The 72,089-nt window shown below is 38.7% G+C and overlaps 1 protein-coding gene across 1 annotated transcript; it reads left to right on the top strand.

Annotated features, from left to right (window-relative positions):
• The first annotated feature begins 18,632 nt into the window (after window positions 1–18,632).
• On the top strand, window positions 18,633–55,794 carry SPOPL (speckle type BTB/POZ protein like). The gene is made up of 11 exons (XM_062004876.1): window positions 18,633–18,890; window positions 36,308–36,443; window positions 36,587–36,708; window positions 36,993–37,144; window positions 41,084–41,211; window positions 44,920–45,097; window positions 45,192–45,247; window positions 46,890–47,012; window positions 49,199–49,341; window positions 49,425–49,478; window positions 51,552–55,794. The coding sequence occupies exons 2-11, from the start codon at window positions 36,366–36,368 to the stop codon at window positions 51,694–51,696; spliced, it is 1,179 nt and encodes a 392-aa protein (XP_061860860.1). The 5' UTR covers window positions 18,633–18,890; window positions 36,308–36,365; the 3' UTR covers window positions 51,697–55,794.
• Window positions 55,795–72,089: the final 16,295 nt, after the last annotated feature.

Raw genomic sequence — 72,089 nt, 5'->3', positions numbered from 1 at the left:
GAAGGACCACTGTATGCCCACAGGTTCCTTAAGTTTTATAGCAATGCGCACACCTGCTGATTGTGTAACATGATAGTTTCAGTTTCTGGTATAGCCATATTTGACTCATTGGGCTGTGATGTTATGCTTTGCTCTTGAGACAGAGGAAAATAAGGTCAGGACCATTAGTCACCCCGTTCACCAGAGGTAAAGTCTGGCTGAATGAGCACTGTGTTAGAACCTAGTTCTATGAGAAAAGAGAATGAAGAGTAATTTCTGGTTAAGAAATTCAGATTTGCCACATTTCATGCCTATGATTACTTTCAGTTTAGCCTGATGTAATTTAAAAAGAAGTGACCACTAGAAAAAGCTGAAGCTGGAAACTGAACCTAAAAATGAGGAGATGAACCACCTTTTGAACAGAGATCTTCTCACTGTCCTAAGTGATTAATTTAATATTTACATTGAATTACAGTAATTAACTGAAGGGCAGGATTTATGGTTTCTGAAAATGAGAGTTTTGTTCAGATGAAAAGGATATCCTTCATTCTCCTGTGCATGTATTACCTGAATTTTCAAGAACTCTTGGATCTATAAGAGGTACAACTCTGATTTCTGGTTTTATTTGAAAGGTCTGACCTATTTGGTCCATACTCCACATCATGCTCAGTCAAAACAGATTAAAAATAATTGGAGATAAACTTAAGCTGAGTCTTCAGATGTTGCAATTCTTAAATCAGTTTGGTCTGTATGGAAAAGGCCTGTACTAAGCCTGAGGTCATGAAGATCTCAGGACTCTCACATTTTTTATCATGATCACACTTTAATGGAGACTACAGACATAATACCAGGTAAAAATCAACCAATTTAATCTACTTAAAAGTAGTAGATAGTATAAAGTAGAAAAGTATAGAAATATATACTCAAGGACACAGTTTCAGCATTAAATTTGACTTAGTACAGCTAAACTATAACTTATTTGAAATTCCAAATCATTAAAGTCACTTAGGAGCAGTTTGGTACAACATTCTGAGTCTGTACAAGAGTCCTGATCACTGCAGTGATGACACAAGAGAGGAATACTTGCTGTTGTAATAACGATCTCTGGAGGACATGCCTTTCTAAAATGCACAGATCACATTATGAGGCTTTTGCTTGCCACTTGTGTTTCAAAGTGAAAATTGAGCTACTGGAACATCGAAAAAAGACAGAAAAGAACCTTGGCTACTTTTCAGATTTAGATCCCCATAAGCATTCAGATATAATTCACTTTCGTATGTTAAATTGGAAAGGAGAAGATTTGAAGTTTCAAAGGCCTATTTATCTTCCTCCTAATCTAGCATGCTTGTTCCCTTTGCAATGAAACTTTTACTGTTATCTGCTTCTGTCTATTATCACATCATCCAACTTCTCTCCAGTGCTTCTGACCTTCACCTGCACTTGCTGCTTCTCTCATTCCAAGTTCCTCCAGGGGATGCCAGCTCAGAACTGAAACATATAGCTAATTTTTTCACAAACTCTTTTTACATATTCCACATTGACTGTGACACATGCAAGCTATGAAGTGACTAACAACAGGTCTACCAAAGGGAATCTAGGAAATATTTGACAGTAAAAACAGCAATAGCAAAATTTATTCTTCTTTTTTACTCTTGGCTGATTAGTTTCTTAGGGTATATCTGTATTGTACAATACTACAGGACATAGAGATACCCAAGATACTACTGAATGAGCCAGCTCTGCAGGAGAGAGCTAATTAGCCTGAGCACATGCCATGCTAGCCTTGCTTTAAAGAAGGAAGTTAGTATGTCTTCACACCACCACACTCTGCCCTGTCACTGCACCAGCTTGCTCAGTGGTAGCCTGATGATTTCTTGATCCATCAGAGTGTAGAACTTCATTAATATTTGTGCAACTGTAACTCCATTACAGTTACCAAAACTCAGAAGATTACTTATTTGTATGCAGGTCTTCTTCTTAAGGTCTAAGGTGTGTGCAAACACTTTTTCTAGTATACAACCACCAATTCTGAACTTTTGTCCATTAAATACATATACATGTACTTACATTAAAAAATAGTCAGTGCTGAATCATTGGGATTGGTCACTCAGAAGTGTGTCACTCAGAAACTACAGAAATTTAATAACTATAAATCTACTTTATAGCTGAGCACAGATCTCAGCCACTAAGTCTTTATGACCATAATCTATAATTAAATGATGGTCCTCAAAAAAACCATGGTAGAAACTAGTAAAATAGAAGAAATAAACTTATAAGATGAAGGCATCCATTACAAGTTTCCAAAAGGCAAAAGTATGTGAATTTAAGTGTTTAGGCCCAGCTTAGAAACTGCTTAAGCCTGCTATAAGCTATACTTGACTAATTAGAAGCATCTATAATTCAGAAATGAAATAAGTGGCCTACACTAAACCTGTATGATTGACCAGTAACATCTGTATAAAAAGTTATCAAAAAATATGAGTTCTTTAAAGTACAGAAATCTTCACTATGATCAAGTCAGCCAGATGGGACAAACCACAGATAGTGAAACACAAAGTGGGAGCTGAGAAATCTAAGAATCTGAAGTCAAAATGGCAAGATATTTAACTTAGAAAGATTTACTTTCAAAATCTGTTATCCTTCAAAGAAACAAATGAAAACATACTGAACTAACAGTGCAGCTGAGAAAGATACAGTCATTATGGGTAATAAGGGCTTTGAGATATGTTCATATATCAAACATAGCTGTGGTTGGGACACTTCATCATACAATTACACTCACCCTCTCACAGCAAAGCCTTTGACTTCACACACATCGCAGTTTAATCCAAGAGTGAATCTAGGCACTGAAAGCAGGGCACTGGAGGTCAGTTGACACAGGCTATGTTCCCTCAGCACTGCCAGGGAGGCCAACCACCTGCAGACCACAGGGCAGCTAGGATATAGCCTTAAGTCCCTTCATTCAATAAGGGCATCCTGCTAGCTAGTAAGCATTGTTCTTATTGATAAACTGCAATTTGCCAGGTCACATAAAGATAGCTGGACCCATTTTCTGGATGTAATAATAATGAGTGGAAGAGACTTCTCTTTCCACCCTTGGGTACCTCAGCATAGCAGAGCTGGGGGTCTTTTCCAGCCATTCAGGCAGAAATTTCCCATTGGCAGAACACAAAACCTCCCAGGCTCAGCTGCTCATTGGTCACATCTAACCCAATGAGCTCTGAAACACAGCTTCCCACCTAGTGAGGCAGAATGGAGACCTCATTTTACAGTGCAAGGCGCTAACTCACTCCATGGGAAGCTGCTGGTGCATGTAAACAGGCACAGCACCAACCAACTGCATTTTAGGAATAATGATCCAGGTGCAGCCAACTTCCAGCCCTGTCCCCAGGGTGACTATCATAGGCTCTTTTGTATAGACAGCTTTGCTGTACCACTATCTGTTTGGGAGAATATAAACCTCCTAAATAGGTTTATTTGTAATGCAGTGCGAATTTTGATCAATTGTATGTCTTGAATTTTTTCAGGCTAGCCAGTTCCTACATTTTTATGATGTGTTCAGCCTTGACATTTTGGATTCTATTTTTCCCAGGTGGGTTGCTTAATGACCAATCTCCAGCATTCCCCAAAGTGACTCAGGCATCATTTCTACACTGGTCTGATCACTCTGTCACAAGTTCTTGCTCACACAGATCTCTACATCCACCCTTCATCTCAGACTGGGGGCCATATCTTATTAGTTGAACAGCAAGAACACATCAATGGTAATTACAGAAATGTTTTTCCTCAGCTCTAATTACAATGACATCAACATTCTATTAACCTTTAAATTACTGGTATTTTTCCAGGAGAGAACTGTAATGAATAGCATTTAAGAAAAAAGTTCCATCATTTCAGTGCAGAGAAAATGAGCATCAAATAAAGCAGAGGGAGCTTGTGTGGTGCAAATATAAATGCCTCCTAACAGTGCTCTGGTATTGGTGGACACCACTGCCTCTTACAGGCCAGAGCCTCAGCCGGTATATATTAGAATAGTGTCACTGATTCTGGTAGCCTGGTGGCTACAAAGCACAGGTTTTATTTTCAGTCTTTAAATCTCTTGAGAAAAACTACCTGGAATTCTAAGTGCTAAATGTGGCCTGATAGGTACCTAGCAGCTGGGAATAGTGAGAAGTTACTGCATTGCATATGCTCTTGGACAGACAGAAATAAGCATTTATCTGGACTCACCTTAATAGCAATTTACAATGAAACACTGACAAATACGAACGAGAAATGTTTTTCTTTCTTTTGTGATAGTCTCATTTCATCCATTATAAAGTTGATATTTCTTTTTATTCCATTAATAAGATTCCTTATTTTTTATGCAACTGACCTCAGAATGGAAAGATTTTTTTTAGAGAAACTAAGGAAAGACAAAGTTGGCTGAAAACCAATACTTTATGGAACAAGCCAAATGAAATAGTTGATATTTTTGTATCTTCTGAATATGATGTTTAATTATTTCAGAACACTTAGTCAGAGGAAATGTTTTTTGTCCCTCTAAGCACTTCGTTCCTTTAAAGGAAGTCTGTGGAAATAATTCCCACAAGAATACAAGTATTTAGGCAAAATAGGGAAACATTTATGCTGATACATACTTTTTACTTGGTTATTTCTGGCAGTGCTGTTTGTTCCCCATATATACCTAAGCCAGGCAGATATATAATGACAAGCACTTCTACAATGATGTAACAAGAATCCCAAAATCACAGAATCTCAAGGGCTGGAAGGGACCTCAAAATATCATGCAGTGCAACTCCTCTGCCAGAGCAGGACCATCAAGAGCAGGTCACACAGGAACTAGTCCAAGTGGATTTCAAACTTCCGCAGAGAAGGAGACTCCACAACTCATCTGGGCAGCCTGTGCCAGTGGCATATGCAGAGGCTTGGCATAGTAAGAGCACAGAAGAACCAGTAATGGAATAAAACAATTTATTACCTCATGTACAACTAGAAAGAATCCAAAGCAGATGATTCTTCACAGAAACAAAATTATTCTCTTCTTCCAATGACAAGAATTGCATTCATAGACACAGCTTTTAATTCAGGCTAGAATTCCACTGTATGTCCTTTCTAAATGTATTTAGGACTATCACTTTAGGTTAAGCCTTCTCTGGTTTTTGCCTTGATTTCTGGCTAACATAGCTACGCATGTGTATTATGAGCCTCATTTGATCTATTCCTGCAGAATGAGAACTGGGTAAAAGTACCTACCCAAAGAATTTTTTCTAAAATGCAAAGTCAATCCTCATTTCCTTTTTTCGGTGCCTTTTCTAAGAACTGCTCTAATTCATGTAAATACTAAAAAAAAAAAATGGATGAAGTGAGAGCTATGACAAGAGTCTCAGCTGAGACTCAAATCCTTAATCTGAACCAGGCAGAGAAGGGAATTAATCCATCTTTCCTCTCTTGCTGTGTGACAGAATCACCATGCCACGAGTAATACTGGACTATTTCTCTGTGTGCATGTGTTTGAAATTTCAGGTAGAGTTTCAGGGAAACCTTCTTTGACCAAGAACAAGTGAAACTGCCCTTTTCAAAGGAGAAGTTTCAGCATTTCCTCAAAACAGTTTTGTCAATGGGACAAAATATCACAACCAGTGGACTCATACCATTTTCTAAAATAGCCAAGAGGCTTCAGGACCATGAGATACATTTTTAAAACTTTATACCCTTAGAAGGCTTAATCTCACTTCATTTCCTTGAGGGTGAGAACAATCAGCATGAATTTACCACAGGTCAGATGAAGATTATAGAGAGCCAAAGGCATAGTGGTGCATGTAACATCAGTATAATGGTGGCAGCACTAGGAATGTAGTGCTTTCTGAGCCTTGGCAGAGGTGACTGACTCCAATGCAAGAGCTCTTAAATCAGCACACACATTTATTGAAAATGCATCTACAAAGAATTCCGTTCTAATGAAGCAAGTAAAAGGAACTGAAATTGCTTAGTATATACCTTTAGAAAATTTTATTCATCCTAATAAATTGGCATTGCTACAGTTAATAGCTTGTTTGAATTTCTCTCATAGTTTCTATTACAAGAGGTTTATAATTCAGGCATGGAAACTTTACTCTAGTCTGAAACTTGTTATTTAATGTCTTAGCTCCTTTTATGTAGATTTTCTGCAGAAAATCCCAGCCCCAAACAGTAACAGAAGCTGCTACATGGGGTTCCTTGACTTAACATGCTGGTGAAGGGTCAGCAAGCTTTGCTTGCCATCTGGTATAAAGTTTGTGAGAGTATATTTTTAAAAGAAACACCTAGGTCTATCCAAAAGCAGATGGAGTAAGAGCTCAGGAAGCAGCTCTTCTAACTAAAACTTTAAAGACAATCAGAGAATGACCCTAGCAATGTACTGACTTATTTGCTTAACACTAATACAAGGATTTTGAATCTTCCTGACATCTTGAATAAGGATCCTACTGGCATATAGGTTTTTGAGAGAGAATGATCTTATACTGGAGGCAGAATGAACAAGTACAGCATGTCAATTGACAATGTGAGTGAGAACAGAGGAGCAAGAATGGATCAACAATTGAGAAGACAGCCACTTAGATGGCTTAAGAGATAACTAAGGGCCACATTAAAAAAAAACCTGTTCATGATAGGTCAAAGAAATAAGCCAGAAAGGTAATGGAGGCAGAACCATGTCTGGATGAGACCTTTACCATAGTAAAGGAAATTATGACATTAGGATTCTTTCCAGATTGGTCATTACTGTTTGTTCTGACTCCAACTGTTCTGACTCTGCAGACACTAACACCAGATCTGTACAGTGTCAAATCACTTTGCCATATAAATCTAATCCCCAGCAGTCATGGACACAAACTGCACTGCTGTTGAATTATCCAGACCAATGATAATGTGTATGGTGGTTTTCTACTATGATGTAATGACAATCAGCATCTTAACTGGCACACACAGTTTATGCAAGATGGTGGTTTGCAGCTGGAACACACGACTTTTTTTCTGATCTGGCATTGGGAGTTCAAAATCCTAATTTACTACACCATCAAATCATTGTCCCAAAGGAAAGCTGTTGTGTTACATACCGTCACAAGTCCACTACACATTTCCCTTAAGGTATAACAGGCTTTCTATCCTGTTACTTCAATAATAATTTTGTTGAATATTTTTGATAATCTGCAGAATCCTGTGCTCATTTCTTGAACTCTCTTCTAATTGTTTAAAATTCAAAAGAAATAGAATTAAGATCTGCAGGGTTTTTTTTTTTCTCCAAAACATCTACTATTTTGCAATAAAATTGCATGAAACTGCTAAAGGTGACTTACTATATCACTTATCATACTTTTTCAAAACCACGAGGATGGTGACTTTAAGTTATTTACTGAAGAATAAGGACTAGTCAGGAACGGTTATCGATGGGACCATGTATCAGCCAGTGCTTTTAATCAAATCTAGTTTGACTCTCCCATTACAGCTACTCTGAACAAGTCCCTGGGATAGGGCAGGCTGCACCTACCCTGTCATTGAACCAGATTCAATGACATAGTATCCAGTATCTGTGGGAAATAATGATGCTCAACATTGACTGGAGTAGTGGGTAAAAATGGTGGTAGAAAGATCCAGACTTGAACAGGTGCATATAGACTGGAACTGGAAGTTATTAAGTGTCTTCAGTGTCATTTCGTACCTTATGGATGCTTGATTTTGCTCTGCTGAAGCTGATTTATGTAGCTCAGTGGAGGGATGTGGGGATGTCACTCATGGCATAGTGGTCTCCATTGATTAAAGTGCAATTGGCAGTAAAGATCTCTGGCTTCTGTTCCCAGAATTGAAGTGCAATTGGCAGTAAAGATCATTGGTTTGTATTCCCAACCTTGCCACTGACAGTACCACTCACTATGAAAGTCACTTTCCTTCTCTGTTCTTCAGCTTTCTAGTTTAGAAGATATGAATATCATTATTCATTTACCTAAGTCTTAGTGATCCAATTAATTAAAATGCTTAACTGAAAAATAATATATATATGAACTTTCCTTAAGGAAATGAAAATAAAACCTGCAGTTTGCATAATTCCTGGCAACAGAAAGCACAAACAGAAGAAAATTAGTTGTGAAATAGTAATTTTTAAGAACTTTGCCAAACTGTAAAAGCCATCACCCATGACAGCATGCTAGAACAGAGTCCATATGAAAATATAACCCCTACAGATGACCGTAAGTACTGAATAGGCCACCACCGAGAAGTTATGTTTATACTAAATCATTTCATGGGAAAACACTGTGTTCCTTTTCAATTTTATGTGCATCATGTCAGAGCATGATGAGATCCTATCGGTTCTTGTGCTCTGAAGCAGATTTCTCATAAACAGGATAAACTCCCAGGTAAAATCCATATATTTTAAGTTAGAGTTTGGTAGAGTTTTTCATCAGTCTTAAAACAAACCTCTTGTGTACAGTGTTATCCATATTCTTTCTTCTTGCAAGAGAGGCAATAATCTCTGACCTGCACTATATTTTTTTTTGCTAATGAGATGGACTCAGGCTAGATTCCAGCTTCGTACGTTCTGGGCTATCCTCTTCAGTCAGGAGTTCCCATCAAAGCATGGATGCACCTTCACACTGACATTTGCATTTTGAAGAGAGAGTTAGTATAAAAGAATACACAAAATTCAACTAACAAAGTACTCCAATGCTTGGCTTGGATTAATATACTTCTTTTGGTAGTATGTACTTGGATTCGAGTTGGATGATGCATTTCGATATTTGAAGAGAGAGAAAAAAAACAACTGAACTAGAAAGGTGTATAAACTCCCTGATAAAATGATATATGATTCATTTGAAGGAATCTCTTTACAGCTCAGAAGCTGTCCTCTACTGTGACAGATTGAAAAACTCCAGTACAATTTGTCTTTTCAGGCTGTCCCTGAAAGAAGATTCTGGGGGAAGCTTTTCAAGTGCAGAAACATGTTCTATCTGCTTAGCTTTTAGTTTATATCCAAGCTACTGAACTGAGAACATCTTATATCCTGTCAGCTTTAATGTTTGTCAGTCTACTTTTATAATTGTGTCACTTGTGAAATTTTGTTAGAACAGAGACAGGGGGTTGTAAAAATGTGAGGTGTGAAAGTAACACAGTAATTCACAGAGAGCTTTGTTTTCATAAACATTCAAAACCAGAGCACTTGCAAACTCTCTGGTTCTCCTAGACAGCTTTGTACACTCCAAATCTGTCCTGTCTCTTACGTGGAAAGTGAAATCTGTTCCTTATTCCAGAGCAGTGAATTCTGCCCACTACTCACTATCAAGGCACATTTTTCATTATTGTGGCACCTGTTTCTTGGTTTCCTTTGGCCAAATACTTATTTATTTGCCAAAAGACTGAAGAGAGCCAAAGTTATTTGTAATTTCAAGTCAGATTTTGTCTATCTAAAAAAATGGCAGGTAATGACAGAAGTCAATATGTTTGGGAACAGTAGAAACGTTCTGTGCCTACATTATACAACATTTTGGATCTCATTAGGAAACATTTCAGAAGTCACTTTAAAATAAAATTAAAAATAAAATAAAAAATCAGATGAAATCATGTAACCTGATTTTAGAAAAAAAAAGTGAAACATTTCCATGGTGGATCAAGCTAATGGCTCATCTGAGATTTATCCAGCTGTTTTGTGAGGCAGTCTTCTTGAGAAGGTAGGGTATTTTGTGCCAGTTGTTAAAAACTTCAGACAATGACATTTCTTCTTGTGAGGAATTTGTTTGACAGCCATTCCACTAGTATCACAATGCTGAAGTTCTCTTCTTATGGTCACATATCAGTTGTTTATCAGTGTTGCTGCAACAAGATTGCAGTTCTGCCAGTCAGCCAGAACTCAAGTTGTTACTAGCCTTAGAGCAGAGTGGCAAAAGTAGTGCTCAGCATTTTCTGGGTAATAAGTGTATATAACAAGAAACTTGGACACAATCTTGTGACATAACTTGTGTTCTTTCTTGGTAGTCTCTGTAAGTGCCTGCATGTGCTTTGACTTTCATTTCCTTTCGGGAACAAACTCTGGGATACTGTCTTTCTGCACACAACTCTCAGTAATATTTTAGGCTTAGCATACTTCCTGCCTTTTCTCTGCTTTCTCTACATTGAACTGCAATGTCTGCTTCTCAGATAATGTCTGTCCATTCTGCTTCCCAGTTTCTTTACCTTGAACTTTTGTATTTGTTCTGCACTAATGGCTATTAATGTTTTGATCTTTTTTATTCTATAGCCTCATCCTGTCTCAGGTCACAGTTCTCATCAGACACTTACTACTCAATGCAGTATTTCAGGGGTTATTCCTAGTAACACTGTCAATCATTTCATGTCCTTGCTTCCCAATGAGAAAGAGTAGACATTTAAAAAAAGAAAAAGGAAACCCCCAATTTTATCTTCATTTTTTTCATCGTTTTTATGGTCAGGTCAGTTTATGGTAAGATTTAATTCTTGTTTCTGATGTCATGCAAGATCTTTTTTGGTCTGGATATCCAGGCGACCAGATGGTCTATCCACAGGTGTTGCATTTCTGTCCTGTTAATTGCATTACCTGCCATGCTGTCATGAATCTGCTCAATGACATCAAATTTCATCTAGGGAGTGCTCAATAGTAACAGTTCAAGCTTGACAATCAAATTGTTCTTTATCTACTACTCACAGAAATCCTTTAACTGTGGCAAATATCTGAGTCATGTGCATATAGATTTGCGCTCTCTCATCTACATGCTTCTCTCTTTGCAACTTGTACTTCTCATCTAAGTGCCATTCAATTTATTACTTGCATGAAAGACTCCTTAGATCACATGAATTGGAAGAGCTTCAAATGCTGCAGGTTTTCAGCCATTACTGCTGCTCAATTTAAGCATTATTTTCATGGCCAGTACTGACACCAATCCTAATTTGCTTTTTTTCAGCGATAGTGGACAAATAGGGCCTACATTTGTAAGATTGTCTGGATTTAAAAAGAGATAATGACGGCTTTATTAACCAACATGCCATACTGTATAACTGCAACTTTGCTATGAACTAAAATGCTGTACTAACAGGAACACAGACTTTTCTTTTTCAGCATTGTCCCTGAATACCCCCAGGAACTGTTCTGGCAGTCCGGTTGCATAGCTGTACTCTATTCTTCAGTGCACAGAGAAGAATAAGTAATTTTGACCATTCAAGGACTGAAATACTCTGATAAAGAGGCTAACTGAATGTAAAACCAAGAAAATTATTGATAGACTTATCTTTTTTAAAAAGCCAACAGAAACACAGTGTCTCCAATCACATTTTTCATAAGTAAAAACATTTTCTGCTGCTGAGGAGCTTTCATGAACTAGTTGTTTTTTAAGTTCCTCTTGAGATTGTTCATTTAGGTAGAAAAGAGCAAAATTCCCAAGCTTGGGTAAAAGCATTAGAAACAAGGTGCCCACGGTTCTGAGATAAGACCTATTCACCTCTAAGCACGAGTAGTCAAGGAACTAGAAAAAAGTGCAAGGTGATATTTACTGAGATAAACAGTTGGCAAGTACAAGGGATTTTTTCCCTTCACTGAAAAGGAGATTGTGCTGTTAGCTGGGATTTGCTAATGAAAACAAGCCTTTGAATTCATCTTCATGATATCTTGGATTGTTATTTAACGTTTGCCTAGAATAAGTTTTCATGTCAGACATTTTGAAAATCAGTTTACGTGAAGCAGATAGTACTGAAGCCATAAAAGCAGTTAGTTCTCTGTTGACTTCAAGGCTCATTGTTAACAGTCCTTCCTTTGACCAAAGGAAGGCAGTTCTGAGCTCACAAGGGTACAAGCTACAAATGCCATATATTTAGTTTAAATAGGACCACATGTCTAGAAAACCAGTGATTGGAAGTATTCATAGGTTGTGCATCCCTCTGTTCCACATCAGAAGGTGAGACCTTACACATTTCCATTAAAGGCAGGAGTCAATTCTTTACAACGGAACTGCTTCCCAGAAAGATGTCTTTTTGCAGATGGATACCTATATATTTCTTAAAACAACGTGGCAAACCTATGAGTAAAACATATTAAAGTTCTAGGCTTTGAGTTAGTCTGTACCTACACTGTATTAACATATGTGAAATGTCTTTTCTTTGCACTAAGTCTTTGAATTAAAACCTGATGTATTTATTAATAGTGTATGATTTTGTTCAAGTGTTGCTAGGTTTGACATGAGAATTACATAATGAAATTCTGAAACCTGCATTCTGCAGGTGAATCCTATTTATTTCTTTTTTTCTTAAATTGGATAGACAAGTTCTTTTCTCAGGACCAGAAAAACACTTTGAAAAGCATCTGATTTTACAAGTTTCTCTATATTAATCAAAATATGCCACCATAAACTGTTTTCCGCATAGGTAACAGACAAGTTGTCTTTTAAATTGTAGATGGGAGGCTTTCCTCCACTGTGTTTTCAGCTTTTTGTTTTGCTTTTTTTCCCCTGTTGATGAAAACTAATCACTTGCATACAGCTGCTCAAAAGAGGTTTCAGAGAAGCCACGCTGCCAATAGGATGTAGAAAAAATTAATCTCACTAATGGTTGATGAAGCTTTGTCAACAGAGACTGATCAAAGTACTAAAACTAGCTCATTCTCTATCCAGATATTATGGAGTTCATACACTTTTTCACAAAGAACTGGATGAAAAATTAGAACATTTCTAGAACAACAGAATACCAAAGCTACAAATCAAAAGTATTTCAAAGGCACTTGGATTAACAGAAGTGGAGTAATGTGCTGTGCCAATTGATCTCTGTTTCTTCCTTGCCAGGTATTGCTTCTTGCCTCTCAGAATAAACTGACTGTATTAAGCAGTGACCTTAAAATTGTCATTAGGGAGACATGACTCAGAGAACTTTGGAGAGCCCTAAGCTATGCTATGTTTATGAAATCATAGCTTGCTTCGAACATCTTCATTTTGAGGAGATGCTGCTGTAATTCCTTGTTATCTTAAAACTTGCAGGACCAAATCTGATCTTTGACTGTGTTCTTCGAAGACATGTTTTTGAATTTTGGCCATGATTGCCATTGACTTTGTGATAACACACTTCATCTTCAAGATTTTGTTTGCTGTTAAAGGCAATTCAAGGTAGTATCCAGGATGAACATACTTAACTTTCTTCTTTTATATTAACTACTTACTTGTCGAAACACCTTGAAATACTCAAATTCAAAGGACATATAACATTCCAGACTTTAATTATGTAACAACTGAATTGCAAGCTAACTGTCTGGTCTGGTAGCTATCTGGTCTTTATCACCAGGGCTCACTAGGGAACTATAATTTACATTTTCTGAATTAAAATAAAATTTGTCACAATTGTTCCATGGTGAATTCCAAAAACCAGTAAATATCCAGTTACCTGTGCTGTATTTTAGCAGCTGTCAGAATAGGCATTTACTGAAACAACAGTGCTAGTTTCTTTTCATCCTTATCGAAAGTTATATATTTAGTACTCCATGCTAAAAATGTTGGTTTGCAAAGTATGACAGAAGAACTCAGTCCTATAAAATGCCAAGTTAGAAGGAACATTGGGTTTTTACTATGCATAGAGACAACTGAGGAAAGTCCTGTCATGAACCTCAAGAGAATTTGGGGAACAATGATGTTGAAACGTACTCCTGTGAATAGTACAATTAAGGATTTTATTTAGCAGCTAGGAAGCAGAAGGCCATTTTAGAAGGTAACACCACAGAATCTCAAAAAGAGTAGTAAAGTTCAAAACAATTTGTCTCCATTATGTTCTGAATTGAAGTGTGTTTTTTCTCCTCTAAATGTGCCTTAGGAACTTGATTTCATTCAGTAAAGAATCTATTGACTCTTCTGTGAATCTGTTTGTATTCTCTCTGAGCCAACTGAATGACAATCAGGTACTGGTTTATCTGGACTTATAAACACTGATGTTTGGGGCCCACCTAAAATTCAGAACTTTATGCTTTTTCTTGCCCCTATAGAAGTGACTTTTAAAGGCACTTTAAAAGGGACCTGGTATTGGAATGAGGAATAGACTATGCATTTGCCTTCATTATCAAATTTACAGGTATAAGCCACAAAGCAAAATTTGCTCTTTATTGTTGCTTTCTGGTATAAAAAGAAATTTCCACACTCGGAAACAAAAAATCTGTAGAAGGGTATGGTTCTTTGTGTGTCATTGCTTCTTGGAGAAAAGAACGGAGTAGAAGAGGAAAGATTCAGAATACAGTTTAAAATCGAGGGTTTAGTTTTACTTTTCTTTAGGAAAGGAGAGGAATGCTTATTTGCAAAGAACTTATAGAGGCTTTCTCATTCTGTAGTAAAATCTGAAAAGAATCTATTAAATTAGTTTTTAAAAAAATCATCTTTCCTACTAGAGACTATTATTAAAAGTTTACCACATCCAGGAATGTTTCAGTTCCCAAGTTACAAACTGGGAAACTCTCTTTCTAAAGAAATCTGAACAAAGCACAATGGCTGTTGCACTTCTTGTTTTCAATTGTACACATACACAGCTGTACCAGTTCCCCTATTTAGACTGCCTATCACTTCTCAACATGAACAAAATTCTCATTGTATAAATGAGTGGGGCTGTGGAAAGCGTTGTTTACTTTTAAAGACCTGTAAACATGTCATAATTGCAGCAGGGAACACAAACTTGGAAGCAGTAGTAGCTGTCAGACGTGTCCTCTTGAGCATATCAAATAATACCACTGCTTTGCCACCTTATTTGTGATCCTCAGTGACACTGCAACAGAGTGGAGAGGGAGTAAAGTAGAAAGAACCTGAGACACAGCACACAGTTATAGTTGTGGAGTATTAGCAAATAGAAATGAATTAAAAAACTTATACTTTTGCAGTGGCTAGCTTAAGTTTAAGCTGAGCCTTGACCCTTCAAATTTCCTCATATTGGCTAGATCAGGCTTTGCATTCACTTCACGCAAAATCCTCCGTATATCTTGACAATACATTTGCAGTGTTGTCTGTTTGCTCTGTTAAAAGTAAATACAGTAGAATAAAATATTATGAATTTATAATGATTCCTCCAGAAAGTACTCCCATTTGGACAACACACATGAAAGGAAAACAGAAAGCACGTTGACACTAACATTATGTTGAGTTCTTTGCCATTGAGTTTTCGAGGACAAGTTAATAAAAATAGTGAACTTCATTTAAAAATAGACATTGAAATTTTTACTAAAGAAAAGCTTTATAAAAAGTTGTTTTAGTAATATAATCCTTCAGACATACTGCAGCAATGTGCTTACATGCATGAGTGTATAATTCTTCCCTTCACCAAACAGATCTCAAAGAGGTTTATAATGAATCTGTAATTAGGACATATAATTTCACCATTGAAATGTGGCTACCTTTTGGTTAGAGAATGACTTGCACTTGTAATTTCATCTTGCAAATTATTTAAGTGCATGTTTACACATGCAACCACTTCCCTTAAACCTGTGGGACTGCTCATATGCCTAATACTGAAAACAATCTATTTTACATGCTTTGAGTTAACACCATCACGTGCAGCAGTTGAGTACAGAGAATTCACCTCATATCACAAAACAAGGGTAAAGAAGTCTAGTCAATTATCAAGAATAAAGTCTCTCTTTCAAATAGAAGCACAGGAAATCTGATGTTTAATATACAGCAGACAGAATTTGTATTTTGAAGCGTTTATCTAAGGTGAAAGTCCCAACAGCCCGAAACTTGATCACCCTGGAAAGAAGAAAGACTCTGTGGCCTGCCCAGACTAGAGCACTTCAAATCTCCAAATACTAATCCTTTTATAACTGTATGTTGATATGCTTCCTTATTCTTTCTAGAAGTACTCTTAAGTAAAATAATTCTATAAAGAAAGAATAATTCTATAAAAAATAGTTCTATAAAGAATTGTTAGCTAGGGTTTTTGAAGAGGTCAGCCCTCAAGAAAGGATCCAGATTGACTATCATCAGTTGGACTAGATGATCGTTGTAGGTCACTTCAAACTGAAATTTCTATTCTATTCTAAGGACTTCTCAATGAAGGATGGATCAACACAGTGCAGTGGAAACGTTGCTTTGTCCCAGTGGAAGCTGAGAGGAAATAAAATCTGCAATAGCTTTTCTTCTTTTGGCTTTAAAACCTTTTTAAAGTAACATAGCACCTTTCCCTGAAAAGCTTTGAAAATACCCCCAAGTTTCTGTCAAGAAACAGTGTTTATTGTAAATGCACATTCCTGTGACGCCTCCTGCCTGGTTTGAGAAAGTACAATCTAGGGCATTCACTGTGGACAGAGGAAAGTTTGGTCTTCCCTCAGTTCTCTGCCAGAATCTTTGTTCTGTCAGTGTGCTTAATAATTTCACCCCGTCATTTTTCTCTACCGTCTTCTGCCTATCTAATTGGATTACAAACTCCGTGTTCATCTCTTATGTTTTGTAAAATATCTGGAATAAAGGGCCACTTATCTCAATTGACTGACCAAGTGCTGCCCTAATGCAAATAAGACTGAGGCACCCTGACATGACAGTACTTCACCTTCACACAAGAGGCAGATACTATATAGTGCATTTTAATCCAGCGCAGAGAGGAGAACCAAACTCAGCACAAGAAAATGGGAATTTGAAGAGGAATAGCAGGCAATGGGTGAAAAGTATGGGAAAACAAATTAAACTTCTGTTAAAATCAACTGGAGACTCCAGATTAGCATTAGTTGCTTTGCTTGGTGATCGTTTATATTCCCTTCCATAGCATTTGCCTCCCCAGGAATGTTATATGTCTGAGGGTGAACAAAAGAACTTTTTATCCTAAGGGATGCATGTGCTGTAATCTCACCTGTTGTCTGCTGACAAATACACATGTGTTTTTCACTGCTTCTGTTAATGATCCATCCTTGCAGACTTTCTCTGGAATAGGATTTAAGGGAGGTGGTAGTTACTACATAGCAAGATTCACTTGGTTCACTGCTTTTCCTACTTGCTGAATTACTCTGTTTAAACTGCAAGATTCCCATTACAGACTCTACAGTTAGAACTAGGAATGCACCCCTGATTTCCAGTAGCAGAGACTGAATTCTGGCTTGTGAAAGAGTAGACATATTTCACTTCCTATTTGCAATGGCAACTCCAAGCACTATGCAGATTATGATACCAAGAATCCTAACAGTCTGTATTCTACTTCTGCCTCATAAAACCAACTTGTTTTTTTCCAAGTCTTGAGCCATGTAGGAAGTTACAGCCTGATCCTCCTGTTCAGCTAAATGGACTAAGTCCTGTCTGTGTCTGTAAAGCTACTTCCTACAAGGATTGGTATGAAAAAGACTCCAAACAAAAAAACCCCATATGACTGAGATATCTGAAAATGCAGTGCAATGTTGGATAAGTTCCTGAAATAGTTCTCAGTGAACTAGTACTACCAAAAGTGGTACAGCCCTCTCAGTGCAGTTTTTCTCTGTAGCATGAATTATCCAGGGCACTATGCCTCACTAACGCAGTTGTATTGATTTTAAGACCTTTCTAGCTTGAGTAGCCTTATGCAGCACAATGCTGTATATATGTATTGTTAGCACTAATTCTCAAGGGAGGCAATTAAGGTGTCAGTGACTCTTATTTGCCTCCATAATGGTATTTTCCTTAAAGCTCTGGCACTTAGAAAAACAAATCACTTAAGTTTTACTTCCAACCCTCCACAAAGTAGCCTGCAGTATTGTATATGGAATTTACAGTTAATAGTTTTTAGAAGCAACTAGGAAGAGATGTCAATGATTTGGAGACATTAATTCCACCTGAGCTAAAGGAAACACATCTGACCAACAATTCTGAAAGTGGTTGGTTAGTGAACATACGTGGGAGGGAGCAGTAGCAGCCCAGTAAGGGAGCTGGCTCAGTGAAGGTCTCGAAGCCCTGTGCACCAGGTAAGATGCTGAGAACCCAACATCAGCATTACGCATGGAGAAGCAGGTTCTTGGAGGGCTGCTTCTTGTCTGGTCCTAATACTTGGTAGCAAATGGGAGCTCATGAGTGTCACTTTCAGGTTAACCTCATCTGAAAATGAGTACTCAGAAACCTCAAGTCGGCCCTACAGAGCGAACCAGTCGGTAAGCTGATGACCAGGCACTTGCTTCAGGGGAGCACACCCGAACCCATCGAATGCTCACACGACAAGCCCCTGGGCTGCCTCACCTCGGCACCCCGTGGCCCCATCCTCACCCGGAACCCCTCGCCACCTTCTCCGGTCCCCAAGCGCCTGTTCGCAGCCGCCTTCCCCGTTCCCGCGCCCCCAACAGCTACTGCGAGGCTGCCCGGTGAGTCCACCCTCCGCCCCGCGAGCCCAACGGCCGGCCTCGCGCCCCGCCCCACGGCCCCACCCGACCAACGGCCGGCCTCGCGCCCCGCCCCACGGCCCCGCCCGACCAACGGCCGGCCTCGCGCCCCGCCCCACGGCCCCGCCCAGCAACGGCCGGCCTCGCGCCCCGCCCCACGGCCCCGCCCGACCAACGGCCGGCCTCGCGCCCCGCCCCACGGCCCCGCCCAGCAACGGCCGGCCTCGCGCCCCGCCCCACGGCCCCGCCCAGCAACGGCCGGCCTCGCGCCCCGCCCCCGCGCGCCGCCACGGACGAGGCGGAGCCGAAGCGAGAGGGCCCGGATGGAAGCGGCGCGGAGCGAGGCGGCGTGACCCCTCCCTGCCCGGAAGTGCGGCGGCGGCGGGAGCGGCGGTAGCGGGGCCGTACGGGAGCCGCGAGGTGCCGAGCGCGGGGGAAGGGCGGCAGCGGGTCTCGGCGCGGGCAGCGATGAGGCTCCGCCACCGCCCGGCCTCGCCGCTTCCGCGTCTCGCCGGGCACCGGTGACCGTCACGCCTTCCCTCGCCCCGCCAGTATGAGACCCGCCGCGCCGCCCAGCCAGCGCCGCGCTACGGTACGTACGGCTCCGGGTCGAAATGGGAGGGCGGGGGGGCGGAGCAGCGGGGGACGTTGCCAGCAGTTACGGGGTGTAAGTGTGTGTGGAGGCCTTTGTTGTGCGCTCCCCTCCTCGTAGCCAGGGCCCCCTGCCCAGGGCAGCGGCCTGTCGGGCCCTTCCCCGGGGCGGCGGGGAGGCTGTAGAGGCGGCGTGCCGCGGTACTGCCGGGAGGGCCGCTCCGTCGCCCGCTCAGCCCATCGGTTCTGGCGAAGCCTCTCTTTTCCCTGGTGCTGGCCCGACAGGCGCATACCGGCCGGGCTTGTGACTGATGTTGTTTTCACGTATGTAATCCATACCTTGGGCAGGACGCGGTTTCTAATGGGCTCCAGCAGGCCCCGGCATGAGTGTTTTCGGCTGAACGGCTGCGAAAAGGGCTTTCATGTTTTGTTTTCCGCCCGTGCTCTTATAATCCTAAACTGCCATGTGACAGGTTGTTCTGGAAGTTCTCACCTTCTAAGGAAAAGATGGTTTGGGGAGGTTGGCTGCCTTCTTCGAGTCGTTGCAAACTTTCGGGAAGGATGTAGCAGCAAAGTGAATACTGTTTGAAAGCTCGTGCTTGATTCATCTGGGCTGCGTGCACCATTTTTTACGTGGTCAGGAAGTGGAGTTGACTAACGCTGGTTTTCACCTGATGATGTCATCTGCTGAAATTCAGTGCAGTCCCGTAAAATTTGCATCATGTTGAGGCTGTTTGAGAGCAGAAGTAGTTGAGGAGGAGCAGAAAGGATGGAAAAAAGCAAAACAGAAAAAACCCCATGATGAGTTCACACTATTTAGCTGCAGTATGCTAAAATCAACAGTTTATTTTTAAAACGTAGCTTTTCTTTGTGAAGATATTCTTAACTTGTTCGCTAAAATGGTGTTAAATAGGGTTTGAACAAAAAGGATTGTTTTGAACCTCCTGCCAGGAAGAGCAATCTGTGAGTCAAGCTGGGTCATTCCTTACGCTTATCAGTTCTGCAGAATGCGTTGTGTTGATAGCTATCCCATATGGTTAGAGGAATTTGTACCACCACCGTGGTTCTGAAGCTCAGCCATTTGTATGACTGCCAAAGCTTTTTGTTTAACAATTCAAAAAAAAAAAAAGGAAAAATAATATTTTTTTTTTTCTGTTTTGCCTAAAAATGTAATTGCTTCTAGAAATCTAAGTCCCTTCTTAGAAGGACACTTAGCAGTCATTGCTGTCACTTCTAGAAGTGTTCTTGCTGTCTGGGCCTTCCTGGGATGTGTGATCAAGACAAATGTAAACGTTTGTGAAGTATTTCCAATGTGTGTGTACTGCTTAGTGTTTCCTCCTGAATCTGTAATTGGGTATTTGCTCATGAAAGGGAAAATAATTTTTAAACAATATGCTTGTTGCATGTAAAGCTGAAAACATGGCAGGGTTGAGTACATCACCAGAAACTACTTTTAACTCTCTTCTGGAAACCTGAGATTTTAAATATCCAGAAATATCCTTGGTGTTATCTTGCCTTGAAACAGCTTTCTGCCAAAGTTTTGACGTTGGTACTTTGCAGTCTGCTTTTAAACCATCACTGAAAATAAAGAATTAAATTCTGAACTTGCATAGGCGTTCTGAGCTACTTGTTGCTATTAAAAACTTGTGTGTGCTAGAGACAAATATAAAATGAATTTGAAAAGCCACCAGGATTTTTTTCTGGGCTAATCACAGATTTCAGCTGTCAGTGCATACTGCCTACAGTTTTGGATGTTCAGTTGAAATCGTATATTATAAAACAGCTTTGTTTTGGGATTTTTATTTTCCCAATATATTGTGTTTATCTTTTAACCTTTGTGCTTTTGAAATCATCTAAACATAAGTATACAGGAGAGAGAATGAAACTTATTAGCATAAGTTAAAGTGGAAAATAATAGCTGAAGACAGTAATAGGTTGTGTAGCTTAGAATTGCAGATACATCTAATTGACATAACTTTTTATTCATTCTGCCTTGATTTTTCTCTCTGGATTTGTTGATTTCCCCCTCTTTCATATACAATCTCTTCAGATCTGTAACTTACCACTTTTTTTCTCTTTACATCTTATGATTCTAATTAGAAATGTCTCTTGTTGAATTTGTTTCCAGGTTCTGGGGTATACTGGGTAGTTGAGTTCTATGTGTCTTGTGTTACAAAACTACCCCATCCCATTTGGGTTTGGTGGTTATTTTTTTGTTTTGGCAGTTTTTTGGTTGGGATTTGTTTGTGGGGTTTTTCTTTCCCCTGTTGATGATGAGTGAATGTTTATGGTATTTTTTATGATAGGCTCATATGCTCGTTGTGGGCCTTTCTGTGTCTCTGAAATGCAACCTTAAGACATACTGACCTTTCTATTTCCTCTGTGTTTGGTAAAATATGGTTAAGGAAATCTAGATGAGATTATTAAAAGCAGTAACTTGATACTTGAAATTGTGAAATCTTGTGGTCTTCAAAGTATTGCCCCATGGATCAAAACATGAAGACTTTGAAAAGTGTTGGTGATGTTCCCGTCCCACTTCTGTTTTAAGCCTTCCTTTACTACTTATGTCAAAACATTTTGTCTCTTAAGAGTCACAGTTATGATTCCTTGATCATGTCCACCAAATCAGCTAATCTGCCAGACAGCCAACTGAAGGTAGGACAGTAAAATGATACACTGATGATATATTAACTTGTGTGAATGACATGATTTCAGAAGTCTGACAACACAATGAAGTTGGAGGGACATGTAGCCCTCTCCTGATTGTGGAGGTTTATAGGTGGGGGAGGGAGAGCAGTTGGGTGGCCAAACAGACTCTGTGTTTTGTGTCTATGTCCTGGGCCCTACATTTTTAGGATAAAATGGAAGGCCTTTGGCTCAGTGGTTGTCTAATGCCTCCTCCATCACATCAAGAGATGTCCTTTCCAAGAGGTTTTCACACCTTGGCTTTTGTTTCCCTTGCCTCCCTCTGCAAAATGTGTCTGTATTCACAAGAGGGGTTTTTTTTGCTTTGATTTATTGAGATGCTTTCTAGTTTACAACAGGTGCTTACAACACTTTGTTTCTATTTCTTCTTGTCCCACCCAAAGCAAAAGGATTCCTACTGGGACTGTCCATTCAAATGGAAGTAGGAAATCTCTCCTTCAGTGTCACAACTGAATGAGGAATGGAGGTATTGTGATAGTGGCAGTTCAGGTGCTGTAGTAGCTGTTACTGAGGGAAGATGGTCACTTGCCCTAGTTCAATGAGTTTGTTAAATAGTGTGTCTGACTGTTATAGAGTGTGGATGGTGTTGCATAAGTGTTTCACTTTTTTTTAGTAATGTTTAACTGTAACAGTTGGTAATGTTTTAGCTTGGGTAGTGGGGCTGAATTTTGGCAGTAGTATACATTCAGTATTGTAACTCTCTTGATTCCATTTTACTCCAGTTTAATAGCTTTCCAATATATTTTTTAGTAGCCTGGTTTAAAATTATTATTTATCAGTTACAAAGGATTTTTAAAATGTTCTTTACAAGGAGTTGCTTTACAAGCATACCTGATCTGTCACTGTTCTTGTGATCGGTGCTTGCATGTAGTGTTTAGGATATGTAGTGGAAAGTGAGATAGTCTTTCAGCTGATTCAGAGGCTCACTGGCATGGAATAATCTGGAGAGCTCACATGTACAAGTTAAATTACTTATCCTTGATAATGTTCTCTGTTTCCCAAAAGCCATTTATCTTTTGATTTTTGTGAAAAATGTGACACTTTCCACTTCTCCCAGTTTACTTTTCTTTCTATGGAAACAATGAAAAACGGGTGACATAAAGTAACTTTTAATACATAACTTCTAGAAACTGACAGTTGCTGTAGTGAAAAGAGCTAGTTTCTTTTCCATGGTGCTTGGTCAGAGATTAAAGATGGATTATGTGATTTCAAAGTGGACTTCATGTAAAGTTGAATGGCAGGTGAACAGAGAGCAGGACTTCTGTGTTAAGTTTACAGCTCTCTAAAATAGGCTGCTCTGCATACTTGTAACTTTTTTTCAAGCATTAGAAATATCTAATGTACATCCCCTTAACTTCACGGTTAAATATATGGAATGAAGCTAATGGGTTTTGTGAGCACTTGCAAGATGGCAATTTACTGCTTGTGTATTTGTTCAATTTAAAAAATTGTCTAAAAACCCCCAACTTTAGAACTGGGTTCACTTTTCTGACAAATAATATTTTAATCTCTAGTTTGATTATATGCTTACTGCAAAATTATTTTAGAATAGCCAGCTGTTCAGCCTTTAATTACTGGTACTTTATCAATTCCATAGTGAACAGTGTGCACGTTGCATCCACCTTCCTATGACGTTTACTCTTTGCACTGTATTGTTACTTGACTTCTTCAGTTGTTCAAAGGTGAATTATCCTGTGATGTGTAATTTTAACTAGCTACTTTATAGAATGAAAAAGCAATTGTGTGCCAGGGAGAATGCAACAGAGTAGCTCTTGGCGTAGGTGCGGAGCTGTTGCTCATGGAGTAAACGTCTCTAGCAATTTGGAAACTTCCAAAGTTCATGGGGTGGGAACCCCGTATTGTTGTACCTGTCTCTGTTGTGCAGTGGAGAGGATCACTGGGTGAAACGTGGGAGCCAAGCTTTCTCCCAGCCTCCTTCCTGGTTGTTCCTTTCATGTTTATCCCGTCCCAAGAGCTCACTTACCAGTTGGTCAAGCTTGCAAAATCACTGTGAGAGTAGGGTTTTGAATGGAGAGAAAGGGAATGGAGGAGAGGGGAGTGATGACTTGCACTGGATGTCTTTTAAATGGCTTGTTTTGTTTTGTGTTAACTATTTGGAAAATGAATTAGGCTTCAGTGTTTCTAAAAGGGTTTGGCATTAGTTGCAGCAGCTATTGCTTCCTGAAGCACTGAAATTACAAATTACGTGTAGGTGCAAAACTCATTCTGGCCTGAGGAATAGTTGGTATAACTTTCTCCTCTCATATCATACTTTCTGTTTCTCTGTTCCATGTTGACTTTTTCTTTGGAAACTACTTTTCACAAAAGTTTTAATTTTCCTGGCTTGCTTTGTTCATATTCAGTTTCTGATGGATCTGTTCTCTCCATCAGTATGGCCTGTAGCCTGTGAAAGACAGCTGTTTTCAATATATGGAGTTTAAGTTAAAAAATCACTGCTTGAAGTTGAAATAAAATTTAAATACAAGTCTTTGGTTGCTTTGAGTGCTTAATGTATTAATTTAATTATTTAGGTTAGATAGCTAGTAGTTTCTTGGAGGTGTCACTTGCCTGCAGCTTCTAAGACGATAGGGCTCTGAGTTACTGGGTTAATATATAGACATTATCTCAGCAACAAAGGAACACTGGTGACATTTTTTCTTAAATTTGAAAACGGATTCCTTATTATCTGAGTTAATTTCAGAGTCATTTGTGGTCAAAACTCTTGAAGATAAAATCAGAACTCTTTTAAAATGTATTTAGATAGCAAGTGCTTGATATAGTTCAGCTACTTGTGTGGAAAATGAAAGTTTTAAACCTTAACTCCTTTCTATGAGCATCATATGCACTAGTGGTCACACTGATATTTACATGTCAAATTGAATAACTTTTTCTAAAAGAGGATAAAATACAGTAACTTCAACTCGTGTTGTCTGTGGTGTCTGTGAAGTTTAATTGCAGCAATTCTTTGCATCCATCTGGATTTGTACTGATTTTTTTTTAGGTGTTTCCACACATTTGGAAAGTTCTGCATACAGTCTGCATGAAGTCTTTTAAAGACTTGAGTCATATTACTTCAGTACTGGAAAACCAAATTGTCTGAAATCATTAGCTTCTTTGGGTAATTGTGGGTAATATAATACATTGCTGTACTGACTGTTGAAGGTGCCATCTGGTACTGTTTGGTATGGGGTGGTTTCAGAGAAATAGAATGTGTGAAATCAAGTTTTGATTTTTTTTTTCCCTACAGAATATGCCAAGGTAAATTTACCAGTTTATGTGCATATAGCCAACATTTTTGAAATGAAAAATGGCAGCAGAATTGTGGTTTTGTTGCAACGATTCTGTGATATAGTTTACAAGAAACTGAAACTTCTTATACTGAAAAAGTTTGCACATGTGTGTTTCCGAGCAGGTGGTTGTTCTGAGTTAAAAAAAACCCCAAAACAATAAATACAATAATACTTAGGCAAGACTCGAATTAGTACTATTACATCCTGTGAGAGGCTTCTGATACGAGAAGTTCCTGTCTGGCTTAGGACAAGGTCCCATAAAGGTGTCTGATCAATAGTGTTCTCCCTAAATATGGTGGTTCTGCTTAAAAAAAAGGATAGAGTGAGGATGAGGGAGGAGGAAAGCATGATATAAGTAGAACTAGAGGAAAAGCTTACACAGGCAGTAGGCCACTCAATTTGTATGTGGTAAACTTTGTATCCAATGTTAGTTGCTGTGATTAGTTATATTGATAAGATTATCAAGCAAAGTCTACCTTTATTCTATCACCAGTAGTTTTAAATATTGTTCTACAGGCCAGGCATCAGTTTTAGTAATTTAAATACCAGTTGTAATTGGAAATGCGCCATCCCCTCCAGCAGTTGTGAGACTCCACTCACTGAGTGGTGAGAGGAAAAATGTCAGTAGGAAAAATCATCAAACGTTAGTCTGGGTAACTGATAAAGTAGCTTCTAAGCCTTCACAGAGGTTTCAGAGTCACTTACAAAGACGGGCTCATCACTTGGTGTTAGCTGGCTTCTTGATTTCCTAATATTAAATGGGACTTTTTTTTCCTTATGTTTGTTTGGTTTTCTTTTTTTGTGAAAGCAATTTCCTGTGGCTGCACTGTAGACATTACCCGGTGCTATGCTTAAAGAGGTGGCCTCAGGGACAGTCAGGGTTGTGTCTCCTGGATAGAGGCAAAAAGCAGCGATCTTGCATCTGCTCTTGGTCTGCCTTTTTTGACAGCACTGAAGAGGAAACCAAATCTGTTTACTTGCCCTAGCCAGTGGAAGTCTTTGCCTTAGCACATTTGGGCTTACGCTGGCAAAGCATAGATGTCAGTGGGCGATTGCCTGGGCGTTCTGCAGCCAGTGCTGCACGCTTTCTGAAGACATGGCTGCTGGTGACAAGTCAGCTGGTTGCACTAGTAGTTCACGGTGTGGTGGTTTGTGGAGTATATTGTCAGCAAGAGCCTCTCAGAGGCAGCTGCAGCAGCTTACAAAAAGAGTTTGGTGTGATAAAATTTACTGCCTTTTATCAACCGTGTTGCTTTTGTCAAACTGAAATCTGCTTAACTGTGCACAGATTAATTAGGCCACCCTGTCAGCCCTGTGTCAACCTGTTGGCCTTACTGTTGTTTTTAAGCTTTAGTAAAACAGTCTACCTGTAGAGGAACAAACTGATGGCATAAAGAGAGTGTGCTGGTGTGGGGAATAAAACGTGAGCAAACATCCTGCTCAACAAGGAGCAAGACTTTACATGTTCACACGTTGGTAACTATGGCTTTTTGCAAGATGTCATTTTTCCTATGGTTTTGAATATAGTGTTAGGCTTCAGTTCTAAGCCTTAAAGAGTTGGCACTGGTTTTGTTAAGTGAGCAGGTGACTTGTTAGCCTTTTGGAGAAAGACCTGTAGCAGGGGAGTCTGATGTGGAGTAAGCTGCATCAGCCCCTGCTCTCTTTCCCTGACACTTCAGGTGGGCAGTCTGAGGTTGCAAATTGAACAGTGAGTTCTACAGTCTCAAGTGCTGGGAGAAACTGTGGGACTTGGTGTTACAAAGCAAGAAGTAGTTGTTGCAGAGTTGTCTTTTCTTGTGAGGCATCAAATGGTTTTGTGGAAATTGGAAGCTATAGAAATCTTTTAATGCTCTATCTTTAAAGAAAGAATATTTTTGAGGAAAAAATGTGAATAGTACTTTTGATCTCGGGACTTACCCATTTTAATCCGTAACTGAAAAACCTTATGGCTGCTGAGTTTTCTCAACCTATCTGCCTAAAGAGGAGATGCTTTGAAAATTTTCTTCTGTCTTGAGCAAGTAAGACTGCTGTAAGTGGGGAAATGTGGTAGGGAACTGCAAAGGTCTGAATTGTTTTTGTTGTGGAAAAAGGGATCTTAAGCACATTATTTTGGAATTGCTCTTAAATCCAGGAGTATAACAATATCTGGATATTTCTGAAGCAATAGGAGAGACTCTGTGCTTGTCTTTGAACTTCAGAAACCAGTCTCTGTGGGAATGAAGTTGGGACCTGGAGTCAGCGGTCCTTATGGGTCCTTTCCAACTTAAAATATTCTATGGACCTTTAGGATTTTCTTCATGGCCTCTGTGGGTGTGAACCTGTTCAGCTGTAGTGCAAAACTGAATTGTGAAGTGTTGTCTTGATCACTTTCATCAGGTCATCCTATAGCTATCCTTTCAGAGATTCCTACTTCATGCTCACCAAAGCAAGTGAGTGTGCACTTCTACCTCTTAACCTACGTATCTTTCCTAAGATGTTGTCTAATCAGATGTTGTGGATGACAATACTTAGTCCATTGAAATTCATTCGGTTACAAGGCTGTTTGGGTGAACTGGCATCAAAGGCACTTTGATCTTCTGTCAGAATTGAGTTTTAGGGTTTGGAAAATGTGTAGGTTTTGTTCTCAGTTTTCTAGATTATAAGTATCAATTGTGTTTTGAAAAAAAGTGTGACACTCTGTGACTGTTGTGGTGTGAGATGTAGAAGAGGCATGAGATGAGCTGTATCTTTCACAAAATTTCCATCAAGGTGCAACTGTGTGCACAAATGTGTACGTTGTTTGCCACGATGGGTAACAAGGGAACAAATGAATGATCAAAACCCCATCCTGGTAACATCTGTGAGTTATGAGCTTTTGGCTGCTGAAAACAGTGGTACCATTTCAGTGTGAACTTTCCAGGTTGTAGCAATCTGCAGAGGTTAATGAGGACAGCATTATGCTGCTGTTGCTCTGTACAGCTTCTTTGCAGTAAATGAAAGTGCCTGTCTCCAGAGAGTATAGTCGAGTGCTTTTCACAAATCTTGTAAGTTTAAAAAGAAAGCCAAATCAAATCACCCTAAACTTAACCGTGGGTCTGCTGAGATTTTATTTTGGTTACAATCAAACTAAACTTTCTTCTGGTTTATATGAATATTTGCTTCATATGCAAAAAAATAAAGTCAAGATTAGCATTTTTGGTTTGGTGAATTCTTTTGTGTAGCTGAAGTATTTAGAGAAAAAAGTCTTTGTTTAATATACTTTCACACACCACTGATTTGAGTAAGAGTAATGGAGTAAAACTAAGGAGAGGAAAAGATCACTTTGACTGTATACTCAGAAAAAAACACAACAGCAATAGATTATTCCCAAGAGGAACTGTGGTGGAAATACCAATCTTTTGAGTCCTATAAAACTAGACTGGGCAATGAAACTGAAATATGCTGTAAGAAATAATCTTGAATTTCTTCTCCAGGGAAATGCATAGAGGGAATGTAGGGAATGGTCTAGGTTATCTAATAAGGAGTACAGTGGGTTTCCTATATTACAAGACAATAATGCAAGGCTAACACTGAAGGATTTTTATTAATAAGCTTAGCAGATGTAAACTAGACAGTTACAGTTCAAAGTCTCCTGGATGCTAGGTTTTCGCTCAGCTGAGCTAAAGTGCAACTCATTTTTTCCTGTCTTAAACCTTTGAAAAATAAAAGGCTTGAAAACCAAATAAACTCAACTTTACAGTTTTTACAGCTAGTAGTATAATCTTGATAATTTTGAACTGCTGACTTCAGTGTTACCAGTTACAGCTATACCACTGTTCTCTTGGAAAACTGGACATTTCACATGTGCTAGGTTTTGCTATGATGGGGCTTTTCTTCCAGAACCACTGTGAAGATGCGATTTTAAATTAAGATGTCTAACCTCAGTTGTCTGTCCTATCTCTGCTGGAGTTTACTGTCCCTGGAGCAGGGATGACAGGGGATGTATATGTAGTTTCTCAGATATCACGGTCCAGTCCAAGGTATTATTTGTGCCCTTAACTGGAGAACTGTGGAGAGGATTATAAATTGGCCTGTGATATGTGTGTGTGTTTATGCTGGGTAGAAGCTTTTAGTGAGACCATAAGCTTGAAGCACATAAGGACAGTCAGAGCTTACAATTTAAGCCCCCAAACCTGTTTAGGTTTGTGTAAACTTTGTTGCTATTGTGTGGTTCCAAAACAAATGTACTTAACTAAGCAATTTTTACAAATACGTTAAAAACCCCCAAACCACTTTCCCTTTAACTATTACAGAAACTATTATTTCTACAATAAATGTTATAGGATTATCCTGTGCATAGCCCAACTGCTATTCCCTTCTGCTTGCCCTGAAAAGGAAACATTTTGTGTTAGAAGTACTTCAAAGAATGTAAAATATACTAAAACCTCAACTTAGAGTTTTTCTAACTTAGTGAGGTGGGATATATATGACTGTAGTTGTTTATGTATTAGTAATACCGTTCACTCAAATGTTGCACTAATTGATAGGGATTAAGTTCAGATTACATTCTGAAAACAGACTTGAGATACACCTTAAATTTAAAAACTGTGTTTAGTATTTCAGTTTTCTAGATATATCTCAAGTCTGTTTTAAGATAAATGAATGGTGATGAAGAACAAATTGGAGGACTTTATGCTTAATAGACCTTTCAAATGTCTGTTCTTGTGTTGTACACCATCCAGCAGAAAATTTAGTTAACTCTATAGGAAATGCACAGCAATGATTTCAAAAACATCAGTTGTGTAGAGATGCAAATCTTGTGAATTAAGAATCAATCCTTTTACAAAGTTCAGATTATTTTCTACTGGTCCTGCCTTAGGATGGGCTTACAAGACAAACTGAGAAAAAAAAAAGAGACATTTCTCTCCTTAACTGGGTATTTATAGAACCATAGAATAGTTTTGGCTGGAAGAGATCTCTAAGATAAGTCCAGTCTTTGTCCCAGCCCTATCAACCACTAGACTCATTTCCCTAAGAGCAATGTCCACCCACCTCTGAAACCCCTCCAGGGAAGGTGACTCCAGCACCTCCCTGGGCAGCCCCTTCCAATGCCTGACTAATTGCTGCAAAGAAATTCCTCCTCAGATCCAGCCTGAACCTCCCTGGTGCAACTTGAGGCCTTTTCCTCATAATGCTTCCTCTAAAGTCTCTGAGATTTGTTGAGAAAGGTGACATCCCATGTGGATTTGAGTGTTTCATGCTACTGCTTAAATGTGGCCCAGGTGATAGGTGGCTGTCACACAAGTTCTTCTGTGACCAACAAAAAGTGAGAATGGCTAACTTAGCTCTTGAACAGTTTGATCTTCCTAAGTTGATGGTATCTAGAACTGCACAAGTTAGCTGGAGCATTGTTTCAGAGGGGAATGCAAAAATAACTTAGCCTTGGGCGTGAAAGTGCAAATTTAGCTATTTTCATCTGGTTTGTGTTTCTTCCACCTTGTACATTTTCATACATGTATTCTCTCTCACCCAAGAACTAATATGATATTGAATTGCTTTAATTTTCCCCAAAAGTTTGCCCCAGTAATTTTAAAAAACAAAACTATTTTCTTGAGTAACAAATACTAATGAATAATATCAAACATAATACTTGTATTTTCTGTTTTTTATCATAGAATGGTAGGGTTGGAAGGGACCTTTAGAGATTATCTAGTCCAACCTCTCTGCAGAAGCAGGTTCACCTAGATCAGGTCGCATAGGAACATGTCCAAGCAGGTCTTGAAGACATCCAAGGAAGGAGATTTCACAACCCCTCTGAGTACTGTTTTATTCACTGATGATCATTTAATGAGAGGAAATAATATCAGTATCTCTGTAGCTGGAGCATGTTTATTTTGAATGGGTTTTTGGAAGCTGGTTTTATTGAATGGAAGGTTTATTCACTTTGGGTATTTAAAAAAAAACTCAAAGTTTTGGCTTTACAAGTACATAAGCTGTATTTGGTTTCTGAATTATAGATTTGTTAGGAATAAAAAGCTAGAGGGACAGGGTATTTGCTAGTTAACCTTCAGAAGATTATCGTCTATTTCAGCCAGTGATGAAATAACAATATTTGCAAAGGGGGGAAAAAAGTTCTTAACAGCTTTGTGTTTCTTGAAATATATTTCAGAAGACTCTTGTCATTCAAATGCAATATGTACAGATGGGGTTTGTTGATATAGTCATTTATTAGGCTTTCCTTAGAGACTGTTAAGTGGTATTAATATCAGTCACTCTAAGCCAGTAAGTTGCTCTAACTTTTCCATTAACTTTTAAATGCTTGAAGCAGTTTGTTTGGTATTTCAGTCAGGACAGGCTCTTTCTGGGGCATTGTGGGGACTCTGTGCTGCCATGGCTCACCCTGACATTGCTGTTAATGTTGCTTTGTTCCTCAGTCTCTGGACAGGACTGGAGAATAAGCCCACACTGTGCCTGACTGTTCATGTTCAGTTATATCATGTGCTAAGATGTTGGATGTTAATGTGCCAAAATATGGCCAGCCTGGGAGGGAAGCTCTTTGATTGTGGAGACTGAAGCCCTGGAAAGAAGGGAGAGCAGAGAAGAGGGTCAGCAGGAATTGATCTATCTCTCAACATGCTTTCATTCCTACTCTTGAGGGAGTAGGACAAGGTCACTGATTTTCCCAATTAACTGATCTACGGGTTAAGTTCTGGCAGGCTGGATTTGCTTTTTGGGGTGTGTTGGATATCCTGCAGGAGGCAGTTTATCTAGTTATTCCTGCCAGTAGTTTGTTGACTGTAATACCTAACTGAAATATAAAGATAAAACATTACTGTGGTCACAGGTTAACATACACACCTGCTTGTATGCACCTGTTACACTATTATTTCTCTGACAGAACTCTTAGGATATAGCTGTTATACTGAGTTCCCGCTGTTAGACATGAGAGCTGGCAAAAGATCCTGTTAACTCTTAAAGCACTTCTTCAAAGTGTTTTGTGAATTTGTTCCTTTTTGTGTATTTATATACATGTGGCACTTTTTAATTGAATTGAAAAAGGTATTGAGATGATTCCAACAGAAGATGTGAGAGACCAGGAATGTGTTCTTTTCTAGCTCTAAGAGGTTGGAAAGTAACTTTATATAGAATAATGTTGACAAATATACAATTGCTGTGAAGGGAAATAAGGTATAATTGGTGAAATTCATTATGTTGATACATGAAGTAGCTTTGAATCTTTAAGATCACTTAAATTAAGAAATTAAGAGCTGACACAGCTTTTGGTTACCTCACACTCTGTGCAGGTAGGTAGAGATTATCAACTTCAGACAGCTTGAGTTTTAACACGCATATTTGAGTAGGGAAGTACTGCAGTCCATTCCTAATTAAAAGGAGAAATCACTTTTTTCTGTGGTATCTCTACTTACTTGCCCACTACTGTGCTCTGCAAATAGGACTCTGCTCTGTGAAGATCCTGTTTTAACAGACTGGTCTATTTGGCAGAGTGATTAGCAGGTGTAACCAACACCCACCTTAAGAGACCAGCAGAAGAATTGATAAGCCCATCATGTTTGGTGTGTGGGAGTACAGGTTTTTGAGCTTTTCTTTCCTCTTTTGAAGTTGGACAATGAAAGCAAACTCTGTGTAAATTAATCACTGACTGCTGTATGGCATTAAATACGGGTTTAATCACTTGTTTAAACAACCTAAACGAACAACAGAGGTACTTCATACACATACAAATACATCTCCAATTTCCATTTAGGAAGCCAGAAACTTCTTTTGCCCTTATCCATTAAAACTCATTTTTTTGTTCACAGGGCGTGTTTGCTCTGATGATTGGAAACTTCAGCCTGGCAAAATGGCCACACTGACTGGTTTGTTAAGCCTTGTCTAGACAGGCATGGCATTGCCTGAAAACTGTTAGAGATATTACCTGATAATGTCCTGTCACCTCTGATGCTTTGTTCATGGTAGGCTGCAGAGGAATGAATGCAGGTTCTAGCATGAAAATTGTCTCTCTGAGTTATTTTATCCTGCAGAAGATAACAGCCCTGTCTTTCTGCACTTCATTGATTTAATTTGACCTAGTCATTCTCCCAACTGGTTTTGTGAATTGCAGCTCTGTCTGTCCCTAACCATTTGATCTAATAGGCTGCAATGAGGGTTTGGTACTTGAAAAAACTTTATGTTGGAGCTGATGACAGGGGCTAATCAATGAGCCACTTTATTCAAAGTAGTATTTTGGTCTTCTCTACAAGCAGAGTACAGTGTGTAGAACAAAGAGTGAGTGTGTAGGTGCATAATCTCACCTTCATTCTGCCTTTTGAGGTCCACTTTGCCCCAGTAACCATCAGTGGCTATACAAAGCCGGTAAGGTATGGAGTGGCTCACTCACTATGCATGTCAGCCTGGACACTGAGTAAATCCTTCCTTCCCCAAACACCCCTACACTTCACAGTAATGACTTTGAAGCTTGTGTTCTCTTCTACCTTATAGATTTGGCAAATTCACACATCCCCAGCCAAGCCCTAATTAATGGTTTAAGTACAGTGAGGGGCAGATCAGCAGTACAGCTAAACTGTTTCCCAGTTGTTCTTTGTCAGTCTTTTGGTCTGTCCTAAGAGTATCTGATGCTCTGATTATTCATGCTGTTTTGTTTGGTTTTTTGGTTGACTTCTTCTAAAAAAAATTATACATTCAAGCATATTCAGAAATAAAGATTGCTCCTCAATGCAGGCTTGCAGCGTGGTAGCAAACTGTCAAAAGTTTTCTCAGTCAAAAAACTTGATTGGCTTAGATAATCCATGCCAAAAAGGTGAGAGATAAATCTGTTCCTCAAAAACGTGTCAAACTCGTGAACATCAGTTGTCTAGTGCTAATGCTGTAATAGAAAACTTTACAAACAGCTAAAGCTATTCAGAACGATAGAAAAGTGTACTTGGGTAAAATCATAGCCTCTGTCAAAACCTCAAATAAATAATTAAAGCCATGCAGCAGGTGGAAGCAGTCTCTGAAGTACAGTTGCCCTTGACACAACAGATACAGAGACAAGGCAGAAGATGTACCTGAAAATAATAACCACTTTTGCTTAGAGTTAAATTCTCAGTGAATCAAACTGATTCAGCTGTGAGGCAGGAAGAGGCAAATAAGTACTAGTAGCTGCCGTAAGGTCACTGGACATTTTCAAAAGAGGGTATTTTATAGCGATTATTTTCAACTTGTTTCAATTTAAAGACTCCTTCAGTGCAAACTTGGCTTGTATCTGCTGCTTCTTAATGGTTACTGAGAGCTGATTGGTCTGAAGGACTGAAATAATTGAGATTACAGCTGGGAGAGTCGTGTGGGTCTCATGCAAATGACAGAATAAGGAATGGGCTGTGGTTATTACTGGTTTTAGCTTTGGAGAATTGAAGAAGAGCAAATAGGCTCAGTAAGGCTGAGGTAAGCTGTCATAATGCTTTGGGGATATGGTTCTATGTAAAATCCATCATGTATTTGGGTAACAGCTTCAGTTGTTACCATTGAGTAGGGTATGCTTCCAGAAATGGTAATATAAATATTAACATTTGCTTTGTGAGAGAAGGATGTTCACAGGTATCTTTCCCAGAAGTTTTACTCTGTTTGTTTCTGTACACAGAATCAAAAGAAATTCTAAACCTGTAAACAAAATTTATGTAAACACAGCTTCTACAGTATATGCAATTCCTGCTTAAAAAATTGGACAAGCAAGTTCCACTGTGTTAAATTTAAGGTGGTTGGTTGTTACTAGTTTTCGTTTATGAGAAGTTATAATTAAGTACCAAGGACTGTCATAAATAAATACACACTTTAGTTGGAAAGAAAAGTCTCTTATGAGAGGCATCTGAATTTTATGTGTGATTACACTTGGATGTCTCCATGATGCATATCTTGCAGGAGAGCTATTCAGTGATGTTTTTCCTTCATGTCATAGTAGATGCCCAAGTGGAGCTCTATTATGGGATTGGATTATATAGTATCTGCTTTCTCATTTGATAAAAGCTGAGAATTAGTTTTATTTTCAAGGTTTTATGCATTCATGATTCAGAGCATTCCTATGTCAGCAGGCTTTAATGAGAAAGGGCTAATAAGTGAGTGAGAAAAGATACCAGAAAGGCAAGAGGGAAAACATCTGCTGAGGATCGTAGCGATTCACAGAGAATTTTTCTTCCTGTAGCAATAGTAAACTCGTTTGCTTTGTGACTGAATTGCATGTGGTCTTGCAGTGTCTTCTCACCAATATCTGTAGAAAACCTAATTTCTAAGCATTGCCCATCCCTGAAGGAAAAGTTCCAACATTAGTGATGTGTAATCACATCTTTTGAGTAAGATGGTTAATGCAGTTCTAGCACAAGAGACCTGTAAGGTGAAGCACTCAAATCTTGCAGAAACTGATTATAGTCTTCTGATCTTGCTTTAGCAATAGCAGAGACTATTCAAATAACCTTTCTGTACTAAAAGATAAAATGTTTCATGGCAGAAACAATTGGGACTTTCATCTGGTTTAATCAGGGTTCATTTCACTTCTCTTTAGGAACTTAATGGAGCTGCTTAAGTGAGAAGCTGTACTTTTGGCAAGAACCTGTCTAAAGATGACAGCAAACCCTACCTAAATGAAAGTCAGCCCAGTAACCCAGAGCCACCCTCTGACAGACCCGCCTTCTTTCATTAGCTGTGTACAAAGGCTAGTGCAAGTAGACTGACTAATGACATGTCTGTAGCTAGATGTGATGAATCTGAGCATCTGACTCAATTTCTGATAGGCAGGAAAAGTTGTAGGGCTCTAGTAGGTGATAATCCATAACTGAATTGCTATTAGAAAGTTCTTCAGAGTTGGAGAGTTGACTTACACTGTTTTCAGCTTTGTACTTTCATAGGGAGTGAGTATGTGGTTGTAGTAGCTATAGTTCTTCAGTTGAATCTGTTGAAAAACGTGCAAAGAAAATACTGGTTTAAATGCAAGTTCATTTTTTTTACCATGTCCTGAGAAATAGCAGGATTGTTTGAACCTGTTCTAGTTGTCTAGTGCTCTCTCAGGACTGAGTTATGCCTCTGTGGACAACTTAACACATTGGTACTAATAACTGAGTGCCCACAAGGCCCTAGTTACTCTCCAAATCAAAGGAGAACATCCTGAAGAAAGTTATAACATGACTGGAGCGGTCAAGGTGGTAATTTGCAATGGTGATGTTGAAATAATGTTGTTAGTGGTATTGTGTGATGCATGAGGATTCAACCTACCTATTTGGAGTACAAGTGGTTATTACTGTTACATGTAGCTCGTCTCAGTACCAAAGCCATTGTCCTCTTCTCAAGTTTAATTTCCAGATGCATTGTTTAGTAAACACAGTAATATGGATATTGAAATGATCGATTTTTTTTTTTTCCTGCACTTAAAATAATGAACAAAATATACAAATTGCTTTTGTTATGTTTATTTTAGGAGAATTACTGAAGTTTGGATTGCTATCTTGATACTATAAACCTTGCAATAAGTGGCAATGTCAAGGGTTCCCACCCCACCTCCTCCTGGGGAGATGTCCAGTGGACCTGTGGCTGAAAGCTGGTGTTACACACAGGTAATCTACATAAATTCCAATGGCTTTATTTTCTGGTCACAATAAACTGTAAAAATATTGAGTTGTGTTGACTACTAATTCTCATAGTTAACGCTTGATATATGAGTTAAATTTTATTGAAATTTTCTACATCTTCTGTTCAGGTTAAAGTAGTAAAATTTTCCTACATGTGGACCATTAATAACTTCAGTTTTTGCCGAGAAGAAATGGGTGAAGTGTTAAAGAGTTCTACCTTTTCATCAGGGCCAAATGACAAAATGAAGTGGTAAGGTCTTTTTTCTAGCAACTGCTTTGTTTTTTGGTTAGTTTATTTTGTTGTTTTTGTTGTTCCCACTCGCAAAAGTTACAAAGTTACCTTGCAAATAAATATTTAAACTTGGACGTTTCTTAAAGTTTTACCATAGGTATGGATTGGTTCTAATTATAAAGCTTCTACAGCAATAAGGGAAATATTTGTTTTGGTACTATGTATCATTATATCTTATAAAAATATTTCTGAATTTATTCTGAGTACCATTTAAAAATGTACAATTTCTGCATTTCTTTCAGGTGCCTGAGAGTGAATCCAAAGGGATTAGATGATGAAAGCAAAGACTACCTGTCATTATATTTGCTTTTAGTCAGCTGTCCAAAAAGTGAAGTCAGAGCAAAATTCAAATTTTCTCTGCTGAATGCTAAAAGAGAAGAAACAAAAGCAATGGGTAAGGGAATCTTGACGTATTGCATGTGGATTTGTAAGAACATCCCCAAGAAAATCGGCCTTATGATTTTTTTCAGTGGAGAGGAGAATTTAATATTGAGATACACCTTCAGAAAGAATATTTAAAATGAATATTTTAAAGTTAATTTAAAAACCTTGTTCATGTTTCACACATTTTCGATCACTGAGCTATATTAATTCCATCCTGAGCTGTATAAATTACACTGCATTACTAACTGCCATCATTCCAGATTCTCATCACTTAGCTTTTCTAGCAGATTATTCTTCCTTTCTGTTAGTTGGGCTGTATTTGCTTGTTTCTAGCTACAGTGGAAGTGTTTGATTTCTTTACTTAACCATGCATGTTTATCCTAATTGTATTTTTAGACACTCCTTTACAATATTTTGGTCTATTTCATCTGATTTACACTGTAATCAGTTTAAAAACGTGAGCCATGTACCAAGGGAATTAGAAGACTTTAAAATAATTGGTGATTTGATTTAATTGCCTTCTTAATATGAAAAAATCTGTGGTTTTAATTTCTAACTTCTAAGCACAACTTTCGTTGAAGACACATTGTGGGAAATCTGGTCTGCGCTGAGTGTGTGCTATTGCTAGTCCTATATTTGAAGGATCTGTTTACTTTTCTTCACTTCTGTTCCAGAACTTAAAAGAACTTGCTGGATCTGTGTTCTTGCAGGTTCTGAATTTCTTGGAAAAAATCTGTAGTTCTACAGTATTTATACCCAAAACTAATTCCTCTTTCTCTTTATGTAACTAGGCCCACTTGTAATCTTTAAAGTAAATCCATAAAACTGAGTTCAAATCTAAGAAAGAAGTGATTAGACTTTTTGGAAGGAAATTAAACATATATATTTCACTATGTCCTCTTCCACTGATGGAGTTGGTTGCTTCAGTCACTGCAAGCCTTCTGGTCCTGGAGCTTCTATGAACAAATCTACACTGTTACACATTTGGTGGGTCATGGCTTTTGCCTTGAGACAAGCATTCCATCCAGTAGTGGATTGATGTGTGTAATTAAAAGAAACTGCAATGTATCTATCAAAACGTATTTAGAGATAATCCTAGAATCACAGAATTGTTGAGGTTGCAAGGGACCTCTGGAGGCTCTCTAGTCCAAACTCCCTGCTGAAAGCAGGGTCAACTAGAGCAAACAAAATTTGCTTGGGACCTCTTGTGTTCTGAACATCTCAAAGGATGGAGGCTCTGCAACACATCTGGGCAACCTGTTTTAGTGTTGAACTAGATGCTGTTGGTCCTTTTTTGCCTTCAGGGTTCATTGCTGGCTTTTGTTCACTTATGGTCCATGAGAACTCTGTCAATCACCAGTTACTTGTTTCTTCCTCATCAGTAGGTCTGTAATGGACATTGAACTCAGCATTACTTCACATTGTGTGGATCAGGATTAGAGGGCAGGACACTCCTATCTGGTTCATCACCCATTGCAAGGCAGAGCTCCACACATTCCTGTGGTTCTTGTGTAAAATGGTAGCCCTTTCCCTCACCTGGCCTGGCCTCTCTACAGAGCCTGTAACCATCCAGTCACCAGAGCTATCCCATCTCTGAGACCAAGGAGGTCTGCAACTGCACACAGCTTCTAATTCCTTCAGTTTCTTCCCTGTGCTGGGTGCATGAGTTTACAGGTGCTTCAGAGAAGCATTCAGCTGTGCTGATTTCCCAGAAAATGTATAAGAGCTTTCTTCACAATGCTGTCCTAAATGAGAGGGACATGTCATGTAGGATGGAGGCATTTTAAGAACCTGAAGATTATTTACTAAATACTCCTTTAAGTGTTAAAAATCACAAGGTGCTAAAAAATCCAATGAGAAGTGCCTTCAGTTTCTGTAAAAGTAGCTATCCTGGTTTTTGCATGACAAGAGTTATAAATTAATTTTCATTTTGGGAAATTACCAACAAATCTTATTTCTGGACTTTCCAGCCATTTACCATCTGCTTCTGGAGATGCTCTGTTTTTATTTGTACAGCATAATGATATCCAACTTTAGATGTCCTTTGTAAATTGGTAGTTCATGCATGGACTACTGCTTCAAGTGATAAACCTGTGCATAAAATTGGTAACAAACTAATAGTCCAACTGTATTAGAGGAAAAATACATTTACACTTCTATGCTGCTTTATTTTTGTGGTTTTGTGTGCTTTAATTGCTACTGATCACTTAATTTCAGAGGCCTAATGTCAGTTCTTGCTGATAACAGCAAAAAAGTCAGCAGAAAGAAGAATTGGGCTGAATCTAAGGAAGACATTTTTGCCTCTTTTTTTAAAAATGTCATTTTCCAATTTTATTTTTTCACTCAATTTTATGAGGTTTGTTGTGAGTTTTTAGCAAGTTGGTAAATGTGAAAACCCTAATCCAGCAGCCAAAAACGTAAACAATGTTTTTCTAAATGTCAATTTTTCCTCCTCAATGTGCAGATTTAAAAATGTGAACAGTATTCTACATTTGTTCTGTCACCCTCAAAGCCCACACTGCACTTCAGTAAGTGCATTTCCCTCTGCTTCCGTGCTCTGTGTAGGAAAGGCTGTTTTCGTTTGAAGATCTGAGTCTGATATGGTGACAGGGATGGAGACATCTCCATCATTGTCAATTCCTGTATTCATTCTATTAAATTAAACCTGCACAATATATTTTGCTTGATCTAATTCTGGTGATAAACTACTGTGTTATTTTTCCAGCTACATTGAGTACATTGATGACAACTTATTATACCTGCATGCTTTCTAACATACATGGTGATGTCTGTATCAGTGATACTACCAAGATAATTAGAGAAGTCTGACTTTTCTGGAGATATTGTAAGAGATGGAAAATACTTTGTTTTTAAAAATACGGACTTAATCTGTCCATACAGAAAATGAAATAGTGACATGTTTCTTTCTCAGCCTTTTTGGAATGAAAGGAAAATTGTATCTTAAAAACCCTCTTCTTGAGATTCTTCCCCCCCGCCCCCTTCTACTATTTCAGAACTATTTTCACTCTCCATTTTGAATGATTTTTCTAAATATAACTTAGAATAGGGTCCATTCTACATACATTCTCAAATTGATTCCCAAATAAGAGATCACAGCCTCTTTCCCATGTTTAGTTCCAAGTAAAAGTATATGGTGCTCTTTCCTGAGGTTTGGTTTATGGAACAATTGGCCACCTTAATAGTGATTGTGCCATGTAAAATAACTAATCTTTCTGAATTTACATATACTTGTACTAATATGACTTTGAGAACCCTTTTGTGGGCTACAAACATTGGAACTGGGGGAAAAAAAGTGTTGTGTGGTCACAGCAAATCTGATGGGTTAAAATAATCTCGTAACTATGGCTAAAAGGTAAATATAAACAAGACTTTTTTTTAAATGACCAAAAATAGGTTTCCTTGAATGATTTTATTTCTCTTTTGCACTTTTAATTCTTTTACTGTATTTCAAAATAAATTTCAACCTATGAAATAAGATTTTCTGTTTCAGGAAGGAGTCAAAACAGGTTGTTATGACAACTGCAGAAGTGTTGTCAGAATGCCTTGTTGATGACAAATTCACTGTAATGGTACTTCCCTGTGAACAGTTTCTGTTTTGACATGTTTGCATTCTTAAACATTAACTGGAAGAACTCATCTCTTGTTGGATGCTGCTTAAGATAACATCTAAGGAGATGATATGGTTTGAGTTGCAAATTGTGCTCTACTAAGTTTTATCAAGTGTTTTATAAAACAGCACTATTACAACATTTTTGAAAGCCTTATGGGTTGTGGGTTTCCTAAAAAAAATATGACACATGACCCAAATGTGTTAAATTTATTTATTTATTTTTTATTAACACTTGGTCTTCATATAGAATTTTTAGGCGTCGTCGTTTGTTCATGTTTTTCTTTAACTTGCTTTATTTGTACGTCACTGTTTTATCAGAAAGCCAAAGAGCGTATCGATTTGTGCAAGGCAAGGACTGGGGTTTTAAGAAATTTATCCGAAGAGATTTTTTACTAGATGAAGCTAATGGTCTTCTCCCAGATGACAAGCTTACACTATTCTGTGAGGTGGGTATAGGGTTTTTTTTTTAAAGTGGTAAACTTGTAAATAAAATATTTTCTGCTCTAATAAATAGAGGTTGATAGAGGTTGATTTGAATAGTAATATGCTAGAAAAGTTGTCTTCTGTAAACTATGTACATGGTAAGGGACACATTTACTTGCTTTGCCTGCCTTGTATTTTGTCTTCTTTTTTGAATACACATTTACTGAAGTGTAGAATAAGTCTGAATTAATCAAATGCTGTTTGCCTTCTCTCTGAATCTGACAGGATTACACTAGTATAAGACTAGAATTATTTCTGCAAAGGTGGCTGATATGTGCTATCTCTAGTACTATTTTACTGAGGTAACTTCTTTAGATAAAAGTTGTGTCTAGAATTATAGGATTGTTTTTCACTGAATAAGCAAAATAACTAGTTGTCAATCTATATTCCTGTACTATCACAACTGATGGCCTTAACCAATGAACAGGCCTTTCAAGTGAATTAAAGACTTTATTTTTATAGTAACTGTTAGATTTTGTTTTCTGAACAAGTTTGAGAATCGTTTAGCAGGGGGATTGGACTAGATGATCTCTAGTAGTCCCTTCTAACACCTACCATTCTGAGTGATTCTGTGTGTGACTACTTAATGCTGAGAATTAATATTGAGAGCTGTGGCATAAATTTAATTTCATGGTGTATTATGGGTCACTTTCATAATATCAGTGAAGTTGGTAACCTAAATTGTCATATTAAAATTCAGTAAAACGCTTACTCAATGTTGAAAACAAACTAGAGAAAGTTGCAATGTAAGTACAGTGTATGTTAAATATACATTGGTCCGTTATCTTTGCTGCCATGGAGTGATTACTGACTTTGAAGGATGATAGATGCTCTAACTGCTAATAAGTTTGCTTTGATCTGTGTATTTACAGGAAATGTGTAAAATTGTCTTGGCAAGATTACAATTTAATTATATGTCATTATGCTGTGTAGGAAGAATAATTGAAATGTGGCCCTTGAGACTAGATATTGCAAATATAGTGCATCTTATTTTCACTTAGACAAGTTAAATTAGCTGCATGATAAATTTGTTATGAATACAATTATTTGGGTGATAAAAGCAGATGTAACAAGTGTTTTATGGTTCTGTAAAGATACTTTTGGGTATTTTCTCGTTTTAAGTTTGCCTCGTAATGAGTACTTTCAAGTAAATGAACAGCTCTTCAAAGTAGTGTTTGGTTTTAGAAATTAGGCCCTATCTAATTCCAGAGATAAAGTTTGTTTAAGCAAAAAAATTTGCACAAATACTGAATTTTCCAGGGAAAAATATTGTTTTTTAGACTTTCATGCTAATCTTTAAATATAACTTCTTGATGTTTTTTAATGTGAGTGGTTTTTGTGAAGTGTTTGACCTAACCTGATTATAAATACTGAAGGAAGGACAACATTGAGTTGTGCACAGCAAGCATGTTAAAATAAATTCTGAAATAAAAGGAAAATCCAAATACTTTAAAAGTTTATTTATTCTGATGTGTTCTTCTAGTTCTTCATCCGTCATTAAACATAACAGGTGGTGTTCGAAGGACCTGTTTCCATAGACAAGTCTGAAGTTTTTGTCCTTTAAAACTTCACTATAGGTTCTAATTTTGTTTACCTTCCTACTTGTGTCCTAGCTGGGAGACCAAATTACTACTTCTTAAAGCTCTATTGCACTAACCTTCATACAACTTACCGTATATAGCAGGTATTTAGTAAAGCTCACCAAGTACCTGCTGTTCTGGCCTTCTCTTTTCTCTGTGTTAGATTGCAGGAGGATTATTTGTTCTTCCTTGGCAGCAAAGATATTCTTTCTGTGTTGCCAGATGTTCAGATATGTCTTTGGCTTGGAAACCAGAGGAATGTTATGTTAAATGCTTTGTGAAGTCTAGTGTTGCCACTGACAAGTGACCTATTGGTTAAATATAACTTCATCATTTAATCATTTTAAGCAGTCTCTTCTCTGTTTCACTCAGTTCTTAGCATACAATCTGAAATTACTGAAGTCTTGCCAGTATTTGCATTTGCTAATGGAATAATAGATTCTCTGCAGGGATGTTTTTACTAGTGAGTGCTTACATAGATCTCTTATCTAGCATATGTTGAGAGAGTAGTCTAGAGTATCACTTACATCCTCTTTACTATCAGGCCACCACAGATTCAAACCCAAGAAAATGATACACATCTGTGTTGTCATCGTGCAGACTTGTTCAAGTCCTAGTTTATACACTTGTATACCTTCATGTGTAAGGTTGTATAAAATGCAAACAGGACTTGTGCCCCTAAAGTATTTGTGCTGTACAAAGCTGCATAGCTTTCCAAGCAGTGAAGTAAATCAGTGGGTTTTTTCAGTGTTGTATAGTCTCACTGTGAAAGTGAAGTTTTGCAGTGCTTTGAGGGTTTAGGTTTTTTCCCCCTTTAAAAGGTAGAATATTATAAAGGAATTTCTTATAATCACAAGGGGATATAGGATGAAACAGGGAATTAGGCAATGATTCAAATCCCCAAGCTGCTGTCTTAATTGGATCATCTTCCTCTTGTGATCTGGAGTTTGGCTTGCAATGCTCTGACTTTCTATGAAGCTGAGCTACGCTATTTTTGCTTTATGCCAGATTTATTCCAGATGCCGTGCCTCTGGAAATCAGACAAAGCACAGATCTTAGCAGCATCAGCATTTTCTCTTTTAATATATAATCCTAATTTTTAATATTTGAGAAATGCAGTGATCAAGATGTTGTTGTGTGGCTTTTTTCTTTACAAAGGTTTTATTCTCAGGTGTGTACTCTCAGACAACAGAAGTAAAACCTGCTGAGCTCTTCTATTTCCCCAACATACTGATTAAAAGAACTTATTAGGTAAAAATACCTGAAAAAAACAAGGAAGAATGCTACTGTTTTATCTACTACTTATGTGAAAGGCATTTACATGGCGAATAATGGCAATATATTGACTTCAAGTGCATGTATTTCACAGTTTTCTTAACTAGTTCTGTACAGAAATTACATCCTCTGAGGATGCATTTTGTCGTTTAAGTTATTTACCTACCACATCTCATTTCATCGACTTACATTTTTAAAAAATTACATTAGTCTCGTTTAAAAACATGATTTCTGGGTCAACTGGACACAGTAAGATGAAGTAATGCGGGAGCTATGTCACTTACTTTGCTTTATTACATTGCAGGTTAAGTATAGACTTACTGTAGTTAAAATGAGGACCATCATACTACTCGAAATTTCTCTGTGTTATTCTCATGAAGCTTTCCTGTGACCTTGTGAATCCTGATGATCTGTTTAGAGTTTTATATTGTCTGTGTCTTCCTTAAATGTGTGAAGAGCCTTGAACTGTTAATATATCTCTGAAATAGTCTTAACTTTTATTTTTTGATCCTGCTGGTATCCAAGAACTGTATCTGACCCTGACTTATTTACTTTGGCATTTCTGTCAGATGACATGTAGTATTGTGCTCTCTCGTTTTGGTTGGATAACTACACAATGTTAGTCTCTCTAAGTAAAGTCCTATTTGTTCTACTTTTAAGTAAACTGTAAAGCATTAGATTATGGTTCTCACCTAATGCCAGAAACACCACTGTTTTTGCTTTGCAATTGCTGAAACTTGTAGCAATAGGTACTGTAATTTAATTATTATTGGCATTCAGTTATGAAGGAGTTGTCTTGCTGTGATTTTCTGTTAGGTAAGCGTGGTCCAAGACTCAGTAAATATATCAGGACAGTCTAATACAAACACTTTGAAGGTACCTGAATGTCGACTAGCAGAAGATTTAGGGAATCTCTGGGAAACAACAAGATTTACAGATTGCAGTTTTTATGTAGGAGGACAAGAATTCAAAGCTCATAAATCTGTCCTTGCAGGTACTTTCTACTTTTGTATTGCTATTATTTTGTAATTAAAATTGCTGAAAGTGTTAAATTTGATGATATTTACTGTTTACTTTTCTCGCTACAGCACGATCTCCAGTTTTTAATGCAATGTTTGAACATGAAATGGAGGAAAGCAAAAAAGTAAGCCTCACTTGAAAACTTTACATGTAAATATTTGTATGTTGTGAAAAAGGGAAAGCTTACAGAAATCTTGAAATATTGCAAGTTGAGGAGAGTAAGTACTGCATGATAGTGCATGAGTGCAGGAGGTACTGGTCCCTAGTGCTCTCCTGGTGAGTTCAGCTGGAGTGTCTTTGTTTAGAAAGAGCAGACAGGGCTGACTGGAGAGGCTGTAGATTTGGGTTTTTAGGTTCTTGTATCTGCCCTAGGTAAGTTTTGGGTTGGTTTTTTTCTAATGTTGGCTACTGATGTAATTGGTCTGGTAATCTCAGCCCCTTTTAGCTTCAGTTATACCTTGACAACTAAAGTTCTGCTTTAGCATATTAGTGCATATGGTAGCTAGGACACAGAAGCAACAGGTGAGTTGTGACTCAAATTAAGCCTTGAGGCAGTGAAGTGCTCCTTTTCATTCACAGTTTCTGCAGGCACTTGACCTATGTGTGTGTTTTGGATGGATAGTTACTTAATAAGCATAAAGAGCTGCTTCTGCTTTTATTGCACTGTCTCCCACAGTGAGGAGCTGTTTGTGTCTTTTGTGAAGCATAATATCTAAAATGGGTTGGTTATGGGTAGGATCCATGAAAAGGCAAAGAATTGATCGACTCACTAATGGTTTATAATAGGGAATCATCATGTAGTCTTGGAGGCTGCAAGGATGCCTCTTGTGTGAACAAACACTGAATGTGGTATTGCAGTACAACTGAGTTTTGCAAACATGGCATTTTTCTTCCCTGTACTTGTCCAATCTGGAAACTTTCAGAGGTAGAATGGGAATATTGGAAGCATTTTATTATCATTTTTGACTGAAAGGAGCACAGACATGTCCCAGCTTCAGTAATGTGATGTGCCAGGCACCTTCACTTTCATGTCAGCAGTAAATCTCCAGTACACCCCTACTCCTAAATACTCTCTGTGGCTCAGTGGATAGGAAACCAGAACATGTACATCTCATGTGCTCATAGCCTTTGATTTTTGTACTCCATTCAATAGTCTGGTTCTTGCTTCTACATATTTGACATAAATTCCTGCTTTGTTAGTTGCTTATAGGGAATAGTATTGGAGAATGGGGTCAAGCACGTGGAATCACAGTTTTATTAGTGCTCTCTTCAGCTACATGATGACAGTTAGATGTGCTGCTTTGTTTGCTTTTTGTATTCTGAGAACAAAACATAGGCTGTGTTGACTCAATTTAACTTGAGCCAAAAAGGTCTCACTTTGTTCCCTCTAGTGCTCTGACTTCTGATATTCCAAGCACATCATTGTTGGATTGGAAACTCAGCAGCACTTTTAAATATTCCTGAAACTGTGCCTTGAATTTTATGTACAGCCTGTGCAATAGAGTCCAGGGACATTTCTAGAAAAAAAGTTGCAATTACTTTTTATTGCTGAAGCTTTTTCCAACTGTGTTCTACCTGACTTTTAGAGCTGCTGCTTTTGATTACTTTCTGCTTGATGTTGCTGAATGTTAACTTAAATTTGTAAGGATTTTATGTGATGATGGATGGCAAAAGCTTGTGGTGTTCATACAGATGATATTTGATATGTTCACTTCAGAGTTGTAGCTAAATTTCAGAGGCTTTTATTGATTTTTCTTCTTTATCAGAATCGTGTAGAAATAAATGATGTAGACCCTGAAGTTTTTAAAGAAATGATGAGATTCATTTACACAGGAAAAGCACCAAACCTTGAAAAAATGGCTGACAATTTGTTGGCAGCTGCAGACAAAGTAAGTAATTGACTCCTAAGTTACCAAACATGGTGTTTGCTTGTGCAATGTTATTTTTTTTTCAGATTGATGTAGGTATTTTGATATTTTTAAAGAGAAACATCTCACCAGAAAAGGAGAAAGATGGGAAAGAGCAGAAGGCTGATAAATCTTTCTTGGCCAGAAGTTTTTCAGATATTGTATTTCTTACCCTTTTTTTTTTTAAGTTGGGAACCACTAATACGATTTGTAAAGTCATAAAACATATCTTAGATTGTTGTATTATTGAAGAGGATCTAAACAAGTGTTTGAATTAACTGTGCTCCCTAAAGTACTGCTGCTTCAGAACTTTCATCTTTTTGTCTTCCCTACAAACATAATAGTTCTAATCTTTCATCTCTTCTGTATTGGGATCTTGTCTACTCTTTAAATTGTCACTCTGTGAAATAGTTTTTCTGCTATGATTTTTGAGATGAGGAGACTTAGCAGCACAGCAATGAAGGTGAAATTATTTCCTTTCATATCACAATTTAGTTTTCTTACTTTTTAAGAGACCCAATACCTTGTGGTTTTTTTCTTCACTGCTTTGCAGCTTGAGATGAAGTTTTAGTTAGCTGTCCTCAGAAGTCACACAGGTGTCTTTCCTTGAGGAGTCATAAGTAGTTTAAAATCCAGAAAATACTCACTTCAGTGCATGAGGGAAACTCTTTCAGCTGACAATACAGTCATTTCTTTAACTTTTCAATTTCTGAATTGGTTGTGCAGTCATATCTTTGTAACATTATTGCTGAAAGCTACCTGTTCTCATAATCAATCCTAATATAAGTACTTTAAGGTAATGAGTTATCCCAGAAGTTAATTTCAAAAAGCAATTGTGGGGTTTTTTTTACTGGCAGCTGAATGTGTTCTATTTTTTCAAGTTCTCTTGAGCTGATACTGCCCTGACTTTTGGGACTTTCTATTCTTATTCTTTTCACCTCTCATTGCCAACACCCCATTTGCCAAAACTGATGGTGTTTTGTCCAGTTTCAGTATACTCAGGCAGGAATGGTGTTATTTTATGAATGCTCGCCTTTACTAAGGGCATAATTCATAATTGTGGAGAATATTATACAGTTGTATGATTGTCTGCAATACTAGGAAAGAAAAATGGTGAGCTAGGACATCCCTATAGGTTTTTCTAAGTTAGAAACTGCTAGAAACTTTCAAATATTCCTTCTGAATATGAAATAATCTAAAAATTAGTGTTCTGCATAATGCAAAGGCATAACATAGTTCTGTATCATGCAGAGGCATTACACTGCTGTATTACCTGGTAAAGTCAGGTTTGTTATCATTTATTTACTCTAAATAGAAGTATCCTGAGGAATAGTACATTAATAAAGCTGAAGTAAAATTTCATAGGTCTAGAAACACAGAAGTTATCTCAATAATTTGGTTTTTAAGTGTCATTTCTTCATTATGTAGAACAGTTGTTAATACAAATGTAGGAACATCAACTTGAATATATGTCACTCGGGTGTCTAAAACTCTTTTCAGACTTGAAAACCATATCTGAAGTGTACTAAACTAAACAAGATGGGTATAGCCTCAGTAGAAATGTATACAGCTGAATGAAACCTGTTCAGGCTATGACAGCATTAAAAAAACAAGTACAACTTATTCATGCAAGATATAATAAGGGAATGGAATTATTTTATATCAGTTTCTGGTAGACTGTGTCAAAGGTTTGGAAGAAATCAGGAAATTCAGATATGGAGATGGGGCTAAACTTAGAACAAGCTATTTTCAAAGAGGCTATTTTCTTTTCCCTTGGACTGTTTCCTGCAGCTTTCCACTTTATAATTTCTTGTCTCTTGCTTGAAGCTGAAAACCTGTCTAATGATGATTTTGATAAAGAACCTGTATGTCTTCCTCCCTTACCAAACTGAAGACAAAAGTTTCCAAAGGAGTTGTTTATTGCTTTAATTAAGGCTCTTCCAGTAAAGCCTTTGATGAGTTTGTGTCAAACCTAATGCACATCTCTTGCTATTTGGATCCCTTCAGTGCAGCATGTCAAATTTTGAGTTACCTCTTTGGAAGCATTTTGATGTTAAGCTTGGGGGGTACACCAAACATTTCCATGTCTGGAACCATTTTAGAAACTAGAGATAATGGTAGAAAGAATGAGTTTGAAGAATGATTAGTGTAGTTTTTTCTTTTATCAGTATGCACTGGAACGGCTGAAGGTCATGTGTGAGGAAGCACTCTGTAGTAACCTCTCGGTAGAAAATGTTGCTGACATTCTTATCCTCGCAGATTTGCACAGCGCTGAACAGTTAAAAGCACAAGCAATAGACTTTATTAACAGGCAAGTAATCTTTGAGACTCTTAAGTATATTTGTGTTTATGCTTTGTGTACCTTTTCAATATTGGCAGAGTTCTCTCTTACAGGTGCAGTGTTCTTCGACAACTTGGGTGTAAAGATGGGAAAAACTGGAATAGCAAGTAAGTTTCCATGCCTCACGATGCTCTATATTAACACTGCTGAATAGACTGCAGGTCTTAAGAACTGTTGCTTCATTTCCACGCTACTGAGGCCAGTCACTGAGTCTATCTAAAGTAGGATTTGGCAAATGCTACCCCAGTTAAGACTGTGACTTCCTTGAAATGATAGGGAGAGTTAACTGCCCTCCAGTATAAGATCAGTAGCTGGTTTTCATTTCTCTTCTAGGACATCTCAGTGCTGTGAGATGGTGGCAGCAGCCTTTATAAAGGAAACCATTGTTTTTGCTAACCAGAAGTGCCAATCCTAGCGTGGTTTCAAGACTTGCTTAGGTCAACCTGAGCTTGCAGTATATTTCCAAAGAAAGGAGGGCAATTGCTTTTTCTGCCTTCAGCGAGATGTTTGTGCACCTTTCTACATGCCAGCACTCGCACTCTGGAGGCCACACAACTAGTCAGTCAGGTCCCTCTGATCTGGCTGACTCTGTAAATGCTCGTGCCTTCACTGAAAGTAGGTTTAGAAGATGTGATTCAGACTGTAGGACTGATTGCAGCATATATTTAGAACAGCTCAAGTGAATCATGGAGTAGAAGATAGCAGCTTCAGAGTAGCCAGCAGTAGGCTGAAACAGGAAGACAGCAGAACTTTTATTTTTTAGTGTCAGAATCTCCAGAGAAGTGAAAAGCTGAGTTGTATCAGTTACTTCAAAATTAGTATTTCTCCTTTAAAAATCAGAGTCTTCACAGGCTTAAAGATTCAGCATGTGGAAAAGGATGTGATGGCAGAGGGAAATAGTAAAACAGCAGTAGAAAAAGAAAGACAAGTCAAAATGCATAATAATGTAAACTAATGGATGTGTCCCTTGTCAAGTGATTTGGAACTTGGTGAGCTGATTTCTATCGCAGTTGCTAGTAAAGACACTGGTCACCTTTGCTTCAGCTGAAGCATCTACAATTTGTTGGGGAAATAATGCCAGAGGGCCTGGTTTAATTTACTGACTCCAGGTACCAGGGAGTCTGAACTTTGGTATTGTTTCTCAAGGCACTTACCTTTACTGACTTGCAGCAGAAGATCGAAGGTTTGCATTGTGAATCTGCAAAAGGTTTTCGAGAGCTCATATAATGTAGAGCTCAGCTGCTAACTTCATGCTTGACAATGTTCCTGAAACTGTATCAGAGTGCTCACCAGAGGCTTTTGAAAATGCAGGGCAATGGAAACTTGGGATTGATGCAAAAGCTATTAGTTCCAAATCACAAATGTATCCTGTGTCAATGTGGCTTGCATCCTAATCAGTGTAATATTTTTACATGCAGAGTGAATGTTGTGCTTTTGTTCTATATTATTTCACAGAAAAGTAGATATATACATTGAGTGAACACATTCTTCTTTTAATCTCCTGGATGTCAGTGTGATACTTGCTGAAATCTGTTGTAGCTTCTGTATTAGTCAAAAATCAACAGTGTCTTTTGAAAGCTATTCTGAACGTAATCCATGATCGTGTACTGAAAGGGGAGTGTATATTCTCAAGAGTGCTCCACTGGTACTGAAACTGTGAGCCTGCTAGTGAAGGGTTCTGTAGTCAGGCAGCTAATCTGTCTTCATGGCCTTTTCTAGTATATGAACTACATCATTTTTAGCTGCAGTTTCAGCTGATTCATCTTGTCATCCTTCTCTCTCTCCAAATTGAGCATGCCCTTCTATGTAATGGGATTATCATGTCTTCCCTTGCTTTTCGCCTCTACACTAGACCTAATTTTCTCTTAGTTTTCCTCCTATTTTTATTGTTTTCCTGAGCAATTTCAAGGTGATTATCTTAACACAGTGCCCAGTTTTGGATGCAGTTCTCTAGCTGAGGCCTTGCTGGTACTGAGCAGAATAAGTACCCTATGTCCTGCATGTGATGATATTAATACACCCAAATTGCAGTTTGCTGCTTCTTCCCAATGGCATCCTTCCTGATGTTGATAAAGCCTGCTGTCTCATGGTGCTCAACTGCTCCTCTGCAGCAGTTCTGCCTTCATTTGTGCATTTATTTTGTAAAACGCTGTGACTATTCTTAATGCTTCTGTTTTCAGCCAAGCAACAGACATAATGGAAACTGCAGGCTGGAAGTCCATGATCCACTCCCACCCTCACTTAGTAGCAGAGGCCTTTCGCGCGCTCGCATCTGCACAGTGTCCACAGTTTGGCATTCCACGCAAACGGCTAAAACAGTCCTGAAATCTTCCATGAACTTTAGAGAAATTGAATTGACTCTACTCCTCCATGTCCAGAGGTGTTTTCACAAACCATAACAAGAGTTTTTGTTATCCTTGTCCACAGAACAGAAGCTGAAAAAGCCTATTGTTTGCTTTTCAGATGGATAATTTATGGTTTAATCCTCAGCTTTAAATTAGACTGATTAATTCACTGAAAGGCCTTAAATTATCTTCAATGACTCTCTAGTCCATATAGTCTAATGTATCTTGATTTTTTTATTATTATTTTTTAATGTGCCTTGTCTTTTTGACTAGGCTCTGCAGGATTGCACTAGCTCCATAATGCAGTAAAGTTGATAACTGAAGATTAATTTTTTTGAAAGGGATCTTCCATTATTTTCAGAAGAAAAAAAGAAAGAATGATTATAGTTTGGTCCTGTGCTAACTGGAAGGTTTTGACTAGCTTCTCATTCAAAGCACTTGGACCAGAGGCACGTAATGTAGCCCAGACAAGTGCTGAATAGAGGGAGAGCCTGTTTACCTTCAGCGAATGCCTACAGGCTATTTATGGCAATATATTGCTTTGAACATAATTTATTTTTCATTGTGGGGGGCAAATATGCAATGGTTTGGCCCAAAAAAAATGTATTTTCATTACAGTTTGTAATGCTTATTGTGTGTGTGTGTCAAAGCTGTCCAAATGGTAAAAAGAAACACGGAATAAACCTCTTGGCTTGTGTTTCTTTACGGTCCATCGTTAGTTTACATTTAATGCAGAACTGAACGAGAGGTAAAGACTGTGAAAAGGTGGAGAGTTCAATGTGAAAACACAGTAGTATTGTATAAGGAAGAAATATATCCCACGTGTATGGTTACATTAGAAAAGTAAAGGATGCATAGAATGACCAAATGTAAATTGAAGAAATGGGCCAAATGGATTCCGAATATGCACTTTTAATGTGTAACTTTTGTATGTCGTGTGGTACATATATATTTTGCTTTTGATGAATTAATGAGGTACAGGTAATTGTGGCTTAACTTTTTAGATACATTTTAAGATGCCCACAGCCACATGGGATTTAGTTTTGTTAGAAGAGAAAGGCATGTCTTTCTAAGACTCAATTGAAGGTGGCTATTGCAAGCTTTCATATTTAAGTGACAGAATATTTTCGCTTATTTGAAAAAGGCATGTGAATGGTAAAATTTTGAAGACATTTTTCCCATCTTGATGTATGTGCAGGGCATCCATTAACACCTAAGGAGGTTATGCACACACACATCGGGAGAAGTATTGCCCTGAAATGTCAGATGGTATTTGCAAGCACAGACTTGCTCAGTCTTGCATTTCAGTTATTGTACTAGCATTGTGGATGGTATTGAAATTCTGCATAATGTGAAAAAGGATGAAACATTTGTAAACTGCTTGTCATGGGCCAGTTCTTTATTATATGAACCTTAGCTTTAATATCAACATCCTCAGTGTTTGATAGCTTTGTTTACAATTGGGAGGAAAAGTCTACGGTAGTGGACACTCTAAATGTTTCCTGAGTTATTGCATTGAGTTTACTGTAATAGTGATAATATGCTATATTTCTTTTTTGAGAAGACTTGGGTTTAGCAGTGGGAAATGGGAGATCTCACTTAATTTATAAATGTATTTGCATAAGGGTTTTAGTTCACCTATTAAAAGAATTATGCAGGGAGGAGCGAGGAAGAATTTCAGATTGTTTACTATCTTAAAATCTATCTCCATCCTCATTTCATTGAGATTCATCTGAATTGCTCTGAAGGAAATTTTTAGAGGAAAGAAGATATAGTTTTTTATACTTTGGCATCTAGTAAACCGTTAGCAAAAGGAAATTGAAACAAATGCCCAGTCCCATTTTGAAGAAGAAAATAACCTCTAAACATGCATTTTCTTCTTGCCTTCTAACTTAATCTTTATGATGGATAAAATGTAAAACCAGAAACTTTAATAGTACGTAAGGCATCAAATTATATATTTACAGAGATTTATCCTTTTATCAGTTTAAAAATATTTATCTAAAATAAGGTCTCATAAGCATTCTTCACAGTAAGATATAAAGGTAATTGTTCCCTCCGAAATAGTGATGTTCTTGCTGCACTGTGTAATGCATTAGGACTATGTATCGTCTCACTCATCACTGGTAAAACTTGCAGCTCTAACATACAAAGTGACTTGAATATTTAATGCTGTAATGATTGTCCAGTTCAGCTTGTTCTAAACAACATACAGTAATCAAATGGAAAGCTTAAGGACTTTTATGAAAACTTTCTTTTTAGAAGCTTAATAGCACACTTTGTACCAAAAAAAATGTCAGACACTGTGCTGTAATGTTCTCTCCATTGTAGAGCGTCCACTTTTCAAGTCAGGCAGTGTATACCATACATTACACTAACAGGAAAAAAAGAGAAACCACGATAATCGATCTGTTTAGATTTGATTTTATTTATTATGTGTGTTTTCAACTTCTGTCGGCTCTTAAGAAAAAGGTAAAACAGTTGCTGTATTCTTCAGTGAGTGCACTAATTATTCACCTCCTCTTTAATTAACTGCATGCAGTGTTCTCACTGGAATGGGATAGCTGGTAATTACAACCACCTCCTTTGGAGTCAGTAGCTTGTTTTGATTCCCCACGTCTCAAGAGCTTGCCCTTCAAAACCTCACTTGTCAGTTCGGAGTGCAGCACATAGCTTTCTGTCTAATACAACGGGCAGTTTTTTTCAGGCTGAAACCTTAGGGGTTTTTCTTAGTTTTCTATACAGATTAGGAAAGATGATGTATGAAGGTGCCACATTTTTGGCTTGCCAACACTACTCCCTCGGACAGATGTGAAGCACTGCTGCCGTACCTTTCTGGGGAGAACCCTGCATGTGTCCTGTGTGTGTGTGCGTGTGTGTATGACTGTGCGGTATTCTTTTGTCAAGAATGACATTCTAAAAATAAGGACTCAATTTGCTGTTAAAATGCGATTATGTGTTATATATATATTTTTTTTCTCCATTTGAACCTCTCCTAAGGAGATACTTCGGGTGGAAGATGCTTCAATAACTACTCCTTGTTTCCTAGTCCATTTACTGCATGCAGAAGTATGAACACATTGTGCCTTTTTAGGAAACTGTTGTAACGAAGGGAAGATCTAACAGGATACAAGGTCTTTTTTTTAAAGATATTTCTAAAAGTGAAAGACAATGCTATATGATACACAACTGAGATGGGAAAATTACAAATTACCCATTTGAGCTCTATTGCATGTTGCTTCCGAAATTCAGTTTCACTGAGGTAGAAACCACACAAAACAGGTGGAATGAGTATTACAGATACAAGTTGAGTAATAGTATATTTTTGTGAAAATGTGAAAATATTTACTGTTACAAGGTAAGTGTATGTCAAAATGTAATAATCATGGACACAAAGTTAGTTTTACAAGTTACTCTAGTTCTGATGTTTTTCTAAATGTTGACTATTTAGTATGAAGTTCCCCTTCGCACAGAAGGTTGGTACAAGACCTATATGGAGATCATGATCCTTTTAAATCCTCGTGACAAAGTTTTTCTCCCTTGGGAGACTAAAGCAATGTGCAGTATTTGAAACTGTGTTTCACAAAAGACAGTGAATTGCAAACGTGAGGTATTGCTACCGGAATCAGGGTTGACTTTCGCTGAATTTTACAGCTGGTTACAATTCCTGATCTTAATTGATTTCTTTTGGTTTTGGTAATTGACAGATGGAACGTTCACTGTCCGTGTTTATCTGGTGATGATGGTGTCTTTAGTGCAGAGAGTAGCTCGGTAGCTAGCAAGACACTGACTTGTCTCATCATTTGGCTTCTGCTTACAGTAAATGGACTATGTTTGTAAAAGGGAATTCACTATTTCAAGTGTTTTGCAAGGAACTTCGCTGTTATTTGTAACCTGGTTTTTGAAGGCTTAAGATCAATGAGTCCTATTTGAGAAATTAAACCGGTGAAATGACTTTAGACCTGTTTTGGGGTGGAAAAAATGATTAAGAGAATCCAGATATGTAAACAGTTGTATCAAACCATCCAGCCTTTTTTTATCAGCTGATGTTAATGGTGAAATACTTTTTGTACCTTGTTGCTGAAAATATTTTTGCATTTCAGCACATCAAGTTACAATAAAGTTGTTACTTATACAGAGTGTGTCTGTGTGGCTTGTATTTGGGGCTGTTTATTCCTGGATGTGTTAACAATAGCTACCTTCACTTCTCTCCTTTGGGAAAGGTATTTTACCAGCGCTGTCAATTGATCTAGTGTAAAATAACACTGCTGTCCTTTTGGAAGCCTTATTTTTGATGGGAGGGAGGATCATTATTGCAGTTTTGCTCTGATCTCCACTAACTTAGTTATTTTTCCATTTTGACACTTTGAAATAACTTGGAGCTCTGAACAGCTTATAACTTGCTTACCTGAGAAATGACTGCCTTTACACAGACTCTGTCAGAACTGACATTCCGTGGGAAGAAGAGTTGATCCTGTGGTAATGAAGATGGGCTTCCTGGGTTTGAAGAGATTTGATTTCTTTTTCAATCTATCATCAAAAACTCTGTATTTTTTTTTTTTTCCTGTCAAGGAGCATAGGCTTGTAATGACCACATACAGCAGGAATGTTGCTTGCATTTTTTATGGGAAAAGTGCTATGGAGTAGTCATCTATATGAGTAGTTGATGGGATGTAATATGTTCTAGATATTTTGCAAAGATATAAGACTGTTGATATGCTGCACTGTGTTTGACTTGAGCCACACTGAACTCCAGAAAACAACGTCAAGGTAAGTTACTCTGTAAAGGAGTATGCAGACCACTTGAACACCCACTTGAACACACACATACACACAGTTACCTGTCTGGTGTTACCTGGGCTTCAGCAAGAATGTGCCACGGTGGGCCATTGCAGTTCTTCCTTAAGAGGACTTGGGTGACAAATAAGGATACAGGACTGTCTCAGATATCTTAACATAGCACATTGCACGTTCCTAGAAGTAGAACAGCAAAATTCTCCATGTTTGCTTAAAACAGACTTCCCTGAAGTTACTCCACAGGGACTCAGCCCAAAGTTTCTTGTGGAGTTTCTATCAACGGTGGTGTAACTTACACCTTCACAGTAGCCTCCAAGGGAAATGTGACTGGTTACCCTTGTAATAAGAATTTATTGTCCAAGTTTCTGAACTGAGCTTCAACTTTTAGGTAAAGAACATGAAACTTTGTTATTTCTTTTTTACAAGACTATATTTTTATCCTTAGTCTTTCAAAAGTACTTTCTTCCTGAGATGTTTGTCTTGTCATTTGAAAATTTTCTTCATTATTCAGCAAAATGGTTTCAATTTGTATTGACTAAAAAAAGCACCTATTCTAAACTGAATTCTAATAGTCTTTTGTGTGGAAATTGGGCACAAAACCAAAGCTTTTTCTTGTTTTAGATGAATGCTTCCGTTAAAAGTATTTTGTGGTGTCAATCTGTCTGAATCTTGATTTAACTAAAATATGCCTAGTAACTTTTTAGCAGCTTTCTGAGAATTCTCGGTCCATTGTATGTCCTTCTCCTTGTAAAAAGGGAAAGCTTAAATAATGCATCTTGTGTGGTATTGATACATCTCTCACTGTACCGAACTGCCAGCCCTGATGTCATATGGAGAAGTGCCAGATTAAGCAATCCCTGTTACTGCCACTAGAAGAAAAGGGTTTCAGAGTGCAGCCTGAGCAATCATAAGTGAGAAATATTAAAACGTATCTTTGTGCCACCTCTGCAGAATTCATAGCTGAAATTGACTAATCATGACAACTTGCATCTTAATATTACCGTGAGAACTTTTGCCTTATTCTAGGATCTTACCTAACTTACTGTTCTACTTAGATAAACTTACTGAATTCTTTGTTGTGTTCTATATGGAAGAATAAAACATTTTAATGTTTTCCTATGTTTTAGATGACTTCTGTCATTATTTAAGATGGAGTATAATCCTACTCCACTACAAATTTTACTTGCTATGTTTAAGTAAATTATATTAATGATCAAACTGCTTCCACCATAAACAACTGCTCAGTGGGTAGTGTGCTAATAGAGGAAATGCTGTTAATTGCTGTGAAAGAGTAGATTTAACAGTTTATATTTCTGAAAAGTTTCTCTTAATTCCACTATAGGAGTGTGGGTTTATTATCATCAGTTTTGAAGATTCCTTCCTTGTTCTCTTAGAGAAGGCTGGAATAAATGCAAATGCAGACATGGAATGAAGCATTTCAGATGTGTGATACAAAGGACTTGCTTTGCCACTGCAAGCACTGCATCTGGGCAAATAAACCACCCCAGACTCAGCTGTGACAATCCATGAGTGCTTTGGACTAGACATGGCATTCCAGTGGTTGTCAAATAAGTTATATTTTAAACAGTATGTGAAGTTGATGCTTCAAGTGTAAAATTGAGTTTCTCCTAAGTCAAATATAAATAATAGAAATGAGCTTGTGATTTGAGGCTTGGGACAGCGGGAAAAAAAAATTGCAGAGTTTTCTTGACCTTGGCTTGTAGAGAAACTACCCAGGAGTGTTTTGAGTTCTCAGGTAAAGTATTTTGAAGGAGACTTAAAGCTGTAGCAGCATGTGATATGATCATTTTGCAGAGCAGAGGGTGATTGGACTTCCTCTGAAAACATGACACTAACATTTGTCTTGCATCTTCAATAGAGTCAGGAGCATAACATCTTTTTGTGCAGGTAGCGTATTTGAGTAAACGATATGTATATAATGAGTGAAAATCTGGGCTTTGCCAAATGTATGCATGTTTCATGTGTTGGCAGTGATAGTCATGTGGAAAATAACTTGCAGTATGTCAGACTTTGTGCTGCTGATCAGCATGCAGGCAATTTGCTGCACTTTAAGTTATGGTTTTTGACTTCCCACATTTCTCACTGTGTACTTGACTGAGTCATTTCAGTTAAGAAAGGTAATTTTTGAAGCTTATGCAAAAAAACTGATAGGGTGACTTCTTAAAGCATAGAAGCTTTAACTGCAGGCAAACTTCCTATTTTAACCTTAATTGCCAAGTCAATTATTTAAAATGTTTCAGGTTTAAGTTGATAACTTTGTGTAAGCTCTAATTTTGTGTTATGTGCCCAATTTTCTAAGCCAGCTGTGTTAAGTTTGTAGAGTCTTGGAATTTTAAAACAAACTTCCTACTTGTTGCTAAAGCATGCAACTAAAATGTTTACCTACTGTGGTCAGCAGAGACCAAACCTTGCTTAGGATTGGCACTCAGTCCCCAGATTAAGTGTTGTGATGTTCTCCAGAAAGCCTACACCATATGTTTTAAAGGGGGGGGGGGGGGAATACATTTATTGCATTTTGCATCTTGTCGCTGTCAGATCTTGCAAGTGAGCTGCTCTTTTCAGAGTTCTTACACTACCAAAACACTTCATTTCTCCCTTACAGCAGGACTGTGTCTTACTATGCTGGATTGAAAGTGTATGCAACTTAACTGAGGAGGATTATCCCAGGGCAAGAGATAAAATGTGCTTGTCTTGTTCTCTGCTGCTGTTGTAGGGACTGGCATGAGGGAAGCACGTGCAAGGTGTGCTCACTAAAGCTGGCTGCCTAATTGGCTCTTTGATTTAAATTGCTGCAGCCTCTGTGTCTATGTACAGACAAATTTAGAATCATTACAGTTGGAAAAGACCTTTAAGATCATCCAGTCCAAACTTTGGAGATGCCTCTTCACTGTTATTTTGTAGATATTCAGATGTTCTTGACTGTAATCATTAGGAAGAATAATGCCCAGAACTTTTTGTGTGTCTCATTTTTTTTTTTCTGATCAAAGTGAGTTTGAGGTATAGGTATGAAGCATTGTGGATATCTGTTTGAATGCAGCTTTTTCTTCAAATGCCTTATTTTTCTATTGTGTTGTTTTTCAGAATGTGTGCTGGCATCTCTCAATTAATATAAATAAATACAAATTACTTGGTGAACCTGTAAATGCTTTATAATGAAATTTCAGCAATTCAGTTTCCCTGATTAAAAATAATAGACATGTTTCTGTGTAAAAGTACCTCTTAAGAATGTTTCCTGTCAGATATAGTTAATCTCAGTACAAACTCTGAGAAGGGTTAAGTTGTATACTGGTTCAGGAAAATATGCAACGTTTTACCAGTAATGCCAGAAAAGCAGGCATCTATTTTTGACAGGCTGACAGACCAGAGAATTGAAACTTAATGAATCTTAATGCTTTCTGTCATGTACTTCAATTTTCTCAAATTATTTCTCCAATTAGTTCTAGTCTTTGTGAAGGAATGATTAATGATAATTAATACATTCTTATAATTTGCATATTCAGGCTGCAGTGTTTCTAAAAAAACATAGATTTGTGTACATGGGCGAGCCAGGTTTGTCTGTTATCTGAAAGAGCCCAACACTCCAAAGAAGTGTTCAGTTTTCTGTTTTCATTTGAACAGGGAGAATAAGGTAGATGCATCCGATTAATTCACTTTTTTCATAAGAAATCGTTTGGGCATAACCTGGGTCTTGGATCTTCCCTGTAAAGCAGTTTCCTCCCAGCTGCTCTTCAGTGGGGTAAGTAGGGAATATAGAGAAGCAAAGTTACTGTCAAGAGCCTTAATTCATCCTTGAGTCTTAGCTTTGGAAAACATATCTGCAAAATGATAAAAAACGTAAATTCTCTAAGGCATGTGGGCTTCAGAGTTGATTTTTGTATTTTAGAGCCCCTATATACCTCCATTATATTGTCATTCAGTTCTATCCTGCTCCTACCAGGCACATGTGAGGGATTTATCCAAATACATCATCATATGAATTTTACGTTCAAAATCAGTAGCTTGAGGTTTATGAAACCTGTTGGGCTTTTTGTCAGCATAAGAGCTCAGGCTTTCCATGCTGCTTTGCAGGTAGCTGACACTTAAAAATACCCCAATAAGTTTTTGCTTAATTAGTCTTGTCTCCTCTAATACAAATGCTCATCCAGAGGAAAGAACTGAGATCAAACAAAAGTATTTTCTCAGTAGTAGAAAAAAAAAAGGCAGTAGGATAAAACTTCATAATAGACAGGCAGGAAATAAAGATTCAACTTGAAGAAACATAACTTAATGTTTGGCAGCATAATCAGCTGAAACAGATTTTATGCCACTTCAAAGCTACTAATGCAGAAAAATACCTTCAGGCTGTAATGAACACTGCAAGGTGTGAGACCTTGCAAAAACAAACAAGTCAGCATGACTGATTTATAGACAGGTATGATGCTGAGGTCTGAGGAGAAATGATTCATGTTTGTATTCAGATTTTGATCTTACCCTAACTGACATATGGTTCTAGATCTTTTCAGTGCTGTTCTGCTTCTGGGAGGACATGGGGACAGGCAACATAAAGATTTAGGGGGTAAAAATGACAACGTGTCTTCTGCACGATGTCTGTTTTCGCTCACAGGGTTGGGGAAAAACAGGAAGAGGAGTGCACTGTTAAAGATGTGAAAATGCAGGGCACAGATGTTCTAAACTGTCAGTGTGGTATTCCTGAGACTCAATGCTGCCCAGTTACCAGGAGCTAAGGCTCAATCTGCCCTGCCTCTCTGAGTACTTCAACCCTGCAGCTCTCCTTCCTGCAATCTGGAGGATAGGTGTTTCGGATGCTTACTAAGATAGTTCGTAGTTGGTAGAACTAGAAGGTTTTGAGTAGATCCACTAGGATGGATTCTGCTCGTAACCACTTCAGGACCCCTAAACTGGTGATATTTGTGGTGCTGGTTAAGGTGACTGCAGGACCTCTTCAGTAGGGTAGGAATCTGTCTGAGCACTGGGAGCCTGCAAGTGTTACAGGGTATGTCATTTCTTTGGGTAGCTATGAAAAGCCTATTCGCTTAGACTTACTTTATTAAAGAAGTGGAGTGCCTGCAGTTTTGACTACTTTTTTTAATCAACAAATATGTCATTCTGTTTGCTTTTTAAGTATATGGTGTTTACTGGGACAGTGTGCCCTGGTTGTGTTCAACTCTGTAAATATTCTGCACAAATTTTAATCAAAGTCCTTGGGCAGAATATTGAAACTGACTCTCTGGAAGGAATACCCCAGGAGAAAAATGTTAGTATGGATGTTCAGGAAGCATTGAGATGAGGGCTAAGTGACCTAGGTACACACTTAGCCAGTGACAGGGATTTTCCAATAAGGTGGTGTTCTGGGAAGTTAGAAAAAGAAACAAAGATGTAAGAATTGCAGGTATTTTATGGCTTTAAGAGGAGAATGTTAAAGGTCTGTTTTGTTTGAATGCTTTTTTTAAGTATGTAAAATAATCAGCTGTTGAGGATACTCCATATGGTGTAAAACCCAAGAGCATTTTGAAGCTGGGCTCATTTTGTGTAATAAGTAATTATCTCTGCACTCTTGGTCCTAGTCATTCTATGAACAGTCATTGTTTGCTACTTTTAAGTCAGTGCTATCAGCAAGTCCATAATCTTCCCTCATTGCTTGTTTGCAGAGAGCAAACCAAACATTTGTTCCTGATTCCTCCACATCAAAATGTGTGGAGAGAAGCACTGTTGCACTGATACTGTCTTTAGCAGTAATCTTGTTTGTGTTTGAGCATGAATTACAAAGATGGAAGAACGTTTTCTTCCCAGCGTGAATGTTATTTGTACTTGATTCTTTAAAAACAAATGCAAAACCCAGGGCTGGCTCAGCAATGTTAGTGCCACTGAGACCACATCAGTAATAAAAATAAGAGGCTTATTTAGCTATGTGGAGAGATTCCTATCACAGAACCATCAATAGTGCTGGTATAGTTTTGTAACCTTTATTCGCTGCTTAGAAGGCTAAACTTTAGTGTCTAAGTGGCTTCTATTCCTGCAGATGAACAGGGTTGAAACGTTCAGAAGGCAAATGTCAGTTTCCATGAAGGAACTGCACTGCCTGGGAGGAAAGCAAAGGGCTGGGTAGAGCAGAGGTACCACTGCTCATCTGCTAACAGATTAGGATATAACAGTTAATGTCCTTGTACATAGTGGTCAAAGCTATTCATTCAGCAATTTTTAGCTTAACTAGTGAAGTAGAAGGTGAAGCGGAGGAAGGCATTTGTGTTGACCACACCAGTGGTCTCCAGTGGGCAGCAGGAGCTAGCAGTTGAGCAGTAAAAGCTATTGGAGTCCTAGTCACTGGTTATTTTCACAGGGATTACACACCTTTTATTTAGTCTTCAGCTTCTCCGGTTGTCATATCAGTACTTTTTTCCACTAGTAGAAACACCTTTTTTAACCTGTTGTCTAAATGTAATATAAACATATCTGAGCACACTGCGTCATTGCAGCTGAACATACCATTGTCTTGATTGCAAACTCTGTGCTTTTAGGATCAGTTTCCCTGAAGTACATTGGAATACATGCACATGCTTTATTAAGCTGTCCCTCACACTTCATCCTTGTGTATGAGCAGTTATAGGTGGGAGTGTCTTATGCAAACCAGAAAAAGAAGGGAGCAATTGCAACTTGCTTGTGTTGTGTTTTTTTTTTTTTTTCTTTTTATGTCTCTGTCAAATATTCAAAACAGAGGATTCATCAAATGATTGATAAGCAAGAATGTGCACAGGTGATGAGTGCTTTTATTTCCAGTGAGTTTGAGCTGGAAGGATTTGATGCTGCCTTCGCATGGCAGGTCAAGTACTCTTCTTTCCCATTTGCACCTTGTAATTTTGTTTTCCTCCCACTCCTGGGTAACAGCTGCTAAGGGAGTAGGTGAAGAGAAATGACAGTAAGAAATAGATTCTGGATCTGTTGTGAATGCAGTGGTCAATAGCCTGTTTTTGAGTAGGTGTATGGCAGAGCTACTGTAAGTCTGGGAAGTTCTGCCTGAAGAATTCAGGGAGAATCTTTGGTCCTTGCACAGGAACTGTGTGCTGATGTGATGTATGTCCTTCCAGAGCCTAGGAAAGGGATTTGAACAAAAACAGATGTAAGGCACTGCATGTCAGAAATGATACTTGCCAAGCCAGCTGAGGAATATTTTTCACAGAATCACAGCATGGTGGGCGATTGGAAGAGACCTTTAGAGATCATCCACTCCAACCCCCATGCTAAAACAGGTCCATCTAGATCAGGTCACACAGGAATGTATCCAGGCAGGTTTTGAAGACCTCCAAAGAAGGAGCCTCCACACCCTCCCTGGGCAGCCTGGGCCAGGACCCCCTCACCTCAACAGTAATTTTTCCTTGTTTAAATGGAACTTTTTGTGTTCCAGCTTCTTCCCATTACCCCTTGTCTTGTCACTAGATACAACAGAAAAAAAAGTGATGCCCCAACCTCCTGACACCCACCATTTCGATATTAACGAGCGATAACTTGTTCTTTAAATATGTTGCTACATAGACAATATTATTGTTCATTAGATTTGCATTCATTTGAAAACCATTAAAAAAGAGTAATCTTTCCTTTAAAAATTGCAGGTCATACATGTTTGAAAATGTAGAGGCAAGGAAAATTCCAAAATGCAATCACCTGAAGGGAATTTACATTACATTATTAAAGTATGTGAAAAGTGAAAGAAAGCAGCTCTTAGAAGCAGATCTTTCCTCACTGTGGATGATGAGGCAGTGGCACAGGTTGCCCAGAGAGGCTGTGGGTGTCCCATTCCTGGAAGTGTTCAAGGGCAGGTTGGAAGGGGCTTTGAGCAGCCTGCTCTAGGGGAAGGTGACCCTTCCATGGCAGAGGGGTTGGAACTGGATGACCTGGAAGGTTCCTTCCAAGCCAAACCATTCTATGTTTAAAAGCTCCCACTTACAGCTGTTAGTGCTATTCATAATTTGTAACACATTGAAATTTGGTTCAATGTTTCATTCAGATATCTGAAGTGCAGGAAAATAATGATTCGAGCAGTTTCAAGTTTTGGGGGTGTGACCAGTTGTTAAAGATGCTTCAGACTGGTCAAACGTCCAATAAATGACAAATCTAGACATGTTGCAACAGTTTTGAATGTTCTGTCATACATTTTACCAACTGTAGTCTTTCTTGTCTTCGGAAGATTCTAGATGAGGCCTTTAAAGTGCAGGCCACGTGTGTGGGGCCTTAACCGCAGAGCATGCGTGTGGGGCCTTAACCACCATGCATATGGTTGCTTTCTGTTCCTGGAAACAGGCTCCTTGTTGACTCAGGGTAGTTCAGAAAATCCCTGCATACAACACTCTCAGGACCTATTCAAGCACTTCATTTAACATCTGGCAACATAGCAATGCATTTTAAGCTGCCCTCAGTTGACATTGGCAGCCTCCTTTCTTCCTTACATCTCTTCCTTTGTGGCAGTAATACCCCATTTACCAACTCTGTATAGTACCTACTCTGTTGGGAGTGCTGTTCTAAGGATGTAGAAAGAAAACTGCACTTTGCACTATTTCTGCTACTAAGATCTCTGTAATTTTATAAGTTGGATTGACAAAATGACTATGAAGCATCTTTTGTCCTTTATCTGTGTATCACAGTTATCTCATTCTGTCGAGAGATTTCGACACACTTACAGGAAATGATGTTAAAATTGTTAGTTACAGAGGTTTCAAATTGTTATCCTAAGGCACTGCTGGCTTGGTTTACTGGGTACATGAGCCAAGGGATTTAGGGAGGAAGAGGCAGAAGCCATGATGGTATATTTGTTCTCTAAAAACATCAGTTTTGTAGAGTATTTCCCTTATTAAACAGCATTAGCCAAAAAAAGTACATATTTTGAGCTTTCATATTATGCTTTTGTATCCTGCAGTAGATTAAAATGTCAGTCATAGCCTTCAATATTTCATAGCACTCCAGAAGCCTCAGGGAAGGTGCACATGTCTGGTGTTACTTATGTCCCACCAATAAAACAACCCTCTAGAAGGACATCTGTGGAGGCCATACAGCAAGGTGTCAAATTAATTGTACCTAAATAATGAGTTAGCACCAAATGCTAATTAAATATTGATGAAAGTCATGCTTTCAATTATCTTTATTATGGTGCAATGTTTTATGTAGACATGAAATGCTGGCAATGTGGGCATATATTATCATTAATCATGTCATATAAAAATATTAGTTATTCCTCATCTCTAAAATCCACTTTAAATGCACTGGGGGTCCATGTACAGTATCTTTTTGACATAGTGGATTTTTATTCCATTTTCTTATGTCTGCCCTTTTTCTTTCCCCTTCCATTAAAAATCCTGCAAAGCAATCATCTTCAGTGGTGAGGTTTTGTAAATCCACGTTTAGCTGCTGCTAGCCACAAATGTGACAAATTTGAAGCGCACTCAAATGTAATGACTCAGAGAGTCTTTATATGATTTTTAACGAGGTTTTGAACCTAGTAGCTAAAATCCTTTTGGCCTTTTTGGTTCCGAAGGAAGTAAGGGATTGACTTCATCTTACTGATAGAAGGTTTCTGAGCTTTTATTGTAATTTATAGCCTCCCTGTCTGTCTTTTTCACAAGGTGTTCTTTGCTTGGCTGAAGTGAGGTGGAGGCTACCAGAGCTCCTAACAGATATCTCACTACAGTTAGGCTACAGGCATAGTGCTGGAAGGGCCTACCTCAAGCTCAAAGAGGACAGTGGCTGTAGGGCAGCATAGCAGAGAGCAATCCAAAAGTGTGAGCCTTAAAGGAGGAAACTGAGCTGGAGCAGAGAGAGACAGGTAAGAAAGATGATATAATCCAGGATGCTATGCAGTCAGGAGAGTGGGATGGGCAAGAACTGCTCCTCTCCTCTTTTAGCACCGGGGAAAAGGCTGAAAGAAATTGGAGGACAGGTTTTGGGAAGGAATATATTACTTAAAACAGAAGCCCAGGACTATGCGTTGCTAGGACTTAATTGCCTGGAGATTGGAGATTAATTAGATGAAAACAGTCCCAGGAACAGTCCTACCAGAATACTGGTTTATAGGCAGATGCCTTTGGGGAAGATGGATGAACTTGCCACAGAATTCACAGGTCAAACCTCTACAATCTTGTTACTCTCAGTGTTCCTTTGAGTTCTTCTGGAAAGACAGAAAAATTACTTCCAAGACTTTCAAAGTCTTCTTGGAAAATGCTAAAATGTTTTTTAAAAGTAGGGATTCCTTTTTAATCAATAAATAGAGGTCATAAAGTGAGGTGAAAACTAATCCTTTCTGGAGACTTTGTGGAAGGGAACAACATGTACAGGACTTGCTGGGTGGGCCTTCTTCCCCAAGCTGGGCTGAAGAAATCTACATGCTTTGGGTAAGGCAATGGGGGAGTGAGGGGAATACTCTTTTGTCTCTTGGCTGTACCTGTCAGTCTCTGCAGCAGGTGAACATTAAGGATGCTTACAGCAGGGCTGAGTTATGTACTAGAGTGTGTCTGTGCCTCTATTTGGTGGATGAGCAAAACAAAAAAAAGCCCAATCTTCAAGACCATGAAGGCTCTTTGTCACCTGAAAGAGCACAAAGTTCAAGAGTGGAGGCAGGTGGGTGATGTCCAATTAGAAAGGAGGGTGCAGAGCTTTTTCTTGGAGAGAGTGCAGCCTTAGTGCCATTGTCTTGAATGTTCCTAAAAGTTAACTCCAGTACTGCTCAATGTGGAATATCTGTGAGTGCATTGAGATGCATTTTAAAGTAGCCAGTGGTGAAGCATGGCAGAGCAAAAGGAGCACTTCAGCTGAAGAATGGATAATACCCAGTAGAGCAGAACTGCAGTACCAGCTGCTGAGAGGGTAATTCTGTGTTCATAATGATTTTCAGCTTCACTCTAAAACTATCACTTTGGAAGTATCCCTCATCTAAAGTACAAAGTTTCCCCAGACCATCAGGATAGAATCTTTCCACATCCTGAGCATGTGAAATTAATGACTGAATATTATGCTGAGAGCCATTTAATTAAAAACACTTTCATTAATAATGCAGCTGGAGAGTGTATGTGTGTTATGTAATTAAAGATAGTACATCAGTAAATGATACTATGCAAAACCAATTCAAAAAATTCAAATGAGTTGGTGTAACATAAGGAACTTAATTCAAGTGGGAATAAAAGTCAATGTGAAATAAGCTCAGAGTTTTTCCTGGAAGCTGCAATTAATCTGCTTCTGGCAACACAATTCAATACTCATATTTTAAATAAGGGGCTGTGCTTGTTTTAAAGATAACTGGTGCTGTGAATCAAAACATACTTCTCCACTGTTTTTGCCAAGTAATAGAAGTGTCTCTTAACATTTTGCCACGCTGCCGAGCTTGGCTGACCCAATGGGTCTATCATCTCTGGTGCCAGTTTGATTTTGAGCAGTCGGGTTGTGCTTGGCTGTGGTAAAGCACTGCGAGCCTACTGTTTATGGTATATTTACTTTAAATCCAGGATAGGGAAGTGGAAGAGAGAGGGTATTCCCTCAGGACAGAGCACTGGCCCTGTATGCCATCAGTCCCAGGAAGGACAGCCGAGCAGGCGTCTTGTTTTCCCAGAGTATTTTGGCTAATCCAAATCTTCCATGATTGAAGTCAGAAATGCTGCAGTTAAATATATCTGACGTGAGAAGTGGAATGGAATTAAGTAGCCTTAAGTACTAGATAATAAATAGGCTCACTTAATCATCTTCAGGGTGGCAACTTGAAATATTTTTAATCCTTTGGTTTACCTGCTCAGAGATCTGTGTTAAGTATTCTGTGCTGGAAGCCCAGGTCAGCAGTGCAAGTCTGCTCAGCATCAGCTGCCATTGCAGCATGTGCTTCAGACATTCCTTAAAAGACAAGCTGTGGTGGAAGGGTGTGAGTGGCATTGGCTTAGGGCAGCCTGACGGCTCCTCACCAATCACTTCTCATACTAAGCTGAAAGACACGTGCTCGAGTTCAAGCTGAATCACTTTGACACACTTTGAAAACCTGAACTGATTTTATGAAATTACGACTTTTTGGAACAGACTACGAGGAGATAACCTGAGTCATTAGGCAGCTACCAGAGTAGGTGATGCTGCTGTCACCATGTCCCTGGGGCAGTGCCCAGAGCTTGAGCCTCCAGAGCTGGCCACTGGTTTCCAGTTGATAGGATCAGTTGGCAAAGATCATCAAGCCCAACCACTAACCTCACACTGCCAAGCCCACCACTAAACCATTTCTCTCTGCACCTCAGCTCTGTGTCTTCTAGATATCTTCAGAGATGGGGACTCCCCCACCTCCCTGGGAAGCCTGGGACAGGGACTGACAACCCTCTGAGGGAAAAAGTTCTTCCTAATGTCCGATCTAAGCCTCCCCTGGTGCAACTTGTGGCCATTTCCTCTTGTCCTGTCACTCATTACTGGAGAGAAGAGATTGACCCCCACCTCCCTACAACATCCTTTCAGGTTCCTGATGCTGATTCCCAGTGCTGGTCCATGGTCCCCACCACCCGTTCCCTCTGCCCATGTTATTGGCGGAGCAGTGGCCACATGTTCCCCACCATGAGTGAACAGGGGAGTTTGTTTGGGGTGGAGAGCCCCAAATCCTTCCCTGTGAGGGGTTACCTTTGTTATTCTCTAGGAGAGCTCAGGGCAAGTTACATTTCATCAGGTGCTCTTGAGGTGTGGATGGGAAGGGATTTATTCACTGACCACTCATCTAAAAACCACGTACGTAGCTGGGGTGTTTATCAGGAGCCTGGAGCTTGCCTTGGACTGTCTGAGCTGTAGACTCTGGAAAGCTATTGATGCATATCAGGGACACCGATAGTCTGAGCACCTAAAATGTTCCCTGTGCCAGGCTTCAGCACCTTTCACCCTCTCCTTCAACGGGGCTTGTTGCTAGTGAGCACAGTGGATTTCCTTCCCCCCCTGCACATGGGAGCTGGCAGCATCACCGCTGTCTGCAGCAGCTCTCTAGAACAGATCCCAAGTGTTGTTTCCTGGCAAGTAACACTGGCTGGAACAGACAATACAAACCTGGCCCATACTAGGAGACAGCAAACACCCTGATAACTCAGGTGCTTTTTATTTTTAGCCAGTTTTAACTTCAGGGCTAATGCAAATAACCTCTCAGTCTCATATTTCACTATTCTCTTTTGTGCCAATTTGGAACCAATTATAATGTATCACCTTTCAGGAAGATCACCAGCTTATTTGGAGCTGTTAAGATAAGGTAGCCAAAGCTTAATTGACTGCATAATGATGAAAGAGCCACGTACTGTCTGGGAATGAGGCAAGAGAATAGAGAAATGGGATTTGCATCCAAGGGGCCTAAAATGTAGAGCTGCCAAGGGCAGATGTGCAGGATGATGGCTGAAACACAGATGCTAGTAATGAAACTGCCGCATTTCTCAATGACGATTAAGAAGTGGGGCAAGGTGAGCGGTGGGATGTCTGAGAAGTGGTTTCAGAAGCTGTTTGTGCAGGTGCTTCTCTGTTGTGACCATGCTTAGCTGCTGTAGTCAGGTAGTGTCATGTGCCCTGATGGTCCAGCCCTGAGCAAGAGCTCCAGGTTCTGCCTGCAGCCTCCTGGAGCCACAACTAACCCTAGCCTCCCCCTGTGCCAGCTCTGCACTTCCCACATTGCTCCTACCCTTCCAGCCAGGGCAACTGGTGGAGCCTTTTGACTTAAGCAGGGAAAAATCTAATCATCTCTGACCCCTCATATAATTCAGCTTCCCACATCTGGGTGAGGAATCACAGGTGTGTGTTTCATAAGATGAAGAAAAGACATTAAAAAGTCTCTGAACTAGTGGATGTCTTGCTCTGTACTGACTTGAGGACAAAAGCAGAGAGCAGTGCAAGAAATGACACGCTTGGCTGTTCTATCACTGTTGAAAAGGAAGCTGCTGAGATTTCTTTGGGGAGTCTTCTTTTTAGACTCCTACCACTGTTTATGTAGGTAGTTTTTTTTCTTTTCTTCTCTGCATAAACTCTTTTCCCATGACTGTAATTGCTTTTTAATTGGCCTGCAGCTGGTGCTGGATTTGTGCTGAGTTAGAAACTGAATTGCATCTTTGAAAAAAGCATATTTTAATGATTATTTATTTATTTCCCCTTCAAACTTTAGGCTAGATGACTTCGGTTCTTGCTTGAGAGTACCAACAATCAGAGACTTGCTTCTGACTGCAAGCTCACAATATTTTGGACTGGGGAGCTGTGTGATGTGGCCCATTGCAGCAGTCTCAGCAGTGTCTCAACAGACTCCTTTCCGGTTTCATTTGCAGATCCAAACAGGTTTGGCAGACCTGTGGCTCAGTGGCCCTCCAAGTGAGTTGTGTGATTTGACTGTAGTGGGATGACAAGTCACAATTCATGATATTTCTCTCTTGTTCTGTAAAACTAGTCCCTTGGATCCCTCTTTGGTGGAGCCGACGTGCTCCTTGCATGGGCAGCAAGCTGGGCCACTCAGGCAATAGGGAGCTGACTGCTGAGAGGTGGCTTAACTTCTGTTGCCCAACTCCAGAGAGAGAAACCCACCAGGGACAGGAGATGAGTTTGTGACTTTTGTTTTTGTAAACCTGTTGAGAGGGGCACACTGACTCCTTAGGTTTCTGTCTGCTACAGCACAAGCAATATCCTCTAAGTACAGTTTGGTGCTAATTGCCAATCCCTGAGAAACATTCCACTTGCTAGTTTTAAAGAAGGAAGCTGCTCCTGACAAGAGGTGCTCACAGGAGAGAGAAGGGAATGGCAAAGTCTAGTTTTTTTCAAATGAGATGCCCTGCAGCTAGAAATCTACTTGATTGATGTGTGTTTCATTGAGCTACTTAGTATATGCAACTTGTTATTGTCTTTTCAGCTGTGCATATTTGGATAGGGACAGTGGTAATGACGAATCATTATTATACTATAAATAAAACATTATCCAGATTAGGCTGGTCAACAGAGCATAAAGCAAATACCAAATTCTAATGTCCTTGAATTCCAATTAAAGAAAAGGCAGTGCAGCATGATGATTTGCACTGAGCACCTTTGCCTGCGTGCACTGAGGCTTTTCCAGTCACATCAGGATTATCCAAGGGTTTGCTCTTTTAGCAATACCTAGTAAATTCCACCCCCCCCAAAGAAAACACCGTGGCCCCAGGGAGCTCACAGCAGACAACACTCAACTTTGTGCTTTTCTCTGCCTTGCTGGCTGTGGGAGTGGAGCCCGATCCTGGATCCAGCCAGGGTCACAGGGAGATGAACAGGATCTGAACGATCAACTTCTTGATGGGAAAAGATAAACCCAAACTAAGTTACCTCCCTGTTCAAGTTGCAATGAGTCAAAAAGATAAATCCTGTCTTCTGGCAGCACTGTGCATCAGGCTGTCCAAAGAAAAGAAGCTGATGCTTCTGTGTGCATCGTGAATTAGCTTTTGGGGTTTGGGATGGGGAGAACAATAGGAAGTGGATTTAGTAGTGAATTTAAATATGTATTTGCATGGATGTAAATGCATGCAAAATGATGCTGTAGAGATTTGAAGTATTTATAATAACTTAAGTTGCTGTTGCCAT

This window comes from Colius striatus, chromosome 11 (assembly GCF_028858725.1).
Source record: "Colius striatus isolate bColStr4 chromosome 11, bColStr4.1.hap1, whole genome shotgun sequence".
Taxonomy (NCBI): Eukaryota; Metazoa; Chordata; class Aves; order Coliiformes; family Coliidae; genus Colius; species Colius striatus.
This window is presented reverse-complemented; position numbering and strand designations above follow the sequence as displayed.

Bases quoted from the DNA above. Each gene is read 5' to 3' on its own strand.
- SPOPL (XM_062004876.1), top strand. From the start codon at position 36,366: ATGTCAAGGGTTCCCACCCCACCTCCTCCTGGGGAGATGTCCAGTGGA. The intron at 45,248-46,889 runs GTAAGCCTCACT...CTTCTTTATCAG, and splicing joins AAATGGAGGAAAGCAAAAAA to AATCGTGTAGAAATAAATGA. The intron at 49,479-51,551 runs GTAAGTTTCCAT...TTCTGTTTTCAG, and splicing joins GGGAAAAACTGGAATAGCAA to CCAAGCAACAGACATAATGG.